The sequence below is a fragment of the Scomber japonicus genome, chromosome 7 (genome assembly GCF_027409825.1).
Source record: "Scomber japonicus isolate fScoJap1 chromosome 7, fScoJap1.pri, whole genome shotgun sequence".
In the NCBI taxonomy this organism is placed as follows: domain Eukaryota; kingdom Metazoa; phylum Chordata; class Actinopteri; order Scombriformes; family Scombridae; genus Scomber; species Scomber japonicus.
This window is the reverse complement of record NC_070584.1, coordinates 29,430,861-29,502,949: the sequence shown is the minus strand read 5'-3', so window position 1 is coordinate 29,502,949 and position 72,089 is coordinate 29,430,861. Positions and strand designations below refer to the sequence as shown.

At 38.5% G+C, this 72,089-nt stretch overlaps 1 protein-coding gene across 1 annotated transcript; it reads right to left on the bottom strand.

Moving 5' to 3' along the window:
- Window positions 1–22,335: 22,335 nt before the first annotated feature.
- brinp3a.2 (bone morphogenetic protein/retinoic acid inducible neural-specific 3a, tandem duplicate 2) lies at window positions 22,336–55,402 on the bottom strand. Its single transcript, XM_053322158.1, has 8 exons — window positions 55,155–55,402; window positions 42,329–42,519; window positions 39,185–39,375; window positions 32,823–32,928; window positions 32,352–32,588; window positions 28,707–28,929; window positions 23,936–24,278; window positions 22,336–23,106 (listed from the first exon to the last, which is right to left on the bottom strand). The coding sequence occupies exons 1-8, from the start codon at window positions 55,373–55,375 to the stop codon at window positions 22,336–22,338; spliced, it is 2,283 nt and encodes a 760-aa protein (XP_053178133.1). The 5' UTR covers window positions 55,376–55,402.
- Window positions 55,403–72,089: the final 16,687 nt, after the last annotated feature.

The window sequence follows — 72,089 nt, the reverse complement described above, 5'->3', positions numbered from 1 at the left end:
TTCCTTCTTCCTCATTAATACATATATTGACTGTATATTTGTTTATTTCTTGTGTGCAGTGTGTCTTTGGCTTAAATTATTTCAATTACATTATATTTAACAAAGAAGCATAAACAATATACATTATTATTAATATTTCTGATGTAAGGCTAACTTTTTCATTACTATAGTAATATATAGTTGACGGTTACAAAGTGTTTTGAAATGCATTTATGTGCACTTACATTTTATACTGCATTGTCTGTGCACAGGCTGTCATCACTAGTGAAGAGCCATCTAAGTGGAGAGGTTTCTTGGTAACTCCAAATTCAAGGATCCAGTTTATTTCAATGATGGAGATTATCTCAAGGTATTGTGGTCGTACCCCTGCAGATTACCCTGCACAAGACATGATTGAGATCGTCCTCAATGTGTCCAGAAATGAGCAGCTCAAGTGATGTATAGATTGACTGTCAGTTGTTTCCATTTTAAAGGACTTGTTCACAGAAAATACAAGATTGTTTCCCACTTACCCCTCATTTATTCTCCTCCTTCAAGGTGTTTTTATGTGATTTGACAATGTTTCTAGTGCATCTGCCTCCATCTGAATACAGTAGGACTACACAGATATTCTTTAATGTAAACAACAGCTCTGTTAAAACACAATGACATGAATATCACAGCCCTCACAGCTGAAGGATTTAATTGGGTACCATGCCCAAGAACAAAGGCAAAATGTATCTTCCTCTGGCATGGATCGATAGTTTACTGGTAACATTTGGACAGATTGACCACCACAAAAGAATCTCCATCAAACTTCACCATGGTTGAGGTGAAGAGAGACAGACTGGAAACATTGCCAATCCACACAGAAACTATGCAGATGGATAGACTGGACCAGGGGTATGTGTCAAAATGTCATTTTTGGTATTTTGGATGAACTCTTCCTTGACTTACCCTTCTAAAAGTATCACCTCAGGGTTTCTGCTGGGCTTTAAAATATTTTAAATTTAATTTTTATAAATATTAGTCTCATGGACTTTTTATTATCTTGGTTTCCCGTGTTTTACTTCTGTCGTCCAGTCCTTTTGGTCATTTGGTTATGCTTTTTTATACTATAACATGTTTTTCATGGATAGTTTAATATATGCTGGGTTGTTTTAAGAGTTGTGTTTCCTGGGTTTTGGTTTGGTCTTTGCTCTGTGTTTCTGCACTGTTAGCTGGCCTGTTTTTCCCTCCACACCTGCCCTGCATCATGTTTGTTAGCCCTGCCCTGCTCTCAGTGTTTTTCCCCAGCCTGCTGTTATCTTCACACCTGTCCTGTATCAGTCTCATCAGCCCTGCCCTGCTCCCAGTGTCGTCCCAGCCAATCAACTCCCAACATGACCTTTTGTCTCGTCACCTCTTCCCCATTCCCTTATTAGTTTTATCTGTATTTAAGTCTTGGTCAGCATTTCAGTGTAGTTGGATCCTGTGTTTGGTTCAGTTCAGTTGAACTATGTCTTGTATTGATTGAAGAACTTTTTTTCAGTCTTGCCTAGCTTGTTGTCTCTGCATTCGGGTCGGGTTCTCCAATATTTATAGCAAATAGGTCTTTCATCAATCTACCTACCTCTATCTAATCATTTGTGGTAATAAAAACATACCATAACTGAACCAAATACTCACCTGCATCTGGTAGAAAAATACTTATTGTAGATTAACTCATCTCATTCTATTTATCTATGGATAAGTGAAGAGAAATCCAAGTGGCTTAGTGTACTGCAACAGTTCATATAATTATTTAGTTAATAACACATTCATCTCTGAAACTTAATTCTGCACTGTATACTACTCACCATTTGATGTCCAAATGCGAGGCTAACATGAGTGTTGGAACATGCAAACATTGTGGATAACCCATAAGTGATGATAGCATGATATTAAAATGTGTTGCTGTTGTTTTAACCCTCCTGTTGTCCTCAAGTTGAGGAAGGAAGGGAGGGAGGAAGGAAGGAAGAAGGAAGGAAGGAAAGGAGGGAGGGAGGGAGGAAGGAAGGAAGGAAGGAAGAAGGAAGGAAAAGAGAGAGGAAGGAAGGAAAAGAGAGAGGAAGGAAGGGAGAGAGAAAGGAAAAGAGGAAGGGAGGGAGGAAGGAAGGAAGGAAGGAAGAAGGAATGAATGGAGGAAGAAGGAGGGAAAGAGGGAGGGAGGGAGGAAGGGAGGAACAGTCAAAACAGACGGGGTCAATTTGCCTTTGCTTTTTCATGCCAACACAATTGTTAAAATAATTGATGATGTTCATTAAAAAGTTGAAACTTTATTGCGCTGTTTGTAAGAACTTTATAACATTTCATTTTCTTTCATTCTACTTGACAGGCTACAGCACTTGCAATTGCAGATGTACAAGTTCTGACCCTCGAAGAGACGGATCAACTATTCACTAATGGTCCCAGCATCCACAAAGGTTAGAACAAAAAATGACAACCTAACACTGACCTGACATTCACTGAGACACTTCAGGTCTGGCTTGAGTGCAAGTGTAATAATTCATATACAGTATATATTTCAGGTTATCTTTATTTATTTATAAAGATCCTATCTGGATTTGAGTATGGAGTTAGTATATTAATCTGCATGGTGTTGAAGCCCTTTTTCATTATGTTAGATAGACCACAGCTGTTTTAAACACGTGTACATACAACAGCCAGTCAGCTAAAAATGATTGGAGACATCCTTAATTTGTTTAAATAGTTTTAACCCTCCTGTTGTCCTCTAGTCAAGGAAGGAATGGGGGGAGGGAGGAAGTAAGAAAGGCAGGCAGGAAGGGAAGGAAGGAAGGAAGGAAGGACAGGAGGGAAAGGAGGGAGGAAGGAAGGAAGGAAGGAAGGAAGGAAGGAAGGAAGGAGGGAGGAAGATGAAAGGAAAGGATGAAGGAAGGAAAGGAGGGAGGAAGGAAGGAGGGAAGGCAGGAAAGGAGGAAGGATGAATGAAGGAAGGAAGGAAGAATGAAGGAAGGGAGGAAAGAAGGAAGGAAGGAAGGAAGGAAAGAAGGAACAGTCAAAACAGACGGGGTCAATTTGACCCGGGAGGATGATACAAAGGTTAAAGAGCATGGATTATTTTAATGTGATGCTTGCACAATCTGTTTCTACGATCACTGTTTTTATTTTTATTTATTCCATTTTTTTAAAGTGAAATAAAACACTCTGAAGACAGGTTGGAAAGTAAATCAACTAATGATTTATCTAGCCTGTTGACTGTACTTAGCAGTGCACTTTTCCTATTGAAAAGTCTTTGTTTGGTGTCTCTTTCATCAAGCTAAGGTGCAGGACAAGATGTGTTTTCACATTTGTAACTTGGATAAGAAGGTGACAGGAAAAGCTCATGTTGGTTCTTGTTAGGTGTGTTTGCAGCTGTTGTGTGACAGGATGTTATCAGGCTCAGTGTGACCGTCCACTCTGCCTAAGAACACTATGTTACCGCTTTATGTGAGTTGTGATTTGTTGAATTGGGTTAGGGTTTGATCTCAAACTAAGCAGGCAGATAATGGAAGGGGTACTCTCATGAAACCAAAAGAAAAATTAAACACCAATTTCTTTTATTTTTTGCTGCTGATTTTTAAAAAAATGTATTTTTCCTCAAAGGAAAAGTAATTTACAGAGCAAATACGTATGCTGTCGCCACAGAAAATGCAATTTAATTTTAGTTGGATGTTAAACTGGAAGTGAAACAGGCATATTTTGGCACTGGTAGTGAAAAAGTACATTATAAAAAACACCCTGCCAAAAATCTGAATCAAAAAAGTTGCTAAAGCCATAGATACGTTTATTTTGTAATTTCTATCTGGCTATCTAGCCAGCGAGCCGACATTTTGTAATGACATCACTGTCTATATCACAGGGTTGGTTGGTTCTGTGACGTCAGAGCGGAAACACTGGAGCGTCCGGTCAACAGCAGGTGAGTCAAACTAATTTAGTTGTAACCACTGGCTAATGTACTAATTAACCATGCACCCTAAATAAAAATACGCTACATGAAGTTTTTCAGAACCATGAATTTGATGACATATAAGGCGAAGACTGTTTCAAGTGGAGTTTGTTCTGTTGTCTTGTTTAAATCGCTTCTCCGGTACTAAATACTAGCTAAACCTTAGCTTAGCTTGTTGAAGCTAATGGCTGTTAGCTAACAATTACGGTACCTAGCGTTAGTTGAAGATGTGGACTATTGGGTTGGGGAAGGTGTAAACTTTCATTCCACTTATATTTAATACTTAAGAATCTTCCTTGAGATTAGTGCTCTTCTAATCACAGTATCAGTGACCTATCAGTCAAAGCTCCTGATTGTAAGCATCAAAGAGTTTTAAGGCAGAAAAAAAATCTTGTTAGGGACAGTGATGTAAATGAGGAAAGAGTAATAATTAAAAAGAATAAACAAACAAACAAAGAAAACCCTGAGCAGCTTAGGAGCAGCGCAGCAGCATTGTTCTTCATTATCTTTTAAAGCCAGGAAAGTGCCGTTGTAGCTGGGTTTGTTCCCCTTGAGGAACTATTTACCTCTGACAATATTTCTTTGTTTTTTATGATTCTTTTGCAAGTTGGAGAATGTGTTGTCTTTGTTGTTTTTTGAATGCTACATCAGAGGGCGGTATTTAATTTACACATGTAATAGTATTCACCTCCAAGAAATGAAACAACAACAAAGTAAATTGATGAAATAAAATAATTTAAAAGGCAAATTTACCAGCTCATCTTGTAATTTTCATCCTCTTCTTCTCTTTTGACAGTTTTTATGTGTATATATTTTAAATATATTTACTTAAGGAGCTACTGATGAGGTAGTGTTTTCCTAATTATTCTGATTTCAGCTGTGTTTTATGCAGACTATTCTTAACAAGAAAGAAGAAAAAAAGCGACATCATTTCACATAGTCAGATTTAATTGAGTGGATATTATGATAGGAGACATAACGCTCTGTTGAAAATGTTCACACACATTCAGAGCTGAAAATAGGGGACACAGCCACTGCATATTAAATGACCGTCACATTATCCCAGCCAAATCAAATGATCAGATTTGCAGTTGTTTTTATTCACACAGTTTATGAATAATGCACTTCTGTTATGCAAGTGACGGTGTTTACTGTAGATTTGTTTGGATCCTCAGCTCCTCAACTAAAAAGGAACTGGATCGTTGTGTGTGTGTGAGAGATGTAGGTTAAAACAAGAATAAAATGTACTTAGTTTGATCGGTATCATGTATTTTTAGGTCATTACTTTTAAACATTACATAATCTCTTCTATCAAGGAAGGCACTGCAATGCTTTCAGTCTCAGGGAGAGATTATGTGGGTTTTCAACAGTTTATCATCAGTTCCCACCGAGTAGCTCTCAAGAATATAGTGATCAAAACATGATGGATAGCTTTCATATTAGCCCTCATCTGCTATCCCTTTTGGCAGAACCCATAGAGGTATTCATTTACACCCAGCTATGTACTGTAGGCATGAATGTGAATGTACATAGCCATGCAATCTGTTTTGCTTGGTCATAGCGCGCTGGGGAGCAATTAACTTCAATCAGGCTGCAACTGGGTCAGTAATTCCAAAAGCAATCACAATGCTCGAGACATTTTGACATTAAATGTTGACTTGGCAGCGTGGTAGCTCAATTCCTCAAGAACTGATGTTTGTATCCATAATAATCATTGCTTGAAGTGGATGTCTAGAGATTCTTTATTTGCAAACGCTCATTTGACTTTGAAATAGTTTTAAATGACAGTTTAAGGCAGAGTGAACAAGTATTGAAATGGTAATTCAATTAATTAACCTAGTCTAGTTTAGTGTTTTACAATCTATCAATCAAATGCATTTCAGTGGTTTAATATTGAACAACAAAATATTGAGGAGATTAAATTAAAAAATATGCAGCAGGGGACGTGAGATCTTGACTTATATTTCCCAGTATGGGTCGAGCTCCAAAAAACCTTGCATCTACTTAACATTCAGTTAATTTCAACTTGGTAATGTAAACCTATTCTGCACACCAATTATACAAAACTCCAGATTAAATGAAACAACAAAGCAGTCTTATACATCCAATGCCTATGTCTTTAAATTATTCCAATATATGCATATAGTCATGGTTTTAGAAAATGAACTATAGTTAAGGGATAGTTGGCATTTGGTAACTATGAGGAAATTTTAAAACTGTTCTTTACTCTGGCCTAAATAAGTGAACAAGTCGGTAAATGTAATTGTATTTCTCCCTTTCTCCTCCAGTTTACTTTCTAAACAGAAATATTCAGACATGAGACCATGTGGGAATGTTCAACTCTTCAATGTGTTGGTCTAGATCAAATCTCAATTCATTCTCTGGCTAGCTTCGTTCAGCTCATATTTGCAGAATATGTTTCCTAGTTTGTTAGGGTTACACTCTAAGCACAAACAAACCACTCCATGATTCCTTCAGGACTGGAACAAGTCCATTTCCTCAAAGGGTCTTCGTGCTGTTCTTTTAGACCACCGATCCTTCCAAACAAATCCCACCAAAGCAGGGGAACAAATTAAAGTCCTAATCAACCACATTAAACAAGGTAGGTTTGTAACACACTTAACACCCTACATAAACACCCTATACTCCATTCATTGGCATTGAGAACTGGAAGTGAATTGAGAGTTGTGGACTGCCAGCTGTGATGTCTTTCCTAAGGGTGCTGTAATGAGTTAATCCTCTGTAAAGGGCCTTAGACCTTCAATGCCTGGAAAATGCCATGTCTTTCACACTATATGTCCCTAGCTTGTAACTGTGTTTTTTCTCTAGTATTACAAAAAGCATAACGGCTGTTTTCTGAAGCTGAGTGGTACTCCAAAAGAAACATTAAAGATAATATTACATTTTTCACTGTGAAAGTGGGAAGGGGTGTTTTTTGGAATTGAGGGTGTTGTATGATTGGAAAACAGATATGTGATACAGGGCAATGTACATAAAACGTTATGCATGCATGTGTAAAATTGTTTTAATTCCAAATGACAAACTTTTGCTGCTTTCAGCTTTTCAAATGGAAAGTTTTAGATATAAAAAAAAACAGGCAATGTGAGGCATTTTATGTTCTATGAACTTCTGATGGGCATTTTTCACATTTCTTTTTTTTTAATTTTACAAGTGACAGTTAATCAGTTGTTCAAAAATATTGAAAATAATCATTAGTGTGATGCCTTATAGTCAAACTCTTAAATGCTTTATGTAGTTGTGAACACCTGCATGGCTTTTTTGTCACGTGTACAGTCTTTGTTTACATCTGTTCTGGTGTGCCGGGTTCATTGCGAGTGAGCATTTATTCGATAAAGGCTTAGGGGGATTTGAGATGAATCTTGTCTCTTTCTCGTTTTCTGCTCCCTGTTTGATTTTGGTATGAAAGCTGAAAATGAAGATTAGAAAAAGTGGTGCCACCTTAAAAAGGATATGTTAGGACTATCTTGGAGCGTTGTGCCTTATGTTTGACCTCTTAGCTGATTTTATTTTTAACTCAATCTGACCCTGTAACTATTCAGATTCAAAGGCGACATATCTTTAATTGCTACAAGTTAACTCATCCTCTGTAACAAAATCCTACCAAGGCCTGTGGTTCTTTATTCAGCGTGATCACACCGGTCTCCTTCACAGTTAAGTCACCTTGAATTGAAAGCTTCACATTAAGAAAACCTGAACAAATTCCAAATCTGCAACTAGCTTTAATATCACACATTCAAAATAACCTTGATCTTTTTAGAAGACCAGACTTCATTATATAAAGAGTCAAAGCTGGAGAAGAGCCAGTGATATACCGTTTGGAAAAAAAAAAAAAGCGTGTCTGTGAAAGGATATCCGAGGCGTGAGTTCACTTCTCAGTTTGCATCTCACACTGACCGATGCGTTAATGTGAATTCTTTCCCTACAGAGGTATCAGAAACCCAGTATTGTACTGCAAATATTGCATTCTGAGGCTTCCAGTAGATTAAAGTTGCATAGAAATTGGTGGGCTTAGAAGAAAATATATCTCTTTAGAGAAAATGGGTTGTAATTTAGCTAGATTTGTACTGTCAGAATCAGTAGAAACCCCAGTGGAAAGACAAATGCTGTACCTATTTGTGTGTGAGATTGATAGTTATGACATAAGTTACATGATATCCTGCTGCTCTGGCTTATCTGATGGAGCTGCGAGCTGACACATTACCCAGAGCACTGGTGTCTTTATCAATATTCACACTACGTCCGAACTGCTTCGAACAGATGGCTTTGCTGCTCTTTTTTTTATACAAACCCACAAGAAATTGTTACAACTTTTGCATACAAAACACAACAGAGGCTCAAATAATGGGGTGTCAGTCTGCATAATGTCCACATTTCAGATGGATTTGAGCTCATAATGGATTCTTAATTAATGCTTGTAAGTTTTGAAAGGCACCAGCGCCTGCAGAAATGATAAGGTTCTCTAAACGCCCCACACTTGCTTTCTATAATCAGTGGACGCGAGCATGAATGTGATGATGATGATGGTGATGATGATGATGATGATGATGATGATGATAACAGCTCTGTTCAGATCCCTGTGTGTCTGTGCAGGCACTCTGCCATACATCCATCTGTGCCGTTCTAATATTCTCGAACGTGGGTTGAGAGCGTCATTTGTCTTAGGTGTCAGAGGCACTTGACATTACAGGCCCTCCAGCTCGCATCTCAAAGAGAGGCTGAAAGGGATCTGCCAGGCGATTTGGTGCCATCTGAGACAGTGCTGATCTGTCACTAGTCTCTTCTTCATGCACTTTAAAAGTTATCCACTAAGATGACTTTCAGGAAACTTGAGTCGAGGCCTAGGACCAAACCTTAACTGTACAGAGGAAGCTGGTCCACAGGCTCCAGCATGCTGCAATGAGAAGATGAGCAGATTATTCACTGAGTATTGCAGCATGATGGGATTTGGCCCATTTAGCAATTCACCCAGAGCCAGTTAAGTGGTGGGATGGAGGCTAGCAGGAGGCAGAGCGGCACTTCAATCGATTCTGTGCCTTTTTCTTGTGTCTTACAAGTCTAAAATTATCTAACTCAACTCCTACATACTTTCTGTACCACATAATTGCTAGATTTTTAAGTAAGAGAATTGGTCATAAGAAAATAGAAATATGTGCAAATTGCCTTGGAATACAGCCTTTCTTCACTCACTCTCTTCCTATTCTAACCTATCTGGAAGAGAAACTTGCACCGCTGCTATGTCTGATAAATGTCTCAGCAATGATTTATTTCCGCCAGATACCCATAACGTCACTGTTCTGTCAAATCCATTCTCTCTGATCAAGAAGCAATTTCAGCAGATACACTAGAAGGTCTTTTTTGATTTAGTTTTTGACATTTTTGCCAATATGTCTGACATGCAATATATGCAAATTGAACCTCTCTAATAAGCATCTTCTTTGGTTCAATTGGTTCAGACCTTTTTTCCCCTCATCTGACAGACTACGCGTCTAATTTCGGTCATGAAAATAGCCTTATTATTTTCCTGATAAGGGCATGCCTATTGAGATGTCACTATTCTGTTCTCGCAGAGCAATCACCCCATCCATTCAATTTGAATTCAAAATATCACTTGCATTTCTCAGGGGAGATTGTTACCTCTCCGCTGCATGTAGGTACATGCACAGATGCACGCAGACACACATATGTACACCTCATCTTTGTCATACCAAATAAGAGCTGAATGATGGATGGTTTTTGGATGTATTCAAGGCCAAATAGGAACACTGAGATCTCACACCCAGCTCCTACAATTGCTTTCTCTCTTTTCTGCCGTGAGGAGGAGCCAAAATGTGTCATCAATAGGTGTTGTTGATATTTCCCTCAACTGAAAACAAAGCAGTGGGTGGTTTGAGTAAGAGGTTAGTGTGACAGACATTAACTACCTGTTAAAAAAAGAGCATCAGATATATCACAGGGCCTTCTGCCCCATGGGAGGTTTTGATTCCACCGTGCATGGTCCCTGCACTCTCTCTGTGGGTGCGTTCTCCCCGAGAGGTTGAAAAATGAACGGCACCAAAGCCGATCTGAGGAACTGTTACCAAGCAGCTGCACTGTGAAATTGATATTAATTGAAATTGATTATTCAATCTGGGACACATGGGTCATTAATTTCTAATCTCTTCCTTCAATCAATAATATATCCCTCTCTCTAAAGCATCTTTTTTTTAACAGTTTTTAACTCTTGTTTATGAATAAAAATGATTACAATGATAGGATTCCTTAATTAAAGCAGAGGCTTGTCTGCCTCATCATTATTTTTTACTGAATTTCATGCTTCTACAAGGCAAAAAAGTCATTAAGCCTTAAGAAAAGAAAGATTAGGAGGAGGAGGAAACTCCTTGTTTGAACTCATTCCTTTGCATTAAAATGTTGGCACTCTTACTCAAATTCTGCTTTACTAATTTGATTCATTTCAATGTTAAGGATAAATGCTGTTTAATCTATGGATCTGGGATCTGGCTTTTTTTCTTCCACAGCAGTGTTGGGGAGGAGAGGAGCTAAAGTCCATACAATGATAAATAGAAGGCTGTCAGGTAGTTTAACACTACCTTTGGGAGCCAGGTTCTGCAGCTCTTGGGCAGCAGAGATCCAGCTTCAACAAGTTATAATATAGTACTGTATGTATACTGCACAGTTTTTTTGGCTGTTAGTACAAAGTAATCAGTGTACTTCATGCCATACTTTGTTTTGGGGCAAATTACCCATTTTCTGCATCAATGTGCAAAAATGGAACTGTGACTATGCAATGACACGTTTGGCTTTCTCTTTATGAAGTTTATTACTTTTTGATGTTGTTATTTCCCAACACCTTTTCTTCAGCTGTCTGACCACCAACAGCAATTTACAGGCAATTTATTCTTTCAAACATCTGTGAATAATTCCTCTTTGTTCATGGCTCCAGAACATGGTTACACTTCTAGTCTTCAACCAGCCCAATGCTGCACATCACCCCACTTTTCATATCCATCAACAGGCTCACAGTTGTTGCCCGCATCAAATTCTAGACCTTGAAACTCGGACACAAAACAGCAACTAAAACTACTCCCACCGACCTGAACTCCCTCTCTCTGGTCTACACTCCCTTCTACTCCCTACACTCTGCCAATGAAAGGTGCCCGGTACCAGCTATCTGCAGACTCCATCTCAATCATTAAGAAAAAGCTAAAGGCCCGGTACTTTGGTGAACACATTTCCCCATCTCAGTAACCATGGGTAACTCACAGATGTGCGTTACTTTGGATAAAAGCATCTGCTAAATGAAATTGTAACATTGACACATCAAACCGCCAACCCTGCTTTCAGTGGATGACCTGCTCTATCTGCTGATTCACAGCCTATTCTCAGGCTGTGTCAACACCATTCACAATTTGTTTTAAAGAGTAATGAAACACACACAAAGCATACAGCCTGAAAGCCCCGTCCCTAAATATCCACTTGCTACTGTAGTTATTTCATTGTTGCATAGTCTTCCATAGGAAGTGTTTGCTCTGTTATTATGAAGATAGCTTCATTGTCATCTACGTATGGAACTTAACCTTTATGTCGTCCTCCTGGGTCAAATTGACCCCGTCTGTTTTGACTGTTCCTTCCTTCCTTCCTCCTTTCCCTCCTTCCTTCCTTCCTCCCTTCCTTCTTCATCCTTTCCTTCCTTCTTCCTCCCTTCCTTCCTTGATTCGAGGACAACAGGAGGGTTAATAAGACCATCTAACATCTGCTCTCCTCCCACAACCTCCTTTCATGCTAAAAATATTCTTGGAATTAGTACGTGTATGGAAACACTGCTAGTAACTATATTCTTTGACTGCAAAGCCTCAGAACATTTCACGTATTAGGTTTCTTCCATACAAAATGGTTATTCGAATGCAGGCACCTATGTCCTCAACACTAACCACTTTATGTGGACACATAAATTAACTCAGGCTTCTTCAGGCAGAGTGGTTTGCCACAATACAGGCTGATTGGGTGTTGATTATGTTTGTTGGTTCAACCTTAATTATCCTGGCTGTTTGGTATGCATCTCCTGCCACTGATTACCAATGCGTATCACCATGAGGTTGTGATGAGCAGGATCCTGTGCACGTCACCAGCCACATCTCAAGTGTCGCTAATGATCATTTCTCAGCACTCCAGGCTGTGCGGGATTTGATTTGGAGAACATGTGTCATTGGGATTGAAGCTTTTTCAACAAACACACAGAGAAAAGTATTGCTTTGTCGTGAACTTGCCAATTTTTGAATCATCAGTCTTAAGGATGTTAAGACCTGCTTGGCTCTGAAGAGATTGAATGACCTCTTTTTCCCTCTTTTCTTTTCATAAGAAATATCTCCGCAAGCATTTGGGAAATTGTAACTTCATCTTGATTATGTGGTTTGTAGCGATTGTGGTGCAGTGGGATTAATATAAATGTATTGCTGATATCATTACTTCGCATTAAGATTTGCGATAACAGCCGAGAAAGGCCCAGATACAATCATATAATCATCTCATTTGATCTTGGAATATGTTATTGATTTCTATGCTTTTTCAATTAAACTGGTGTCAAATGAGGATCAGGGGGGCTAAAGGGGAGAGAGAAGCTGCTCTCTTATTATACCATAATGATGTGATAAATACGTGGCATTAAAGGTGTACTGTGCAGGATTTGTCGGTTACTATTTGTAAACAAAGCATCCAAAGATGGCCCCTCCTCCCCATTTCCCCGAGTGAATGAAATATTTAGTGGCGCTGGCAGCAACAATGCCATGAGTCAGAGAAATAAAACATTTTCTGATTGTTTCACAGCGGTTCTAAAGCACAAATAAACATACCCAAACCTCCACACACCGCCACAAAATCCTGCAGGAAGGCCGCTTTTTTTTTCTTTTTTCTTTTTCCCTTTTATATTGCATCTCCTATATGAATCTGTTTTCCTGAAGTTGTTTTCAACAGTGAAGCATTCAAAACAGGAAGGCTTTTGAACAAAGATGTTCTGCCTCTTGTATGTATAGCAGCTATACTTAAAAGGCACCCTGTGGAGTTAATGATCACCAGCAGCTATTATTTAGTGATTGGAGCCCACATTCTCTGTTTGTTTGCTTGTACATAAACATGAATGTGAATGATACATGTTGCAAATTGTCCAAAAAAAATACCTTTGTGCATGCTTTGTGTGGGAGGAAAGAGATACAGCATGTTTGTTAGACATTAAAGTTACACAGTGATTTTTTTTTCTGTTACACTGAATGTAAACAGAAACTCCACAGTGCACCTTAAACTTTTTTTTTTTTTAATATAGCACTTTACATACAGGCTAGTGTAGTTCAAAGTGCTTTACAGTTAGTTGATTGACAAGCTGATAATAAGACAGAGCAAGAAGTGACAGCATAAAGAAAAGGAATAAAAACAAAGAAAAAAGACAAAAATTGAGACCAATGCATGCAAGAGAAAATAAATGTTTAGACAATGATATTGTACTAAATTGAACTTTGATGTGCAATTTCTGCTTTGTGTTCCTTTATAATTCTACAACAATATTTTAGAGAGTAATTTCACTACTTCGTCTTACTCATACTTTACAGATTACAATATTACGAGACAACATGATCAATTTAGAAAAATGGCAATATAGATGGGACGTCCTTAAATTGACCAATTCTATGACAACTGGGCAAACTCATTCTTCTGAGTAATTAAAACTTCTGACCGTATATAAAGTAGTTAATTAATAACAATTAGCATTGTCTTAACCAGCTACAACATTAAAACACTGCTTACTTGATAATGCATTAGTAATACTCCAACAATGAAATGCACATATGAATTAAACACTATAAAATGGGCCATTCCCTTTAATTAAAGCATTTACTTTTGATACATTTCATAATAAAAGTCATTTTCATTTACTTAAAAATATGTTAAATTTTAGAGGAGTTGGGGGTCTGGATATGGGTCACTAGGTAATGTTTGCCTCATGTTCCCTAAGCTGATTAATGTGGCTCTGGTATTCCCTGTGTAAGATACTTACCTACCGATAGTTTGAGAAATGAATAGCCATTTCCTTTTCATAAAAATCATTTCACACAGCTGATTTCCCCTTTTTATATACAATGTATTTTTGTGTCCCTAACCATTTACATTATCTTTGTGAAATATCACATAATTAGCCCTATTAAATAACCCCATTTGGACAGAATTACCATTATCTAAGGGACAAGTCTGATGCTTGATGAGCGTTAAGCAGGTAAGTATTACTTTATTCATGCATGGTAGCACCGCATGGCCTCAGTTATGTAAAGACGAAAAACTGCTGATTTCACACTCCACTCCACTAACACACAGACAGACTCAGATATTGACTGTAAAGCAGCGTACTTGTAAAAAATGTGACACAAATCCAAATAGTTCATGAATGACCTTGTATAGCACCGTTGCCTCTATCCTCTGATGAGTACATGTCACAGCAAAGGATTGTCTAATAAGTGATGCATTGGAAAGGCTAGCCAGAGGATCCCTAAAGCAATTCTTTTGTAATTGATGTTGCAGCATAAAATGGCTCTCAGTGGGCCAGGCTGATTAGGTTGGTTTTTTGTTGCTGTCTAGCCACTCGCCTCTCTCAAACAGTCGCTCACCAGGTGGAATGACAGTTTCACATCCAATTATCCCATTAAGCCCGATTACATTGTGTGTGTCCTGTCATGTGTTCCCCATCTCATCTCTAAATGCATGTTTGCAGACCAGCAGGATTTGTATATTAATATTAAACCAAATTATTGACCATTGATGAACTGGACTGAAAACAAACACAGACAAGCTACTGGAGATTATATTTAGTTTTTTTGTTTTGTATTCACTGCTATGTGGACTCAAGGGACTCGGTACAAATTTACTAGTGTTCAACTTAAGGCCCATTTATGCTCAACGTTAAATACAGATACGGACAGAGCCTTCTGTCAGATACGGACAGAGCCTTCTGAAAATGTGCAGAAATACGGACGAAATGAACGCAGAGCACGGACAGAAGGCTCTGTCCGTGCTCTGCGTTCATTTCGTCCGTATTTCTGCACATTTTCATAAAGCTTACAGATACGGACCAAACGGAGAAGTACCACCGGAAACCATGGGGGGGGGCAGTGTTGCTGTCACTACTCGATACGTAGCTCTAGTGAGACACGAAGAAGAAATAACAATGGAGGAACTTTTTGAGGAAAGGTTGTGCGAGTTGGTTAGAAACTTTAAATATATCGTTTCTGTCTTTTATGCAAGAGGAACATTATCAATATCTCCTCCACAGTCGCCATGTTTGCTTTTGAGTTTGTTGTTGTCATAAACTTTTGACTCTGTGCTGCCCCCTGCTGGATATATTGGTTAACATCCATGCCAACGTAAAGGACGCATGGAAGTATGTAAACAGTGATGGTAATATTGTTTGAGCATAAATGGGCCCTTAGTCATCAATCAAACAGGGTTCATCAAGTCTAATCAGATGTGTGGTGTGTTGATTTTCCCTCCTTGTAACAGACACAGAAAGAAGAAATAGAAATATATGTGTATGTGACCTTTCTCAAATGAGTTTAGTGCTTTCTGAGGCACCACATGAGCATTACCGGTATAAACATTGCATGCAGAATATTAGCTAACTGTGGAATATTTCATAAGATACAGCCTGCATTATACTTGTATCTGGTTACATTTACATGCAGCCACCCACCAGTACTAAACCCAGTGGCCCTTGCATAAGTTGCCGTTTGTAACATATGCTATTGTAATATGACAATTACAATAATGCTCTAAAACGGTTTTCAATGTGCTTTTGCTGTCTTGTGAGAGGCATTTCTACTCAAGCATGGGTACAACATTTGTGTTGCCTGGCGCTGTGTAATCGGTGTTATTACACTGATGTTGTGAGTGTGTGAGTTTGTGTGACGTTTGAAGGAATATTTACATAATGAAAGTAGAAGCAATGTCCAAGTGAGTCTCTCATTCTCCATGCTGATGTTTTCATGCCGTTTTCTCCACTCTCTGGTACCATTACAACACTTTTACAACCCTCTCACTTTATTTTGTTTTTTTCTGATGACACGGAATGGAACAAAAACTGCTTTTAGGAAGAGCAACAGTGTTTTTAATACAATAAAATAGAAAAGATAGATTTTTTAAAACATGTAGTATACTTGAATAGTTGTAAATCTATTATTTTTTATGTTGTCCTCATCCAAAGTAGGTTTATCTCTAAAAATCTCTAAAATATCAAAACACACATTTACTTTTATTTTTGATACTTAATACTCATTTACTTTCACTTCAGTAATAAGTTTGAATGCAATACTTGTCTTACATTGTGGTATTGCCCACTGTCTAAACACATAAGTTACCTCTTACCACATTTCTACCCTGCAGATGTCTTGCAATATGAATACGCATATTTATTAGATGTATAGATATAATAATAAAATATATGATAAAATAAAGGGCAACTTTGTACCATATAGCAGCATATTGTAATGATTGACTTGGTAGCTATGTATGTATGTATGTATCTATCAATCCATCTTTAATGTCCAAACATACTAAATGTTAATTGATTTAGTAATTAATACTGAAAAGAACACAGTGACAAATGAAAGTAAAGTTCACCCCAAACACCTTTCAATACATCTTTCACTCTTTTATTCCCTGCACATCTACAGTCGATGCGGCATTGCTTCCTAATGAATGGCATTCATCTGGCACCCTGAGTAATGTCATTTTACAATGCATCATAGCAGCTAATAAACTCAGGATTGATTTGTGCTTATATAAAAACACATCAGGCGGAAACCATCACATCGGTAATAAATTGATGCTGATCTGGTCGCGAGGACGGAGCAGCCAAATGCCAGGAGAGTTTTATTTATTTATATTTTTTGTCTTATCGGAGGCTTCTCAGCGGTGCAATCGATCTCAGTGCAGAGCCTTTTGTTCTCTGAAGTAATAAAGCAGCGTATTGATTTATTGGCGGACGACGGTTACCTTTTGCCTCCTCCTCCTCCTGTTCTCTGTTTCGTTGCACTGCCGGGTCCCGAGGGGGGAAAGTTTGGTCTGTATGGAAGCTGAAGCCCGACACTTTGCCACAGTACAATGCAGATCCATACTGACATTGAGAATTATACTCCCTGTGAAAATACAATGCGAGAGGTATTGATCTGGACAAGTAGATTTCTCTGGAACGTGTGCTAGTCAGGACTGAGGGCTTTATCATTGTGCACAAATATGTTTGTTGATTTTCTGACTCTGTCAAATGGCAAAACAATACTAATCCTTATTCAGGGATAAATTACACCCTTGACTTGTTATAGTAAGTGTGAGCATCGATAATTGTGTAAATGTGAGGGGGAATGAATGCAGGAAGCACAGTGACAGATGTAAGAGCAGAGGCAACCTGACTCAGCTAAATATTAGCTGCACCGACATCAGTATGAGAGAGAGCTGCTGTCCAGCTCTTTGTTTTTATATTAACTGTATATGGAGAGTTCACACTACATGCACTTTGAACGGATACTGCTCTAAGATGACATTTTAAATAAGATCCTTCAAATTACATATTGATATCTCCAAATTAGTTCATTTTCACACTTTTAATCTTCACATACACATGCTTGCATAGACCCCTGGTATTTCAATTAAATTGCATCGACCAAATCACTGATTGGATGTTCCTAATTGGTCAAATGAAATGTCCTAAGGGAACACTTTCTCCTAGTGTGTTAGGTTTAATCAAAAGCATTTGGATTATAGGGAAAGATTGTGGTTTCATTTCCATATAAATAAGCTAAATATATTGTGTATCATGCTTGGAGTCCCTGCTGACTTTTTTTCTTATAATTTAACCAAGACTGCAATCCATAACCTTCACCAAATACTCTGAGTGTCTAACATAACTATTTTGTATTATACTGTAGTTGCCAGAAGTGGATATTGGAGGGAAAAAAGGTTGCCAGCATTAAGCATTAGTATAAATATTTTGCAGCTTGGCAGAGTCATTAATGGTTCTTAACAATAAAAAACATAAAGCACATTTCTCTGGCGATGCATTTGCTGAATGTGATTTTTAAGGGACATGGTTGCCTAAGGATGAGACTTCAACAAAATTATTGATTGTATTGATATTGATTGTACCAAAAACAAAAACTTGAAAGTAATTTTTAACTGTTTGTTACTGAAAAGTGAAACCTAAATCACAAATACTGCCATGGATTCAGACTTTAATTTAAACTGCTACTTCAAGATAATACCTATAACCACTTATACCTCTGAGGGCTCCTGGTACTGGTGTCTTGGTTGTTTTTAGTCACACAATTATTTTTTTTATTTGTCTTTTAGTGAGTAGTATGAAACCTTCTGTATGATAAACTTCCTCTAACTGTCTGGTTACCAACTTTAAATGGTCCAAGGTCATCATCAGTACAGATATTCTGCTCCTGGGTGAAATTTCCTTTTAATTTGAGTCAAAGCAGAATAAGAACCAAAAGTAGGAGAAATTATCTTCAATAAATTACAGACAGAAGATTTAATCAAGCAGATTTACATCGGATACGATGGACTTTTCTTTTTATATGATACCTTTTGATTGACGGACTACTAAAGGTCAGACCTTATTTAATCAAAGCTCACCTCTTGCCGCCCACTCACATTGTCATAAGGGAGGGTGCATGCAGTCACAGGCATAATAGAAAATGCAGCTATATACAAGCTCACAATAATGAATTATGGCTAACTGCCTCTGCAGGACAGGTTTTTAAAACTGAGTCTGGTAATTGCACAATGAGCAGAGTGCTGTTAAACAACATAATTATGGGTATACTACCTTGTTTTTTGTTTTTTTTGTTTTGTTTTTTTGCTGGAGGAGGAACATGTACTGTAGAGAGGGCAAAATTATTTTTAAGCCCTCCATTTCCATTTTTCTTTGAAAAGCACCATCCATAACCCTAATTACTCAGACTGTGCGGGTGTTTAATTAACTTTTTGGTGAAGATGAGTAAAATGTACTGTACAATTTCATGTTTTATGATCCCCTTCCCTCCTGTGAGGAGAGGTAGAAGGAATGAACCACCGTAGGTTTTCATACCCAGATTTTGAGAGATTTTAGACATTTAGTGACCTCAACGTTGAAACAAAGTCACCACAGACTCAAACCCAACTGAAAGTGCTGTCTTTCACTCTTTCAGAGCTGCTCTTTTCATGCTTCTGTGAAGCACCCATTTCCTCCACGTAATTGACACGGCTGTATTGAGGAAAAGACGTGCTGACATTTGGTAATGCATTCCACCACTCACACATCTCATCAAACACTACTCATCCATGTACAACCCTCATCCAACGGAGCTTTTGACATGAGTTGGATTCAATAGGGGAAGCAGACAAATTGAGGTGATGACTGTTAACCTTTATAGATGCTTGACTTCCCTTTGGTCTGCATTGTCACTGAGACACGTGCATTAATAGATTAGAGGTGGCATCCTTTTCCTGACATTAATAATGTAGGCAGGATCTTTGACCCACAGTACAGATACACAACAATGTTTGATTATAGTGACTGACCTACAAGTCCATATGTGTTTGTATCTGTCTCACATCAATAAATCATAATTCATCTCAAGACATTAGTATAATATATGTTTGCTAGCGTTATCTTGACTGAAACACAACCTACAGCCTGGCACTCAATGTTACATTTACAGTATATTTTTATCACTTCCCAAACAAAATTTAAAGTTCTCACTAAACTTAATTACATTCAGTGATATGTTTAATAGTTCACTGCCAACAGTTTTCAATACCTGAGGTTCATAAAGTCAGATTGGCATTATTTTGTTTCCTCTCAGACCTTTAAGACTGTCCCAGCTGGTTAAGCTTAGGAGAGGATTGTGGTCATGCCTAAATATGAATTAAAACCTTCAGACTCTTAGTATTAGATGAACAGCAAACTCAGCCTCCTGGTTTTAAAAATAGAGAAAGATTGTTGATATTTGAACTAAACGCCCAAACACATATACACCTCCCTTTGTCCTCCCTCTGCATTACCATGGCGATGACCAAAAGGTAAATGTGGAGGAATCCAGAGTAATGTGTCAGGTGTAGAGTCACTTCTGTTCCTCTCACATATTATTATGAGTGGGGAAAAAACAAAAACAAACCTCATCTACTGTGAGAACAATGGTCCATCCACACTCTTTACATCTCTTCAGCCTCCCCACCTCTCACCCAGCCTGTGATCAGTGTCTCTGACTAAACACAGTCTGTCAGCATCAGCTTATGGGGAGCTGAGAGGACATTGGCCGAATCAGCAGACATTTACAGAACCAAAATAGTTTCCATGTTGGTTCAACAGGAAGAAATCAACAGTGTTTGCATTTATTGATTAATTGATGACGGTTAATACCAGTTAACAAAACACACATGCACACATACAGTGGGATATCTGTGTGATTCTAACAGCTGCCTGCTCAGATTATGCTTAAATGTAAGAGAAGTAGACTTGGAGCGTAAATAATGCAGGGGGGTCTCCTTGAGACTATCTTGGATTCAGTTTGGATTAATACATTTAGTAAATGGATGTTAATCCCTTCTGTGAGAAAACATTTATATGTGAATTGGCCATGGCCTCTCTCTCTCTCTCCGGTTTACCAGCCCCCCGCCCCCACCATTCAATGGGGGCTGGAGATGGAAGACTTTCATGTCCTCACACACAGCTGCTCTGATTACTTCCACCTGTCCTGTGCACAAGCACAAATGCCCCCTGCTGATTGGCTGTAGTAGTATTATGTTGCTTGTTCTGAGCCACTGTGTTTACATGCCCATTTACAGAGCCGCTGCTGTGTATGAACATCAGATTTTTTTTTTGACTCACACACAAAATGAATAACTAGCAGACCTTGAGGAGATATTTGCTGAATTTGACAAAAACTGTATTGGATTAGAATTGCTGATTTTATCTTTAACTAATAAGCTCTTGTTTGCTCTGTGCAGAGTGACTAACCCTACTGTTAGAACTAAACATAGTCTTTCTGGCAGCCATTTTGAACTATATTTTGTTGAGTGGCAATGCACTTGAGTTGGACACAAATTGCTGTGTGCTGCTGAGTCTAATTGGTATTTGGTCCCATCACCTTCTCTAAACTGGCCATGCAGCAGAGGCAGCATATCAGCAGCATGTCAGCAGTTAAACAGTAACAGCTGCTGCTCTCTGTCTGTGTCTACATTGGATCTGGTCGGCAACAGTACTGCTGTGCAATCAAGGCATGTTTGACCAAGCTCACAACACAATACTCAAGCATATCTGAAAAGTACTAAAAAAAGCTTCAGGTCACAGTCACCTATATACAGAGTGAGTAGGATGTGAGCCACTACACAGCTGGAGTAGCTGGCTGCATTGATTAAAGTGCATTTAAAGTAAGTCAGTAAAACTTTGAATAATATACTGTTGTTTGGTCTTAAAGAGGAGAACGAATAGGTTCCCATGTAATAGAGTCAGATAATGTCCACAGACCTTTAAAATAGCCCAACCAAGATTAGTGACAGTTTATAGGTTGATGTTTTACAGTGCCCCTTTTAGTGCCCCTGCTAGATTAGACTGTAGATGAAGTAAAAGGAAATATGTGTGATCAGATGTACATTGTTGTTCTCAAGTATTTGTATTTAAGGTTGTTTCCTGTTTGCTGGGTGAATTTTTTGTTATATGACGTGAGCAAAAAACAGAGGCACATTGACATAATTTCCAAAAAAAAAAAAAAATCAGAAGACGTTCGATAAAAGTATTATGAAAAATATTCCAACAGCTAGAATCTGTTATAACATTATGTTTTAATATCAATTTATCTACAAAATTTTGACTGACACCACTGTATTCTGGTCTTCATGGAAAGTGCACTGTCACTGAAGCAAAGGAACATATAAAAATTACAAACAAACAGACATTTTTACCATAAAATGTCCAATCATCTGGTGTTGGTACTTACAGTATAAATGAGCAGTCATATAGCAACAGGATGGTTCAACTTTATGTAGTGGTATCTGAATTCCTACTTTTGTTTACGTGTATGTTCTTGAGAAACAGCAGAGTATTTTCTCACTGATCCGTCTCCTTCTTTATGATATAGCACTGAAGGTAGTCGCCACAAAACAGAAACCAAAACAACCAGATGAGTACATTCTTCAGCTGCCCACAGCTGGTCCTCTCCTGATTAACCATACAGTTTGGTAATCCGTAGAGACAGAGCACAACTGTAAGCATTTGCACCACAAATGGCACAATTCACATGTTCAGGAGTTCTCCTTGTGGACGTTTACAATCCAGATCCCCCCTCAAGCAGCTGTTAACTGCACAACTTGGTGGTCTCGTACTCCAACGAATTGGGCAGACGTGAGCTGAAGGCCTGTAAGGAGGCATGAATGCGAACCACCTCGCTGGCAGTCAGTTTAAGCCGATGTCGGAGAAGACAGGCAAACAGGTCCAACCTCTGTTGACCTGGAGGGGACAGCCGGTTCACCCGGTCACGTATTTCCAAGAGCTGAAGCATGGCAGTGTCCTGGGAACCTTGGGTGTATGGGTAGTCCAACTGCAGAATCAAGTCACGAATCGCTTCTGGGTCAAAGTGCATGCTGTAGCCAAAGACCTGGATGCTGTTAATCTTCATGTAGCCCAGGTTACGACCAGGATCTGTCATTTCTAAAGGCTCATAATAAACGCTGTCATTTACTCCATCCTGAGTCTTTATCCTGCTACGAAGGTAGATATGGATGGTTTCAAAGAACGTCTTCCACTTGTTGCCTAGTGTCAGAGTCCAGTTATAACACTCGAAGGGCAGGTCCAGCTTGGTGGCCTGCCAGTCTGGAAAATTGTTCTCATTGACAGGAATGTACCAGCTTTCAGAATGACTCCCGCCAAAGGGGTTGATGTAGAGAGTAAGGGCAGGCTCCAGTGTGCTGTTCTTTGTAAGGCAGATCTGAAGGGATATCCCCAGCAGCATGTGGACCATGTTAGACTTGTACTTGTTGCTTTTCAATGTCAGGAGCATCCTCTTTCTCCATGATGGATCAAACCAGCTGTTGAGTCGCATGTCATTGCTGATGAAGATCGCATGGACCTAACAGAAAAAAAGACATGAACACAGTAAGGATATAACTGTAGTGAATACATTTTAATCATACCAACTTACACTACATTGATCATTTGAGTTTTAATCAATGGCTTTTTCAATACTCATTGCTCATTCACAAATAAATTAATTTGGTGAGATCTACAATTTTAGCATTTTTGCAGAAGGGGATGATATTGCAAAGGTATCTGGCTAAAGTCGAAGAAGGTATGCCACAAACAGTATAATGCTGATGTGGTACTGTGTGAGTCCAAAATAACTTTTTTGTGCCAAGAGAACGGCTTTTCATTTAAATGATTGGGATACCACCCTGAAGCCAATATTCATAGAGAGAAAATGAATGAGATGTTTTTGGGGGAAAAAAACAAACAAACAAACAAAAGTGTTGCTCTTAGATATAACCATGTCATTCCAATTTTTAAAAGTTTTATTTAACTTGACGCATGTAGGTATGAAGAGGGTCAAGAATAACCCATCAAACTGAACTTTTACTTATGTTAACTAGTATAATGTTGTGGCCAAAAAAGGTTACTTGTGGTTATATGAATTGTTAGATAAAACCTGCTGGACCAGGTAATATTCAGGATTAATGTAAAGCAAAGACAATGAACCAAGAGCTGCATCAAACATACAAAATATCTACAAACTGGCACAACAAATATGAGAAACTGAAGTTCCTCTGCAGCTAGAAGGGCAACCCTTTGTAACACAGAATACCTCCCATGAGTGAATATATCCCTGTGAGGTTACTGCTGTGAAAGACAGCTCAGCCCTCGGTCAGCCTGACATGATTAAACAAAGGCTAAAAGAAAAGTACCTCTAGCCTGCGGTCAGCTCTCTGTAGTAGGTAGCCCAGCTCCAAATCCTGGAGGTCTGTCTCAAATCCCAGGTAGTTCTCTGTAGAGTCTGCCACCATGGGCCTGCAGGCCCCCTGCACCAGGGCGAAGCCTGGGTTGCAGCTCCCGCAGCGGGTGTGGTTGTCTAGTGCACACACCGCACAGGCAGAGCCTTCCCCAACAGAGCAGGGTGGAGGCAGCTGACAGGGGCTATGTTCATATCGGCAGCTGCAGCTGTGGAGTTCCTCAGAGAATGCACCAAGCTGGCTGTTCTCTGAGCAATACAGGAGAGACTGGAAATGACTCAGCCAGTAGGACTGAGGCCTGCACCAGGGAAGGAGGAAAGAGAGAGAAAGACAAGAGAGGGAAGCAGAGAGAGAATGTTTATTGAACAGGGCATTTAGGGTGAGCTGGTTAATAGGTGTCTTTATAAGATCCAAGATACCTATCTAGTTCTGCAGACAGCTTGCTTGTTAATAATAAAAAGTATCATCCACATAATGTAAAGCACACAAACAGAGTCGAGAGGATTCCACAAAGCATGGTTTCCCTGTATGTGACTACCTGTAAGATGTGACATAAATTCCTTACTTTGGGATGGATCATGTGACAATTGAACCATTTGCATGAAGACTGAGTAAACTCAGCCACACATGACAGACACAATATATTTTTAGCATATGGACTGTGCTGAGAATTATTTTGACAAAATGATATTTCTGAGGTAAATTGGGTGGCTAAATATAACACAATTTTAATGTAGATTTTAAAATATCTGTCCAAATAAACATACCAGTGATCTAAATGTGTGCTTAAAAACAAGGTACAGTGGTTTCACCATCTCAAAACAAATGAATCTCTATGATGTAAGGCATTACAAGGTTTTATACAAGTGAAGCTTTATCTTCTTTAAGGTGGTATGGAAGTGTTCAAAGGAATATCCTTATGTTACTGAGATAGCCTGGACTGAGTTTTTCCAGTTTTCGGTTTTGTCCTTAAATTGTCCCAATTTGCGTAGGTTACACATACAAAGGATACTGTATGAGCCCAAATGTTGGTGTTTAAAATGGAAGAAAACATGAGAGACAGTAGAGATAGAGAAAATTGGCTTTGATCAGTTTGTGACATAAATATTACAGTAGAAGTGCGCTACAGCCGTAGGGTAACTGACTCTCAGTCATACAATTCCCCAATGTGGGCTGGAGTTTGATTCCCGTCTGTAACACTTTCTTGACTGTGATCCCTTTATGCCTCTTATCCTCTTTGCTCGCTGAAGAGAAGAAATGCACAGTACATACCGCTGGCTTTCCTTTCAGAAAAAAAGCTCTTTCTTTGATGAGGATGTATTGTGGTAAACTTTATGCTAATCTGAAAATGTTTGCTGGATTACATTTGGAGCATCCTTCCTCTGAATCCCAATCTTATTGTGTGCTTGGCAGTGGAAAGCAAGTCTGAGTTTTAAAAAATCACTGATTTGAATATAAAAACCCCCTAATGGAAAAAGCGGTCATGGGAAATGAACCGAAAAGGACTCTTTCTTTCCATCATGTGCTACCTGTGGTCAAGGCATTTCACCTCCCACAGCTTCAGCAGAGCAAAGCAGTCGCCAAGACAAGACTGCACTTGTACTGTTAGTTCCCTGGTGTGATTATGTACAGCCTTCCTGCTCCCTGCAACTATTCTTCCAAACCACTGCTGTAAATCACAGTGCCTTCTAACCTCTGGGCCACTTTTAAAAAAGCAGGTTACACTGTTTTGAAACTGAAATCCACGAAAAATACCAACAGTCTAACAGCAGTTAGTGAAATGTATACATCGTGACAGCACAAATTTGAAAATAAGGTATTCCAGTTTTCTGCCAGTCGGGACTGGAAAAATCTCTGTTAAAAAAATAATGATTTTTTATGGTTCAACAGCGAGCAGGTCTATCTAGTCTATCTCACAATTAGAGATCAAATTCATCCCAAAGGTGTTGGATTGGGTTAACACTGGCTCTATGTCTAAGCTAGTCAAGTTCTTTCACGAAAAATGGGAAATCAACCTCTTTACAGACCTGTCTACAAACCTTCAGGTCATGATATATTAAACTCATTCTTTTTTTTTTTACACACACGCAAACAAGAAATAAATAAAATGATTAAGGGTAGAACAGGACGATGTTCCTGATATGCAATCATCACACCTTCTGGTCATTATTTCCTGTGTACCAAATGATGTGATTAAAATAGAGTGAGGCTGTAAAGGTGGAATTGGTGTGATCTACTGAATGCCTAGTTTATTACGAAGCTATTCAACATTCTACAGTCAACTCTTAATTGCACTCTCTTAGTCGTCAAACAGAGATGAGAGGACTCTTTCAGTAACGCATTCACCTTGGCATGTGTGAAAAATACTAAACCTCTTGTGTGAGGAAGATATTTTCCAAGCTGACTGAAACAGAAGTAGTGAAAACATTACTTGAATGACAATGTGCATCATTATGCCTAATGGCAGAAGTTTGAGCACAGTGTAATCTGTAGTCTTATCATTATCCACCTAATAAAAACCACGCTGACTGGTGCTTGGACTTGGCTTATTCACTCATAATTGTCAGCACAGGCAAAAAGTAGCCCCCAGGAAGTAAAATCAATCACTCATCTCTCATCTATCTCAAGTGTCACAAACAGGATGTTAAAAGGAGACAGAGGGTTGTTGTTTTTTCCCCCCCGAGAACTTCCTCTTAACTTCAAGGCAAACTGACAAACATCCTGATCTCTTTCCACTGAGTAAGGAGATTTCATTTAAGAGAGACAAAAGAAGGCTTCACAGTTGATGCCATGCTAATAACATAGATAAAAGCGGCCTGGGTGAGGGCGATGGTGCTCCCACTCCTTTTCCTGGCAAGTGGGTGGGAATATCAGCTGCGTAGATCAGTGATTAATGTGTGTTTTGGCAATGTGGTGGAGAAAACAAGACAGATTATGGGGAGGGGGGGGGGGGGTTGCTGTGAGACAGAGAAAAGAAAGAAAACCTAGAGTCTGGACATTGAACAGAGTACACTGTATAGATGAATCCACTTGATGATTTATGTGTTGTACTCTCTGGCATCGTTGCCATGACTGTGGTGGCTCAGTCGAAAATGAACGCAGTGAGACTGACAGTGATGGTTGCATTCATCATCCATAGCCCCCTCTGACGGATGAAGGCAGCCCATATAAATGTGCATTGTAAAGGCACTAGCCTGAAATTTGGAAATTGTCCGGAAATACTTTTTATTTATGTCTAAGTATTCCTTTTCTGATGTGAACAAATGACTGTGACTCACTGGCAAAGGAAAGGTGCATTTAGTCGTTGTACAAGCACAAACACATTTTATGGAGGAGGTTGGGATGGACAGTTGAACATACAAACTGTCCAACTTTGAGTCAACCACTGAATGTGCTCTGCATTTTGTCTCCTAATAACTGGTCAATATTAGTTTCTTTTCACCATAGATACAATATTTCTCTACTCTTAGACATAACCAAATGTAAATCATGATTTGTTGGCAAGATGAAAATCTGAAAATGCACATATGAGAGGTTTTTGTCAAGAGTCACAGGACAACGTTATCAAATTACATCCTCTGTTATGTGGATATACGAGACTTTACATTTTTAGTCTTTAAAAGGTAATTCTGAAATTAATTATGGCATATACTTCAGTGGAATACTTTTCACTTTTGATCAATCCTAACAGTATGGATGTTGAATACTTTGTAGTAATTTTGATCTAGCCAGCATTAGGTTACACTTAATTAGACTTCATTTGCTAGCATACGATCATCAGTCAATTATTGTTTTAAAATCGTGACTTCCAGTTTAGAGTGAAATGTTATTCTTTGTGCCCATGAAACTTAAACAGAGGATTTCATGAAGATGAAGTCCAGTAAAATTGAATGAAAATTTCATGATGTCATGCAGATTTCATGAAGCGTAATAAAAATTTTATGGAGTAGAGACTTTTTTTTTTCCCTTTTTCTGAAGTAGTTTAGTGTTGGAGAAGCTGATAACAGCAAAACAAACCAAGTATGCTCCGTTTTAGTGATTTTCATGAAAAAAGTGAATTTAGTGTAGAGTTAAATCTTTTAGCTGTCAAGCTTCCAAATAACATTGCTTTAATTGCATTTGGATGGTTATATTTGTAATGGTTTTACTGGCTGATCATACTTTTTGGCAAAAGCTACAAAAAAGCTTTATAAAAGTCAGTAAACCTTTAAATCCTTTACATACAGTTCACTAGAGGTTAATGTGAAGGTTTACAAGTGAAATGACACACAGCAGCAATGGCAGCTTGTTTACTTCTACCTATTTCCCTTGGTTAGGCTATTGAAAGAGCTGCAGACTGTTACTCAAAAACAAATGCTTAGACCTTGCAGCTCCTCTGAGGGTCTATACTCACCAAGCACTTTGTTAGGAACACCTGTGCAATCTAAAGCAATCCAATGCAACAGCTTTGCCAAACTTTTACGAAGCTTGTATGTGTTCACTTGTTGGTGACATTGTCAGAAAGGTGATTATTCTACTTTATGTTTATTATGGGGGTCGTAGTGGGCGGTGGTAGTGCGTTAGATTGCACAGGTGTTCCTAACAAAGTGCTTGGGGAATGTATATCAAAACTACAAACTGAAAGGGAGGAAAAAGTTAGCCTTGACTGAAATATAATTAAAAAATCATCAGTTGATTCAATAATTGAGATACAGATAAAGTATGTTTGAGTGCTTTATGTGCTCACCTTTCTCTTGGTAGGCGGACTTGGGGCTGCCGGTGACATCTTTTACTCAGACTGAAGAGCTTGAAGATGACTCTCTGGGCTCGTCTGGAAAGGACCCGCATGCTGTTCTCCAACTGCTCATATCGCCACTGGAAAAGGCTGTCCAGGGACCACAAGTGTTGGATAGTTGAAACGTTCAGGAAATAGTTATGCGGTAACCTCGCATAGAATGCCTTGAATTCATCTGTAAAAAAACAGAAAAGAAAGGTAAAGTCTGTATCATTTTAACATTACATAATTACATTTTCAAAGAGGATCCATCCACCAGCACATATTTTAACTAGGGTTGGACAACTGGGCTTGAGATGTGTCAATTTATTTTAACACATGATGAACAACTCACAAATAGCATGCATAGAAAACAGTTATATCCAGATAGCCTAATCTTGATTTTTCTGTCCAGGCCTGTAACAAAAAGAAATCTATGGCAGCGGTAGCTTTTCCATCAGTCCAGCTCATGTGATATATTCACCCGTCAATGATGAGCGAACGAAATACATTGTAGATAAATGATGGTCACATGATATGTCCCAAATGTATAACTGGATATGGATCTCCTCAACAGTCTCTTAAATAACTGACCAGCACACAGTTGATTGTAGGACACTAGAGAAAACAAAGGATACACCAAAGGCTGCACATCTCAGCCTCATCTGAAGCGTTTGACATGGCACAGACCTTGGCAGCTTGATCTGCAATATTCAGTCCTGAAATACAGACGTTGGCATATCAAGACCTTGAACTGCCACAGCATCTGTCAAGTAGTGCTTTGAAAAGTTCATTTTGTTCATTTCAGTTAATTTTAATCCAATTCAGTGAAGTAAAAAGGACACACAAAGCATTCAGGGTGACACACTAAAGAGGAATAGAGGTTCCAAATATTAAGGCCATCTTTATTTGCTTTCAACTTAATCATCATAGCCTTAATTTCACATGTAATAAGTTCATTGTGTTTAACCGAGATAAAACTTGAGCAAATTTGCACTTCATTGAGAGAAGGATGTATTATTTCACACGCTGAAATTTAGCAAAGAGCTCAAAAAGCTTTTTTGAAATGAATAGTCTGTCCTTGATTATGATTGACTGAGCCGCATTCAACGCTGTTGTAAAATACTCACACCTCATCAAAAACACACACTAACAGTATTACTGCGCCAAACAAATTATTTCAAAATGTCAGATTTTATAGTTAATTATGATTTGCAGTGTGAATAAGTGCTGGAAAGTGATGGGCAGGATCGAGGAGGAAGATAAAAAAGAAAGACAGAGAAGGAGAACAAATTAAAGAGTGGGAAAAGTTAAGAAATGAAACCAGAAAACAGAAAACAGATGATGTGGTCCTTTCACTGTTTTCAGACCTGGTGTGCCAAGAAAGATCTGGACATTGATTTTAAATCAATCACCAAAATGGAGCTACAACAGCCTCTCCATCAGTTTTATACCACTGTAAAAAACGGTAAAGATGAGCAGCTTTGTTGGCCTACATGCAGGGCTCTTTGAATTCATTAATGATCCTCCGATCAGCTAATCCTGTTGTCTGTTGACACCAGGATCCTGAGAAAAAAATAGTGTAAAAACTTTGCATATACAATCGTTATCGGAGAAAGACTTTCAGAAAATCAAGCACTCTCAGCACTCAATCCAAACACACTTGAGGGTCTTGTCAACAGAGTCTGGTTTGATGTGCGGCTGCATATGAGCCGCAGAGCTAAAGAGGGCAACTGCCAACTGAAGCCCAAATCACTTATCATCAACCAAGACGAAAACAGTCAGAAATGTGCAATGCTGTCATTCAACAAATGAACAAAAAAACCCACAAAGTTGCTGGCACAAGAAACAAAGAGAGCCTGCAGGGATTTATGTTTAAGCAGCCAGGAAACCCACTGAGTCCTGCAACTTCATTGGAGAAATATCTCTTGTTACTGCTGCCCAATCCATCAGCCTTTTATCTCCATCCAAAGAAGACAAACTACACTAGTGATCTATGTTGAGGTAATGATGTAACTTGTTTTTGTTATAGTGTGGCTTGGTTACACTGGAACAAAAATTACATGGCTGGCAAGTGACAACACCTACAGTATAGGGAAAAATGAGCACAATGGTCGTCGATGGTAGTGGTTACAATGTAACTGCAAGATAATGGGAACATGTTTTTTTGTCTTCCTCCTATAATTTGGCAACTAGCGAGCACATGGAGGTAAACTTCCTTCGCTCCATGTTGCCACGAATTTGCAAAGGAGTTGGCAGTGAGACAATCTACACCAACCACTGCTTGCAAAGGACCATTGTACAGTACAGTAACTCTGATGCCAGCATAGAGGCGAGAGAAATCATGTCAGTGACAGAAAATAAATGTGAATCTCCTAGCAAATCATACTGGCGACCAAACTACAACGAAGCTGCTGAAGCAATATCCTTATTTCTGGTACTGTGCACCTGTCCAGAGTTAAACAGCAAAGAAGAGGGCTGACGTAATTGAATACTACTTCAACAATTGCGCAATTAATGGCAATATTTAGATGAATGTTAATAACCACCCCATCTTAAACCATACCTTTCCTTTTCTGTGTGTTGCTTGGTAACCATTCTGCTAAATGTCGCTGTGGAACATTGCTTGATGGAAGAATGGTTATTTGTTATCAATAAATGATTGCATTCTTTGTTGCTATGTGTTTATTTTACGAAACCTTGCAGGTACATATAGTAACTGGCAGTGGTTTACAGTGATTTTTAGAACAGCTGAGGAACATTGTTAGGTACTGTATGATGCAGGAAAGGGCTTTTTGATACTATTATGCCCTTTATTTGTCACTATTTGGTTCAAGTTTAATAACAGCTCTGATGCTGAGCAGTAGATGCTGTTTAATCTCAGTCTGTGTCAATAGTTAGACCACTTCCTGGCATCTTTTACTGCTGATAAGGCAGCGAGCTGGAAATCTGCGATATCCCTCGCTGAAGGACACTTTTATGACACTTGAAGATGTCTGTATTCTGGGCACGCATCTGCCCTCACTTCACACCCAGCTATTAAAACATAAACTTTGAAAGTAATTGCACTTAGGGATATTTCAGCCAAAATCTGGGGAGTGGAAAAAAAGACATTCATTTTGATTTCACCTGAGTAATAATCACTAAGGCAGGGTGACCGAGCACAGCAATAATAACCAAACATTATGCTAAGCACTTCCATTCAAACTCTGTTCCCCCAGTGATATGAAAAGTCGGACCTGCAATAAATGAGTTTTATAGCTGATTAATCTGCTCCAGACATATTGTAAACTACCTGAGCCGAAAGCAGTTGATTTCTTAAATCCGGTCCTGTCGCATTGTTAATTTGCTAGATGCAGATAGCGTGCCAGGACCAGGACATGGATTCACAACCAGCTATTATAGTTCACCTATAAATCAGAATAGGGAGGATCATACATATAGGATCCTCACTCAGATTTAACAATGCAAGTAAAACACCTTTTTCACTCCCTCTCATATGAATGATTTACATGCTAAAAGTTAGATTTTTCCTGTGTTTGTGATATGGCATGAATGTGAAGTCTGCATTACAAAAGCAAGCAAGAATTGGTTATTGCTTTTAGAAGACTTTCTTACCTGATTCCTCAAACTCTTTGTAAAGCAATCCCCATGTCTCTGTTATTCTCTCCAGGCTCTCCTCCATGGCTTGGATGTCCATATAGGGGCAGTTGCACTCTGGGAACTTGGGGCCACAGTTGCACCAGCAGTCATTGTCCTTGCAAACAAATTCACCCTCTCCATTACAGGCTATGTAGCTGAGTGCAGCCTGCACAAAACTTTCTCTCAAGTAGTCTGGAAGGATCACCTGCAAGCCTGTAAAATCAAGGTGGGTTTAGTGCTGTCTTCAAATTTTGAAGTTATAGTGACAGTGAAAGTTTGGTGAAGTACAGAACTGGCTGAGCTTATAACTTAAAATCCATAAAACTGCCAGGATGGCCTACTGTGTTTCTGATGTTAATTTCACATACATATATTTTTCAGAAGAAAAGTTTTATCTGTAGAAATGTGTACTGGTAATCACCATAACAAAAGATAAATCAGACAAACCTTGCAGCTGGACTTTATTTTCAGGGCTCTGAACCAGCACAGAGCTAACAGAGTCAAGGTTGTCATAGTTACTGCATCCAAGAGGACCTGTACGGGTTTCCGTCACCTGGGCAACAACAAATAAAGACTTCATTTGTAAATTCTGCACAGCATCCATTTTAGCAAGGTTGAGTTATGCCTCTTTGCACACACACACACACACACACACACACACACACAGAGACACACACTTTTGATACGATAAATGGTTTATTTATTTGTTACAAGAAATGGTTGAAAAGTATCCTGACTGAACAATATAAAACAGTTTTATGGGGAGCAAAAGAAAATGTGCCTCTGTGTTATACTAATAATAAATACCATTCTCTGTCCTGTTTAAATAAAGTATATTCATCATCAATTGTACTTGTGAATGTGAAGGAAAATAGGGTGAGCTCGTTTAGATTCTTCTAAATTGCTGTAAGAGTGCCTCACTTCTCTCTTTTTACTACGAGAACGCTAGGCAATGTTTCTTTTTTTTGTTTAGTCACTGATTGAAGATGTTTCGATTGACCTTTGCCAAAAAGCAGCTCCAGCAAAGCATCCTTTTTCACTTCATTTGCAAGAAGAGATCTTATTTCAGCGCTCTCCTTTTTCTTGCTGTGACATGGTGGGGAGCACCTAACTGATTCTCATTTTTCTCTCTTTGTGGTTGCGGGACACCATATTTTGTTCAGCGATTTGTCCTGGTCAGGCTTGTCAGAGGACAGTTGGTGTAAAGTGACAGATGGATGAGGCGAGACAATGAGGGTCAGTCGATCAGTAACACAATCATAGAGGGCTGAAGGGCTTGAGAACTCATATGAGGCCAGAGCTGCAGGGAGGTGAAAACTCTGTATGGGGCTCCTTAATCAAAAGCCTAATCCAGGAGAAAAGAGTTTGTGAGGGCAAGAATGGGGGAGCTCTTTCAGTGGGAAATGAAAAAATGAAGATCATTTGAGTGCAATTCTTCACCTATAGTATTTATATCACATTATAAGTCCCTTGTTTCCTTCATGAGCGAGTTTAATGTTGATATGAATGTGAAGAAATGAGATGCAACTCTGTGTCTCAGACAGCATGAATATTGAATCCATATAAGGAATTATTTGATATGCCATATGATATGCCATATGGCAAAACATTGACTGATGAGCAGAGTATTCAATTTCCACTTCACATAGCAGCTGCTATTCACTGTAGATACATTCTGGTATATTAAAAATACTTAATAGGACATTATTGGCCACCTGTATCTTGGCAAATGTCTGAATGAGAGTATAAAAGTAAAGGCTTGGGTTTTGCAGAAGATTTGCAGATTTTCTTTATTTCTTTTTTTTTCTTCTTTTTTTTTATCAGGGTTTAAATTCCATTGTATGATATGAACCTTCAATCCAGGTGCTACAGTGCTAAAATTCACTGACTTATTTAAACAGCAGGGTGGAGAAAAGAGAAGCATGGTGGAAGAAAGTTGGGATCATTGCAGAGCAGATAAGTAATTCTAAAGGCAGACATTTTCTGAATTATAACAAACCTTTAATACAGTTTTTTTTTCTTTTTCTTTTTTGAACTTTTATTAAATCTTGAAATAGTCAGCCATGGGAGTTTAGTTGTACTCTAACTCTAACCCCATCTAAAGGAAGAAAACATGAAGGAAAACTTTTTTTTTTTCTTTTCTTAGAGCTAAATAAAATGTTTTTTTAGCCACTAGAGGTCAGTAAACACACTACAGCTGGCCAATAGTCACTAACTTTGATATTTGATGCTGCAGGTGGTGTACAGTGTGTATATTACAGCTTAATTAATGAAATAGCTGCATTGTGCCGCTGAAAACAAGTGATGAGAGCAGTGATGTATGTGCTGTAAAACCAATATAATAAGACAACATAGGCTAAAAGGTTATGTAGAACTCTGTCATTTAATTTAATTTTAATATAAAACATATACTGGCTAATACAGCTTTAAGCCTTGCCATTAGTCTGTGTGTCTTTGTTTATGAGTATGTAAGTTATGAGATATAGTAGGTATTTGTGTTTATGCTGCACTATTTTTTTCTGACCATATACACAAAATAAAGATAAATATTAGTTTTTCAGCATTATCATAGATGAAGTTATCTGTCTATCCACTCTGTAATATTCTAGCAGCAATCGATCGATCAAGTCATGAGACGGGAATCAAAAAATGTATTTCTCTGCTATAATGAAAGCACAATGCAATTGAGAGGCTGTCCACAGGATCATAATATGAACCACAGAACTAGAGAATCCTGCTGTTTCTCGTTTCAAGTGTGTTGCCTTGTACATCACCGGCAAATACAGTACATGTCAGTTGTGGGAGGAGAGGGAGGGGCTCCATCAATTCAGTCTAGGAAATTCTCAAATTGTAACAAAAATGATCCCTGCTGCTCTCGAACAACTTGACTCATTACTCATTGTACAAACAAGCTGGCCCTATCGCTAACTCTGCTCTGTGCTGTGACTTATTTAAGAGAGCCTATATTTCCACAGCCAATCCCCTGCAAGCCACAACAGTAACAAGCTTTTCCTCCAAAAAATGAGCTTCAATTTCCCCTTTGCATGGACACAGCAGGAGGGCCTTCGCCTTGCCAACCCGCTTTCATTCATTCCTCAACTTGTTTGATTTCAAATTCATGCAGAGGAGTGCTTACTTGTAGTTGTTCTGCTACTGTGTGGGTCAACGCCCTGTGGAAATGATGCACAAGCGTGGAAGAATCTGTCGCTCTTTTGACTCACATTCTACCAGCGATGGAGGTGGATCTCTTCTTTTTTTCACTTCCCACCTGTCAGTTACGGCAGATGACTGCCTTTGGAGCATGAAAGCATACTCTCTCTTCCTCCTATCCTTAGCTACAGAGAAAAACCTTAATTCCCAAGAAATGAAACAGACAAAAGCATCTGCCTCTGCACCTCAGATGTGCCCACCTTCGCTGCAGAAGAAAAACCCAACCCTCCCTGAACACAATGTAGTGAGAGGACAGAGCTTTGATATAAGTACAGCCTGTCTGATTCATGTTCTGCTACAGCAGAGAGAGCTGCACTTCACAAGCTGACTACCACTGTGTTCCAAGGAATGAAAAAAGGCAGAAAAGAGGGTCATCCTCCCCTCTGTCACCCTATTAACCCCATGCTACCTGAAGGTGACAACCGGAGGCAGAAACCTGTCATGAACAGTGTTTCACAAGATTCATTTATCTTCCCCTCACCATATGTGCTCATCACAGCGCTTCCTCCAGACTCAGTGTGCTGCTAACGGCAGCTGAAGATCATATCTCCTCACAAGCCAGTTGATAAAAAGCAACATTTATATCTTTATTTTCATTTTAGCTATCATTGTATTATAACAAGGACATTGTTAACAGGGAAAATGGCTCCCAAACCCACATTAATGACTTTTAGAGGGTTTTCTTTGTTGAAAATGACACCTAGAAGGAGCCCAACGTGTTTTACTCTGAAAATTGAAATCAAAATGGAAGTTAAGCCTAAACCCTCACTTTGAAATATGTGATAGTTTCTTATGAAGAGACGGCAGTGTATATAAAAGGTTAATGTGTGCATATACACAAAATAAAAGGCTTTAGCTTTGATTACAGCATGCATTCGCTGTGGCATTGTTTCAATAAGCTTTTGCAATGTCACAAGATTTATTTACATCCAATGTTGCATTCATGTTTCGCCAAGATCTTGTATTGATGATAGGAGAGTCAGACCACTGCGCAAAGATTCTCAATGGGGTTAAGGTCTGGACTCTGTGGTGGCCAATCCATGTGTGAAAATGATGTCTCATACTCCCTGAACCACTCTTTCATTATTTGAGCCCAATGAATCCTGGCATTGTCATCTTGGAATATGCCCGTGCCATCAGGGAAGAAAAAATCTATTGATGGAATAACCTGGTCATTCAGTATATTCAGGTAGTCAGCTGACCTCATTCTTTGGGCACACGTTGCTGAATCTAGACCATTAGACATGATGGGTTTATCACTTCATCTGCCTCTCTTCTTACCCTGATGCACACATCACTCTGGAGCAGGGTAAATCTGGACTCATCAGACCACATGACCTGCTTCCATTGCTCCAGAGTCCAATCGTTATGATCCCTAGGGTTAGGGTTAGAGTTATCGTTATGCTCCCTAGCAAACATAGCAAACATTTAAGTTTGGTGAAATCAAATTGTAGAAAAACAACAGTATAGAACTCAAGGCTATGTTTAATACGGGCTCCAAGATGACAATGCCAGGATTCATTGGGCTCAAATAGTGAAAGAGAGGTTCATGGAGTATGAGACATCATTTTTACACATGGATTGTCCTCCACAGAGTCCAGACCTTAACCCCATTGAGAATCTTTGGGATGTGCTGGAGTGGTCCGACTCTCCCATCATCAATACAAGATCTTGGTGAAAAATGAATGCAACACTGGAAGGAAATAAATCTTGTGACATTGCAGAAGCTTATCGAAACAATGCCACAGCGAATGTGTGCCGTAATCAAAGCTAAAGGCGGTCCAACCAATATTAGAGTGTGTGACCTTTTTTCTTTGGTGGTGACTTTTGGCCGGGCAGTGTAATTTCACACTTTCATACACATTTTCAAAAGGACATTCAACTCTGTATATTTCTTAACAATAGGGTTTGTAATTATATTTATACCTGACTGGTACATTGATTCATTAGCTCTCTATTGTTAAAGAGAGTGGAATGAAAAATAAATGTTCCCAGTGTTAATTGTTCATTTATCTCTTGTTACATGCTAAACATATGTTTACAAAAACATTGTTGAGTATATTTATATCAAAATCCCTGCCTTTTGTCTTCATGTCAAACGTTATCACATATCAGTCTCATGACAGATCTTGAACTAACTGCACCCATCATATGAAAACAGAACATGTTTGTATATTGGTGGGCAAAAGCTTTTCTGTTAATTTCCATAAGACTGTGACCAAAGTCTAATTTATTCATTTCTCCTTCCTCCTCTTAACATGACAACACCAATATAACTACAGCTCAGTATCTCTACAGCCCTTTATTGCACTATATTGCAGAGTCATGCCTACCTTTTAACGGTCTAATCAAATCTGATTTGATTTAAAACCTTTTTGTAATGGTACACAACCCACATATTATGATTCAGTGGGAAATACATCACGATACAGAAGCTAAATACCCTCTTACCTTGGTTTCACTTTGACTTTAAATAAGATATATATTTTTATGTTTTAATTGTATATTTTGTACTTTTTAACTTAAGATTTTTGTTTTTATTTCTTGATAACTTGGCATTTGGATGTATTTTTAACTGCAGTGTCATCAGAGACAAAGCTCTATTGAATCTTGAATATCATTATTACACACATATGTATCTGCAGTGTAGAGAAACACTAAAACATGTGCATTTAAAGTATTGTGGTTAGTGTAATGTAATATGTACGCTAACAAATGTTGACAATACTAATGGCATCAAGTATTTAAATGTCTATATAGGACACTCTTAGTAAAAGACCGAATATCACATCATATCACTTTTGCTGTAGCTATGGTAATTATGCATTGCTTTTATTCAAAGAGGAGCTTCAGAGGGAGCTGCTCTGGGCACATTTCTATGTTAGTCGCTCCTCGTGGCGGGTAGAGGTAAATCTGTAATCTTACAACCCCAAAATCATGTACCAAGATTTTGTGCATGCTCATGTTTACAATCAGAGCCAGTCTAATGCCTTATATCAAAGGATAAGAAGGAAGCAGGAGCACACAGTCTTATGTTTGTCATTCTAGGCTTCTTGGAACAGTGTACTTATTGCCTGCTCTTCTGGAGAAAAACAATGTTGGGCTGTTGCTGAAGATTAATTTATACTGGTCATACACCAGTTTATTCTGACAAATAATTAGCTCTATTGCATGTACTACCCAACTTATTCATCTACCCAACTTATTCATCTTCCTTTGTAAATTAAAACTCTGTGAATGTTATGAACAGATCATTATTTTGAAAGTGATTTTCCAGTTTGTCTCCACTGATTACTGTGGATACAGATGATCTGCTGTAATACCTTCCTCTCATAAAGACATTATATGAGTTTTGCTTGGATTTACTTTAACAAAACCATTTGCCAAATAAGTATGGAAAGAAAGGAGAACAGATTGTTTTGTATAAATGTAAGTGGTAAGAGAGAGCGGTCTACCAACTACCAAGAATACCAGCCTTCTTGCTTTGTGCTATAGAAATATTTAGATTCATTTGATGTAAGATAGAAGCAGGTGAATTCTTTGATAATTATTACATTTAGTTTGTGTGCCCTTAGAAAATAAAGATATAGAAGTGTTACCTTGATGGCAGTGGAGGCGATCTGGATGTGGTGCAGCTTGCGCAGAGTGCTCTCCCTGTCGATGAAGTAGGAGGCAGCCAGCTGATGCAGAGCTTCCAGAGTCACAGTGGAGGAGTTACCCGAGTAATCGCTCACCTCTGCTTTCTTACTCAGTTTTCTCTTGTCAACAAATATTGTTAAGGCTTCTTCTCCTGCACAGACACAGAACATTTAATTGTTAGAAAAAACGCTGATATGTTTTGAAGAGGGTGTACTGTACATTGTAATGTATTGCTAGTCTCACTATTTCCTGGATGGCTCTGACATAAAATCAAACAGTTAATATCCTAAGTGTTTAAGTGATTTTTGGTGTTGTCTCGATCTTTGGTGCTAAGCACTTATCAGTAAGGTGTTTATGCACCGTACTTTCCACAAATCACTTGTCAATCAAACAGCGTGCCAAGTAGTGTCACATCTACCCCCTCGAATTTTCTGTTAATGAACTTGGAGTGAATATTTGGCACTTCTTCATGGCAGTCAGGGTTGCTTACATGGCTCACGACACCTCTCCTTTGTTCTCAATTTATTCCAATTAATCTACAATTTAACACTGTACTATTATTTTAAAATACACCAGCTGTTCTTTTCCAGGAGAGACCCTTGCATTGACTAAATGCATAGGAGTAGCCAGCACATGAGCCCCTGGGGCATAACGACACTTAACCACAATTAGGATAAGCCATGATAAGTACAGTTGCAGGATGATATTCACCATGTCACCCTCTATCAGTAGCCAGTGATCATAGCAATCAGAACTTCATAAGTCTTGAGGCCATGGCGCAGCACGGTCTCATTGCTTTGAGAGTCCCCAAGACACTGCACATCATATTTCTCATCATAATGCAGTGTTAATGCTTCAGGGCCATTTTTCTGCCCACTGCCTTTCTTCCTCTGCTGCTGAAGGGCACCCTCTTAATATCACAATATATTTATTAATTTCATTAAGTCCATATGTTTCCGAACACAGAGGCAATCTATTCAGAACCACAGAGGCATATCTCTGGCTACAGTCCAAGACAAACTCCTCATTCTCCTCTCTTCATACCACTAAGTACTGGCACAGAGCCAGAGTGCAGGGCAGCATCAGCTCAGGCAGCTGGTAGGGTTGCATTATATGCAGCCACTCACACTCTGTGGCAACCTTTTCTAAGCCGAGAGTCAGGTCTAAAGTAATTGACAAGTGTTGCTCTGTAAAAGCAAATCTGCTTTGCAAGACTTGCCTGTGCCTCTCTGGCATCTTAAATTAGTTTTTTCTTTTTCTTTTTCTTCACTCCAAGGACCATTAAAGCTTGTCCATTCATCACACAACAGAAAACCAAAAAATGGGGTGACTGTCACTGGGAGTGGCGGGTTTACAGTACACAGGCTTTTACATGTATTCATACATCTTTGAAGAGCGATTTCTGTGCTGCCAGTGGCATATTATTCCACTGTGATGTGTTATTCAGTTACTTACTGTGACTGAGTTATTGTGTCATGTCCATCTGTTTTCCATATGCAAAGCCTCAGAGAGCACATTCTAAAAGCTTTTATCGACATAAAATGTATGCTTTACTAAAGCCAATTTCATTTGGGAGAGAATAACTTACCAAATGCACATTTATCCTTACAATACTATACTTTAATACTTGCATCAGCTACTGTAGCTGTACTCTATAGAAACAATACTACTTCTTCATTTTCATTTCTTCTACAGGGAATATCAAGTGGTGAGACTTTTTACTTGGGCAAACTTTAGTTTTAATCTAACCCTTTCTCCGAGTAATTATGCTAATTAGTTTTGCAGAATATGTTTAGAGGGAAGAGTAATTGCTCCCTGGATTATTCCATACAAATTTTGAGTGTTTTTTTCTTGATTGGAAGGAAGGGTTATGGTTTGATAAATCATGCAAGTTGTGGAGAAAGAGGAGGCTGGAGTGGATGGTGGGCGAACACGTTGCAGAACTTTGACACTCTTGTGGTTAGGGTTAGGTAACTAAAGCACTTTGGTATGTTTGGGAAAAGGTTGTGGTGTCAGTGAACAATCGATAAATTAACACATGCTCTTGTGCTTTAATTCACTTTTGATTTCAATATTCAACACATACCACAATCATACCCAGCTCTAAACCAAGTGCTGTGAGTGAATAAACATAATCATAAACATGTTCAATTATGATTAAGTTGATATGAATGAACAAATTAAAAACATGTTGTTGATGAATGTTTTGCTGATACAGGTGAAATATCTGGGGGTATTTATTTATAATAGTTGGGGGTTTGATGATATTGTATTTGGCCCTTTTTTTGCAGGGTTCTCATTTCCAAACCAAGATTGTTAGAAACAAAGACAGTTTTTAAGCTGTAAATATACTTAACCCTCATTTTATAGCTAACTACAGCTGATAAAATCTGCTGACAACATCTGCAATTTCACCTGGCAATATATATGGTTCCTCACTAAAAATGAGAAGGCTGCTTGTGTCTACAAGAGACTCAGGGATTGGTGAACTAACACATTACTAGTTATGGGTGTCATTTAGCCAATTTATTCCAAAGAGTTTAACAGCATACAAGTTAATGTATACCACAATAAAGATATTTAACCCTCCTGTTGTCCTCAAGTCAATTAAGGAAAGGAGGAAGGAAGGAAAGGAGGGAGGAAGAAGGAAGGGAGGAAGAAGGAAAGAAAGGAGGAAGGAAGGGAGGAAGGAAAGGAAAGACGGAAGGGAGGAAGGAAAGGAAGGGAGGAAAGAAAGGAAAGAAGGAAGGGAGGAAGGAAAGGAAGGAAGGAAGGAAGGAAGGAAGAAAGGACAGAGGAAAAGAAAGAAGGAAGGGAGGAAGGTAGGAAGGAGGGAAGGAGGAAAGAAGGAAGGAAGGAAGGGAGGAAAGAAGGACAAAGGAAGGGAGGAAGGAGGGAGGGAGGGAGAAAGGAAAAGAGGAAGGGAGGAAGGAAGGAAAGAAGGACAGAGGAAAGAAGGAAGGGAGGAAAGAGAGAGGAAGGGAAGAAAGAGAGAAGGAGGGAGAGAGGAAAGAAGGAACAGTCAAAACAGACGGGGTCAATTTGACCCGGGAGGACGAAACAAAGGTTAAACAATGTCATAAATCAATTGTTTCTCTGTTTACCTCCCAGTGTAGCTGACAACAGGAAGTGAGTCCCATACTTCCTGATCAGATTGTCAGTGATCATCTGGGTGGTGGGTCTGCGGCCCAGGAGTCGAATGTTCCTGATGAACTCAGAAGTCAGAGGTAACGGAGACTCCAAAAAATCTCTCCTTTCCACAGCCAAGTTGTTCACTTTCCATCTCCCAAACTCCCTGGACAGAATCAGGGAAAAGAGAAAAAGTGATGATTAGTAAATATGCCCTGTATTAAGAGTGCAGCTTGGTGAATTGGAGACTTGTAAGGAGAGTGGGAATAACGATTCAGTTAATTAATAAGCTGATTAACGGAAAATGAATTCAAACGTTGATAATTAAGCAATTATTTAGTCATTTATCAAGTAAAAGTTCAACACACGTGCTGGTTCCAGCCACTTAAATGTGATATGTGCTGCTTTGACTCATTGTTATATCATTGCAAACCAAATGAATCTTTGCACTGATGAGTAAACTACAAAATAAATTTGAAAATGTCACTTTGGATTCTGGGAAATTCTGATTACCATATATTAACTACACGTTTATTTAACTGACAAAATAAAAGGTTTAATTGTGAAAATAATAGTTAATTGCAGTCCTTGAAGGGAAGACTGTAGATGGAAATACCTATTCTCAGCATCATCTATCACAATATCATATAGCTACATCATTTGTCTGAAGCTCTGTATGTGGAATAAATGATTAGGAGCGACAGACAGAGAGGGAGAGAGAAAGAGAGAGAGTAGCGAATATAATTCATTCTGTCACTATGTGCTTTTGCAATGTAAGGAATCCTTCGACCATGCCGATACGGCCTGAACTGAAGTGAAAGTGAATTGATGGAGAGAGAAAGAGAAGATGAAGGAAAAAAAGAAAAAAAAGCTAGCGAGAGGACAGGCAGGAAGAGAAAAAAATCTATACAAGAACCTGGTATCATTTGGAACGATGTTTGTCACCTGGGACGGAAATCTGCTCTGAGTACACAGCTGACAGATGTTTTCCTTAATAGCCACATAATGACAAAGACATACTTTGAAATGAATAAAGTACAAGGTGGTACAAGAAATAGCCCCACAGCTCAAATAGAGAATGTATTCTGTAATGAAAGAGGAAACAAAGTAGGAGCAAAAACATCTTGAAAATGGTGAAAGCATCCTGAACAAAAGACATTGTCAGCCTTTGTTGCCTTTTCATGTACTTCTGCCCCTCTCTGACAACTAATATGTCTGACCTCGTTGATGAGTGCAGCTTATATGCTGCATTTATCCCTAATGCTTCATTGAAGAGAATCTGTCTGGACCTGTTCATATTTGATTACATGTGACAGACTTTAAGATAATCAATGACGGATGTGAAGGTAGCACCGAGGGAGCAGAGAAGAAGACTCCTACAAAGCATTGTATACTATAATAAGCAGAACTTTCTTCCTGCCTATCTCCCTCTTTCAGCTTTTATACGCTACTGTGACTTTCTTCTTTCATGTAAAAACCTGGCACACATACATTATAAAAAAAAAAAAAAATAGATATGTCAAAGGCAGCATGGTAAGCTGAACGGCAGCAACAAACCCAATGATACGGATGCTCAATCAATAAAGACCAACCTGGCATCCTGTGTGCATGTTTCCCAATATTTTTGTGAACATTTGCCCAAGGCACAGCTTTTTGAACTGCTATCACACTCCACAGTGCCTCCACTCATATACAATGTTATTCTACTACCAAAAAGGTATTTAATGGAAGATTTCCATGTGAAGTGTCCTCCACAGATACTTTGTACTCTTTCATTTGCAGTTTTACACTTGACTTAACAGAGAGAGGACATCACAAATTCAAATGAGGAATATGTGTTTGTTTGACGATTGGCAAAACAATACTGATCTCAGGCTGGAAATACTTTTTTTTTTTTTTAGAACAGAGGTGTGCATGACATCATTCATCTGAATAGCTCTGCAAAGTCAAGTAAGTCATCTAAGAGTGAATTATTGCTTTACAATCACAATATAATGGATTTTGATGAAATGGAAATTGTTCCTTCTTATCTGTAATTGTGATCTGGAACAAGACTAATCATATGCATCTAAATTGATCCTGTATTTATCTCCTCTAGTCAATATACAGTTGCACTTATGACAGCTGGAGCTAGAATTCAGAGTGTTTTGCAGCTACATTGATAGCAGAAGGTAACTCATTTTATCATTTAGGTTTTGATCCAAGACACTAATCACTGAAAAGCTATGAAGGAGCCTCGTGAGTGTGAAGTTAATAACCAAAGAAGCAAAACCAGAGATAAAACTAAATCAGCAAATTCTGTAGCTTCCTGGAGGCTGAGCTGTGAGGTCTGACATAAAGTTGAGATCACTCCTATAGCCCTGATAGTGCAGCTAAAAAACGACGCATTATGAAAATGACTGAAAAGCTGGTTCCACCTATACACAAGCCTGTTGTATAGACTCTGCATCTCTTTGCTAACACATAACCTAAATTGTGTGTCTATGAATCCAAGCTTCCAAACACACACACAAGCACAATTGCAGCACATGTTCCCTCCCTGTGAGCTGCATTGCCAGGCAGTTCAGCTCAGTTCCTCCCAAAAGAAAAATTCAACTAATTTCGATGAAAGTGTTGCCACTTGCCCCGAGCAAAGTAAAGGCTCTGACCACTGCTAACCTGCTGTCATATGAAATTGGATAAAATAACTAAGGGCTAAACTCCATATGACAACGTCAGCAGCGGATCAAAAATGCAAGGTCAGAACAGCTTGCTTTACAGAAAATATACTGTTAAGAAAAGGCACTGTGCTCAGGAATACAAAATCTCTACTTCTGCTTTTGGGATTAAAAGGTCTCACAAAATCAATTTTCTCAACCAGCTTTGTACTGGAAGTGATCCTTCGTAAATACAGAACTACCTGACACTACCTGCATTATAGCAGTTTGTGAAATAGTCACGAAATTCAATCTATAGATGTGTGTACGTGGATATAAATATTCAAATTATGCCTGCACCATATGTTCAGGCTATTTTTTGTTTTGTTTTTCTGTCAGTTGGGACTCCAGAGGACAGAAGCTGATTCATTTTTTTAACTATAGCTGCTTACAGTACTCAACATTTAATCACAAGATTTAATGCTTGTTTTTATTTCTTTATATCAATCTCAACAGTCCACTTCAGTCCAGTGGGTGGACCAGAGGACCTGCTGCCAGGAAGTATTTTTCTTACTGTCAGTTCCCTTGTTAAGATTATACTTTAAATATATTCTCTACATTTCTCAACACAAAAACACGAAACAGTCCTTGGTAACTGAACAATATGATAAGTTTTTATTATTATTGCAATCCGTTTGAAACAATTCACCTTCTATTCTGAGAAATCAAATTGTTAACTTTGAATAGCGGAAGGCTACATTACGCATAATCCTCAGCCAATGTTGCTATGGAGATCTTCTTTGTTACTCATTACAAAACTTTCATTTTCTATCTATCTACAGTTTACTTCAACTACTGAATCTATTCCAAACTGATTAAGACAGTGTATGTGTGTGTGTGTGTGTGTGTGTGTGTGTGTGTGTGTGTGTGTGTGTGTGTGTGTGTGTGTGTGTGTGTGTGTGTGTGTGTGTGTGTGTGATGGACTGCCTCCTTTACACACAACAGAGATAGTGGTGTTTGGATTCTGATAGACGTACTTTCGGCCGACTGGCAGCAATTTGAAATGAAATGCAGCCCATCCACAGCAGACAACCCAAAACAGAAGCTGAATGGACCAAATCTGCCCCCCTTCCCTGACCCTAACCCTAAACCTAACCTGTCTTGCCCTAAATTTCATCAAATCTTGTGAAAAGGCAGGCAGGCTAATTACAGCTGTGATACCTGTCTGTGACTTCATAATTGTCATTTAATTCATTACCATGCACATTTGTAATGGAGGTTAAGTGCTCGCAAAGATTAAATACAATCTCCTCCCTGGTGTAATATCAGGATTTTACTTTCTTTTTTTTTTTTTTTTTTTTTTTTTTACATCAAACACAGTTCTGTTCTTCAAACAGCATGTTAATTTTGCCAGTAGATATTTAATTAGTTCTAGTTACAAACACTAAAATAGGTTATTTCTCTGTAGGTGGATTTTCTAAAGTGTTAAGCTGATTCTTTTGCCTCTACATCAGGGTTTCACATTAAAGCCGACCCACACATCAATAAATTGCCTTTATCAACATTTGAGTTATTGTTACTCCCTCGCACTGTTGCTTAAACAATAGAAGAGCTGTGCTTTAAGAAACCTTTAAGGAGAAAACATCCCACAGATATATGTGTCCTTTATGCCTCTAAAAATGCTACTTTCATATATTTCTATACAATATATGAACATAACTCACTCTAATGTAAAACACCTTAACCTTCAAATTGACCTCGTCTGTTCTGACTGTTCCTTCCTTCCTTCCTTCCTTCCTTCCTTTCTTCCTTCCTTCCTTCTTTTCTTCCTCCCTCCTTTCCTTCTTTATTTCCTTTACTCCCTTCCTTCCTCCCTCCTTTCCTCTGTCCTTCCTTCCTTCCTTCCTTCCTTTCCTCCTTTCTTCTTCCCTCCTTTTCTTCCTTTTTCCTCCCTCCCTTCCTTCCTTCTTCCTCCTTTCCTTCCTTCCACCGTCCTTTCCATCTTCCTTTCCTTTCCTTTCCTCCCTTCCTTTCTTCCTCCCTCCTTTCCTTCTTTCTTTCCTTTCCTCCCTTCCTTTCTTCCTCCCTTCCTCCCTTCTTTCTTTCCTTCCTTCCTCCCTCTTGTTCTTCCTTTCTTCCTTCCTTTCCTCCCTTCTTCTTCCCTCCTTTCCTTCCTTCTTCATCCCTCCCTTCCTTCCTTCTTCCTCCTTTCCTTCCTTCCTCCCTCCCTCCTTTCCTTCCTCCCTTCCTTCCTTCTTCCTCCTTTCCTTCCTTCCTCCCTCCCTCCTTTCCTTCCTCCCTTCCTTCCTTCCTCCCTTCCTTCCTTTACTCAGGGACAACAGGAGAGTTAAACAATGTAGATGCCCAATCTAGTGGGCCAATTTAGTAGCTTAAAATTAATTGAGACCCATGTTTTCCTAAACAGAATCGAACCGAATGTGAGAAAAGTCGTATTAGTTTTAGTAAATGTGAATTCTCACTTTTATGCTTACAATGAGAAGAAAGGAATGAGAAATAATGTTCCTCAAATAGCCTTCAGTCTTTACATTTTTTTTAAGGGGCAACATCCCTTTCTTATGAACATGAAAACCACAGAGGAGCCATATGTATAAATATGATCAATTGTCTTGACTGACACATTATTTTTTGTCAGGTTTCTTTAGGTGGCAGGAAATAAACATTCAGTAAATATAAATGAACTGCATTGTCCAATCACTCAAATGTTGCACTTTTCTATCTGCAAACTAAAAGCTTGACTGCTGTAATCAGAACGGGTTGAACAACCTTGGCTCCTGGTGATGGATGGGCAGAGTGTGGCCTTTTGAAAGGGTATATATCACATTAAACCAGGAGTAATGAGGAAAGCTCGAACACCCAGATGTTTGAATGATACAAAGTATAAATCCAACAGAATACAAAAACTGCCGCACACAAAAAGTTATAACGAGCGGGTGGGGAGAAGATTTGCAATGCATATCAATTTCAGTTTTTTATTATTTCATCACAAAACAAGACACTGATTCACACAATATAAAGCGGAAACTGTAGGCAGAGTGTGGGAAGCAAACATAATGATGTTAAATGGATATGTGGTACCAGTTGACCTTTTTGCTGACACTGTAGTATTCAGACAAAGCCTTTGACTAATATCTTGCTCAGATATACTGTATCCAGTGTAGCTATTAATCTTCGCCTCATTTCATGCCATACAAATAAATGACCTCTACAAATGGGACACTGTGTCTCTGGAGTTCCACTTTGCAGCGTGAAAGCACTAGTTCAAAGCCACAGCACGTTCTGTTGAAAAAAGAGGAATACACGAGGAAAGAGGGAAGGAGTGAGAGCAAGAGAGAGTGAGGGGGCAGAGAACAGGTATAGAAGGAGTATTCGCAAATCCCCACTGTCGTTCATTTCTTCAGTTATCATTGACTGTGATAAGCTAGCCCCGTCTTATCTTAAACCTGGGATAGGCCAAATGGTTGGTCCTGCAGGGAGAGGAGGAAATGAAATGGGTTTCACCATGGAGCTGATTTTAGGGGTTGCAATCCTCCCTACAACCAACTAAGTCATTATTATTATCATCAAATTTCACCGCTCCTTTCCGGTGAGGTACATCAGTTTCATCAGTTTAACTCTTTGGATGCTATCATAGCCAAGTTTTGTGAGTTGTTACATAAACTCTAAATTCAAAGAGATCTTTTTTTTCTGAGCTGGCTCATTATATCTGTGCATCTGTAAATGCACTCAAGTACAGTACTTAAGTAGAGTTTTGATGTACTTGGATATTTCTATTTTATGTTACTTTATAAATGTCTTTTTTACTCTTATTACCAATGGTTTCCAATCTGTTTTGGCTTGAGGTAACAGAATTTCTAGTGTGTAGTTGGGATCACTTGTCAAAAAAAGGATTCCCCCTGGATATTTAAATAATTGTTTGAGGTCCAAAACGGTCAAATTATCCAATAATATTTGACCAAAAAAGGATAGATTAAAAAAAAGTCCAAGATATGAATAAACATTTCAATACAAAACTTTTCCCAACTTTCATTAGACAGATAGAGAGATAGATAGATAATGCACATTGCATAATCATACATCACATATCAGAAAAGGAGTTTAGCTGCAGACCAGCTAACTGGCTTGCTGCCTATGTTTAAGCAAGCATTTAATAATATTTAACGAGTGTAGTGAATTTTCTGCAATTAAATGATATTTATAATGAAATCCACTCAAAAAAAAAAGAATCACATGCTTTATTGAAGTGCAATTCTGTTCAGAACACAGCCAAATACATTATATGAATATGGCAGCTGCCCCTTGGCAATGTTTACTGTGGACAGGTGGCTAAGGCGGAAGGCCCACATTGTGTTAGCATTGTAAGCAATGGGTATGCTCTCCACTGAATAACCAAAACACACACATACAAACACACCCTCACACTGTACACACAAATCCACAAAGACACAGACCCGCTTTCCTTTCATTTACAGGGCTCGTTGAAAATTCTTTCAAATTCAATCAGTAAGAAAGGCAGGAAATTGAGTAGAGGGATAACATGGTGAATTCATTACTCCATCATTGCTGAGGTAGCTCACTCTGTAACTAGAAGCACAGATTCTGGTAATTCATCTTCTCCTGTCATTGAGCATTTATTAGGATTTAGCAGAGACTACACACGAGGAAGACCAGAGTAGAAAATAATATTGTCATTTTCAATCACCTCTGCCCTGCTTTCTGCGCACAGCCAAGTGCCTCTCACCCAAAGAGAAACTGTCAAGAATTATCATGTGTAGCAAACACAAGCTTAAGACTTATCTGTCCATGTAGCAGTTATTGGATCTGAGCAATGGCCACCACACACTGTATTGATGTGACTTTCTCCTCAGCAACACAACTTGTGGTATTGAGCATAAAAAAGGTGCTTATGTTTTAATGTTCTTTTATTTTGTTAATTGCTTTGGCTGACTGGCAAAATGACTGTGTGAATCTATAAAGGCAAAAAAAGCAGTTTAAGTTGTTTTAACTCTAAAGCTGTATCATAAAATTCTCAGTAATTTAAAGATTCCTTTTTTAAATTTTTTAACACGACATTAAAGGATAAAATTAAAACAAAGAAGAAAAGAAAAGAAGCAGATAGAAATGAGACTAAGAAGACAAATCATAATGAAGCTTTCCTCCTCTTTTTTTCACACTTTTATGATCTTATTGAATCAAACTTCAGGGAGACAGGGAAATTGCAGAGTTTAGTTGCCTCTAGGGTTTATAAATTGAATAAAAGTGAGAACAAAAGTAAAAACTGAGCAATTAATGGCGCTGAATAATCTCTTATGTCTTCCAAGATAAGGAAGTGCTAAAAGGCCGATATTTTTTTAATGATATTTTTTTTTTACACAACGTCTGAGAAACAGTGTCTTAAAGGTGAAGAACTATAAATTATTACAATTCTCTCACCATCCCATTGAACGGAAAGAGCGACTCGGAGTTGCTAAAAACCTCTGAGGGGAATATCAGGAGAGACGAGACAGAGAACATCAGTAAGAATGTAGCAGTGGGATGTTGAGAAGCATCGCTGAGGGAGTCTGCTCTAAAACACTCACCTCAACCCTCTTTAGAGCACCTGCAGACTCCCCTGTGGTTTAGGAAAATCTGCTGTTGTTCATTGTACTTGAAGTAGCTCTTATATCAAACAGTAAGCTGCTTTCTTTTGATCAACTTAAACACAATGGGTGGGCTCATCCTACCTGCTCCGGGTTTGCAGAATAAACTAATCGTAGATAATGATAATAATCCCTTGCGCTAATTTATTATTTGTTAATGCAAAGTGATGCTTGCTGACATATTCAAACTGTCTGAGCTATAATCCTCAACAGTATTTGTTATTGGCTGTCCTTCATTTTAAGTATACAGCAATTACTTACTGTTGGTTTTACAATCTGTGTTGACAGCAGCTTCAACAACTGTGCTGTGGAGGAATAACTGTCTGAATCTAGTTAAAGTTGAGACCACGCTGTAATGTCTGTCCATATACTGCTGATGTTGTTTTATACTTTTGAATGTCTGCAGTATTTCATTCTCGGTGACATGAGGTTCGTGACTTCTTTCAAATCTGACCATAAAATGATATTCCTGCAGAGAAACAGCTATGGTCAGCTTGAATTTATGAATTACAATGGATTCCAACAGTGACATGTTTTCACGCTGAAGAAGAAAAATATGATTATATCCAAAGAAACATCTCAGACCACTGCTAAGTTTAAGTAATATTGTCATGTTGTATTTACTTTACTGTATAACTATCTCTGTTTTATTGTATCATTTTGCAGCTTGTATCAAACATATTCATTTTCTGCAGAAATACTTTACACTCATATCTGTTCTTTACTTAAATAATAAGTAAATAATAAATAACACATTTCCAAATTTTAGCAATTTTAATCTCTCTTAGTCGTCTTAACATGTAAATGAGTTTCAATATCTTCTGTTCTTTCTTTCTTTTCATTGGGGTAATCTACATATGCTATTTATTGGGCCCATGCCCTTCAGAGGGGCTTGACTGGTCTGGCATGGTCTAAAATAATTGAGCACAGTCATTCTTAGTTGGTCATGATTAAGTCACAATATTTATTGACTCCTGATGCAATATTTTTTATTTGCTTTATGTCTGTTTGACATTGTGTGGGTATTTTTGTGGTAGTTTGTTTTTGTTGTCTATCCACTTTTTATTTTTTTTTATTTTTATCTATTCATTTTTTAAAATTGATTTTATTTACTTATTTATTATTATTATTATTATTATTATTATTATTATTATTATTATTATCATTATTATTTATTTGTATTTTATTTTATTATTATTATTATTATTATTTGTACTTATTTTATTTTATTTTATTTTATCTTTTTCATCTAATTTATTCTTGGTTATTGGTATGTTTTTTTTGGTGTCTAGAAGTTTGTGAAGAAAAAGTTTATACCTTGTTTCTGTGTATTAAATCTTAAAATTAATAAAAAAATAAATGAAAAAAAATACATAATGCTATTCAAAAGCAACAGCACAAATAGCTATGTATAGTAGATGTTTTCATGACAAACATACAGCACAATTCCCAATAAAGCTCAGTGTTTCATAAGCAGAAATTCAATATAACTGCTTGAGAATGAGTTGCTGTTTTTCTGTGTGAAGTTCTGACAGATTAAATGTAGGTGGCTGAGCTGGAAATGCATTTACATAAACTGATAATCACTCAGGTTGGTATACAGTAAATGCATCAGCAGACTGGGCATTAACAAAAGTTGTTTAATTAGAGGAGACGTAAGAAGATTCATGCCAGAGAGATCACATTATTCCAAACTATATTTTAACCAGACTTATTGCTCCACAGATCACTGCTTACCCAACAACAACTTGAGGAATCATAAACTAAATCTGTGTTTCTACTACACAACATTCACTTTCTTTCTTCTGAATTTTCTTTAATCCTCTTTTTTTTCTTTTCTAGTGAAATGCACAAATGCTCCAAAAATACAGATAGTTTTGTCTCTTTTAGAGCTTGTATTGAACCTCAATGCTTTCAGAGAACCAAAGTGTTGATTCTTTTGTCTGCAGTATAAAGTCCTGAACACTATCAGTGAGAGTTGGTATTGAAGATTTGGTCAAATTCTCAGTGTTGAATAAATAAAAAAAAATGTTACAAACTTTGTATTTTATTAAGGCAAAGTTTGTGTAGCAGCTTGAGGCGTTTGGCATATTATGTTTGAAGAGAAAACCATCTACCCTCAACTTTAAGTAAGAAAAAAGCATGTTTTTGTATCATAATGGCACCAGTATCAAAAAATGATTTTTCAACCCTAACCTCTCTAGCTTTCTGTTATTCAAATGAAACATGTTGAAAAGGAGGCACCAGTCTTTAGTTGAACCTGCTAGCAGCTCAGACACATTTTCAACATTACTTTGCTTTTTTTTCAAGAAATAAAGTTTTTGAACCATTGGCACATCACACTCCCATCTTGTTGGTACAGATAGGTTTGGGTTTGATATGGAAATTTAAGGTTGTCTGTTAATCAGTAGTAACATAGCTGGAAAGTTTGGCAGTTTGGAGACTACTGCAGTGTGCCAATTTTCTTTAACAACCCCTACTGATTTTTTTAGCGCCATTTCCAGCTATGAGCTCCAAAAATCATCCCCAACAACCCCACCAACACTGGCACTGAGAGCTATTATTTGCCAAAACAGAAAAAAAAACAGAAGCTAACCTACAGCTGTATTCCTCCTGTCTTCATCAGATTCGTTCCTGAAATTGAATGGGACTGAATCCAAGTGAATTCAATTTAGGAAGATTTACAGGCTATTTACTTTTTAGGTTAGTTTTTCCTTTTAATATCATCACTATTAATCATTGCCGCATTGTGGTAATCTAGAGGGCCTCAAACACAACCTTGCAGATGACAGAAGCCTCCCAGGGGATTCTGTGATAATGCAGAGTAATAAGTACTAAGAGCTCACTAATCACTTGGCCACATGATAAGACTATTAATCTTGCCGCCCATGCAGCTCAGCTCCAACAGACCACTGCCTTTTGCCAGAGAAGGAAATATTAAAAAGCTCTAATGCGGCAACTGATCACCGAAGCCATAAAGCATCCTTGCAGCGATCTGTAGATGTCAAGAACCCTGTCCGTCTATTTCCAGGAGCCTGGTCAACATTCTCCTAAATGACGATGGATATGATTCATGACAAAATCATAACTAATTTGATCACAGGCCAATATCTCAGACACTGTGACTGCCATGACAGATTGTCATTTTCCCCCAGTGCTCATCAACATGTTCACGTTGACCATCTGATCAGGTGGCTCCCTGAGGGGTTTGGAAGGTGGAAGAATGTGATATGCAACCGGCTGATATCAACATGCCTGCGTGTAATACATCATGAGTCCTTCTAGGCATGTGCCAGGTATCTGTGAGAAACCTTCCCTGCATGACAACACTGAGCAAATAATGCACTTCTACTGCCAACCAGACAGCCAGAAATAAGGTTTTCATAAACCGTATTGTCCACTGTGTGCAATAATATTGGAAATGTTGTTATGTTGCAGTTTCACCCATTCTTCATTTTGATGTCACAATAAAAAAGCAAATGTGCTAGCAATAAAAATCCTGTGCAGCTGCAGCAGAACTGTTACAGTAACCTTATCACATGTTATAAGGATAACATGTCCTTGGAATGACTTTGTGCTCCACCATAATTTGTTCCTTAACCACCATCATATTACAACAGATGTACAGTTTGCAGAATAATTCAACCGAAAAAAAGATGAAAGTTCACTCCCTTCATTTAATTCAACCTAACCAGATTTAGCTGCAGTATATTTCATTGCAAGCAGTATGATTTTCCCTACAGTGTTTTAAGGGTCAAATAAGGACTTGTACAATTTTTAGGTGAGCTTGAGGTTGCTGAAATTTCAGATTCACATTACTGACTATGCCTAATCTACATTTTCTCTTATTACACATCCCAAAATATGCAACAGCTTACCTCTAATAGGTTGTGATGCCTGCAGCCAATATGCGGTATTAATAAAAACATAGAGTTCTTTCTTCCAACATCCTGTATGAAAAACCTCTATATCTTTACCCCCAAACCAACTCTAAGACCACACAGAGTGAAAGTAATGTTGGTGAATTATAGCAGATAATATTTGCACAATGGACAGCCATTTTGTTGCTGTGGTTTTTAACACTGCTGTCTTAGGACTGTGTTAGCTATATTTAGAATAATAGCCAAACATATGTGTAAATACCTCATGTAAATATGATGCTAATTCATTCTGGAATGCAAAATGATAGGTTATAATTTCTAACTAATAAGATATAGCTTGTTAATTAATGAGCTTTAGAGGTGATGTTTGGTTTTAACAGGAGCAGACCAAGACATTTCCCATTTCTAGTCTTTATGCTAATTTAGGCTAACTAGCTGCAGACTGGAGCTCCATAATCAACATACAAACATATTGATCTTCTTCTCACTGTTATCAAGAAATCCCAAAATGATTCTTAAACTATTATTTTAAGAGGCACTGTTCATTTTTCTCCTGTTTTACCTGTGTATTCATGATTTAACTGCTGGTACAACCCATCAGCTTTTGGTTCTGAAGCCGTGACTCACCTGTATATCTTGTATCTGGTGGAGAAGCCTTGGCGGTTCTTCTCCACAAAGTCAATGTACTCAGGGGAGTGGTGGAAGGGCCCCTTATCAGACAGGAGCCAGTCCAGGGGGCCCCCAGGCTTGTCATTTGGGAGGCTGGCTGTTGCTGCTGACGCTGTTACCGCCGACCGCAAACACACCCAGCAGTGAAGGCTGAGGCTGATGACGCCCCATAGAGCCATCAGAGATGGAGGGAGCGAGAGAGGGATGAGGGTGGTGGTGGTGGTGGTGGTAGGGGGGTTGGGTGGGGTTCAACAGCCAAAGCCACTCTTCGTTAGCTGGCTCCTCCACTGGGATGACCGGGGGACCTGCATCACCTCAACGCCCCCCGAGCACCTGAAGAATAACACAAACACACAGGACACTATAATTAATATAGACTGATCTGTTTATTTACATACATTTGTATTTATTGAAATGTGGTGATATCTGTACATGTAGAGCCCCAGAGGAAAAGCTGTTATTCAGTCCAGTAAAAAATGAGAAGCTTCACTTTACATCCAGACAAACTAACACAACAGCTACAAGTGTTACATTTCATCTTTGAGGCCAACAATTATCTTCCAGAGGGAATTATATCATATCAAAATGCTGCTGAGAATTAAGAGCCAGTGGTGAATCACCAAAGAGCTGCACAGATCAGTTATCAGATCATGTTCCCCCCAGGATGACAATGCAGGTCTGAGATGACCGGCTGGTCTCACCCCGCCAGCAGCTCCTCACATCTCTCAAAATGCCAAAGCAGATCTGCAAACCACCGTTATTTGGATAGACTGACCACATACTGGGAATCTACATGGTTACTTTCTTGTCTGAAAAAAATATTGATACTTAATAAGTTGCAACAGGTGCAATGCACTTTGTGTTCTGGGGAGAAAGGCTGGTCTGTTGTGCTGGCTCTCTGTCTATATAGAATAGAATAGAATAGAATGGAATGGAATGGAATGGAATGGAATGGAATGGAATGGAATGGAATGGAATGGAATGGAATGGAATAGAATAGAATAGAATAGAATAGAATAGAATAGAATAGAATAGAATGGAATGGAATGGAATGGAATGGAATGGAATGGAATGGAATGGAATAGAATAGAATAGAATAGAATAGAATAGAATAGAATAGAATAGAATAGAATGGAATAGAATAGAATAGAATAGAATAGAATAGATCAGATCTACATTTTATTGTTCACAATGATGGGAGATTGTCTTTGGATCACCAATAACAGACACACAGTATACAGAAATGACAAACACCATTGAATCCATAAATTACATAAAATATGTAAGGTATACAGTAGAAATACAAGTGCATAACAATTCCTGTACTGTATACATATTGATCATTTGCAAGGGTTTAAAATATTAATTACACTTGGGATAAAAGACATATTCCTGCACACAAATTAACCAAATGTGGGAATTAATTGTATCTTGTGTATGTGTAAAAGCATGCTGAACACACACAGAACAGAATAAAAACAAGTCAGGCAACAAACGTACGTCCATGAGTTTGATGCGTGGGTGCATGATGGGAGGCTTCCACACCAGGGATGCTACAATATGAACTAATACAAACTACTGACAGCAGGATGACTCCAATAAGAACTGTCAACATTTGTCCACCTTCAATTCAATTTAATCAAAAACAAGAAATACTGTTAGTGGTCATTCTCTAAAATTAAACATCACAAGAAATAGTGATTTTACACCATTAAATAACTCTTTTAGTGGACTTTTTTCTCCTAGAGTTATGCATGTTGTAATTTAGTGATGATTTGTAAGAAAATAACTGACAGATTGAGTAATAATGAAAAACCATATAAATGTTGACACTGAAATTGGTTTTCAACTCTCTTATTGGTTAAATGGACTGTGATTTGCTGGCATTTTTTCTTTTAAAAAGAGAAGGAGATAACCATTTGGTCTCCTTTTTAAAAACAGTATTTCATTTGGACTCATCGCTCCCTGAGAGTTGGGATTTTCACACGACACAAGAATTTCATTTTGGGTAAAAAGAGAAAAAGTTTCTGTAATTTAAATAAATATTCAGAGGTAAAAAGTTTTCCACATACTGTAGTACACATGCTTTGAACTGGTAGAAGTTACGATTCTAATTGTGAATTCATCCCTTTAACTTCAGCAATAATTGCTATGCTGCTGTTTTCTAAATTATACTTATCATACTATAACACTTGTTTCACACCATGGCAGATCTATTATAAGTTATACTCAAATGCAAATCAATGAAGACAAGCCCTCAAACACACACACACACACACACACAGACACACTTTTGTTCCTGAAATAAAGTCTTAGTTTCTGTGTTTTTATCAGACTACCTGCTGTTCAGACTGTTGTCCAGGGCTCACATTAGTCTGTATTACCATCTCAAGCTTTGTCAATCATTTCCCCCGCAGTGGCACACCGTCGTGCTGTGCATTTGTGTGTATGTGTGTGTGTGTGTGTGTGTGTGCGCGTTGAGGTGTAGGGGGATTTGAGTCCCATTACAGTATTCTGATGACAATCTGTCAAGTTAACTCAGCCATATGACCGTGTGTGTGTGTGTGTATGTGTGTGTGTGTGTGTGTGTGTGTGTGTGTGTGGGTGGGTGGGTGTGTGATCGCATGTGTGTGAGTTTCAAAAATCACTGCTCTCGGACAACACAGCAGACAGCATGGGAAGAACACACAACAGCTGGGGGCGGATAGAAAGACCAAAAACAGATTTAATCGGTGATATTCGAAACTATTACGCAAGAGACAGAGATAAGGGTTAATTATTGGAAGTTAAGCATGCAGGAGGAGTTCAATTTTGCGGTTTTAATAAGATGAGCTGGCAATTTGGAAATTGATTTCAGTCTGACATTGCTGTCATCTCTCCTCTGACTCTGCCTATTTGACCCCAGTGTGTGTGGGAGAATGTGTCCATGCATATCTTTATGGGTTAGTGTGCTATTAATTAAAAAAATGGATTATCTTGCCAATAAGGGCATTTTATATGTTCTCACTTTGATTTTCTGTTTTTTTGTTTCTCTGTTTAGTTTAGTTTTTTCTCAGCATCTATTTCTTGAGCTGACACTTGCATATTTACTGCTGTTTTTAAGTACTTTGGAGCAAACACAAGTTAAATATCCAGTCTGTCAGTACAAGCCTTAAGTCAAGTCACAAGTTAGCTAATTGCAAGTCTTTCAAGTATTTTTAGAATATTTTCCTTTCAAAGTTCTGTAGTGTTTTTTGTTTTTGTTTTTTCATGGTGAAAACAAAACATTTGAGTGTCAAGTTTGACTAGAGATTCAATATTTTTGGCTGTCAAGTCTCGTATTAAATCAAATCATTAGTGCAGCAAGTATCAAGTAAAGTCCAAATCAGGTCAAAAATCCTAATAAACATCCACAATAATTTATTCCTGAGAGGCTGAAAGCAGCAGATGATACTTTGGAGGTAGGTATAATATGATTTGGATTTGGTATCCAAACCCCCCCCCCCCCCCCCCAAATCACTTGTTATTATAGCAAAACACAAATGGGCACACATCAAAAACAGTGTGTTGCATTCAGGCGGGGAGTTCGGGTCCTCTGAAATGAAGCCAACAAGGAAGTAACTTAGAACTGCATTCTATCAAAATGCCACCAGGGGGCGACCGTTTTGGTGTCAAAAGGACTTCCGTCTCAATACAAGTCAATGGAAAGAATTCACCAACTTCTCACTTGAGCCCACATGGCCCCGCCTCATGACCATATAAGTAGAATCCGTGTTTTTATTTTTCCCGGCATGCACCTGAAATTTTCAAGATGGCGCTGCCTAGATTCAAAACTATTGGCTTCCGAGCAGCAGTCTAAAAAACAATTTGTGATGTCACGGATGTTACGTCCATTTCTTTTATACAGTCTATGGCTGCATTAGTAAAAATGCAAGAAACAAAGGGGGAGAAAAGCTTGATTTAGATGAGAAACTGAACAGAGAGTGGCCAATGAGAAGCTGGAAAAGACCATTTCTTAAGAATGAGGTGAACTTTGGCTAAGCAGTCATTCCTCCCTTCAACCTGATTAAATGAGTTTCTACTTCTCACTCATAGCACTAATTGCTTTTTAGTCCTGATCCCAGTTGTAAGGATCACACCTTTAAAATAATCTAATAGGAGTGGACAGAGATTGTACTAATTATAACATTGTACGTACGCTGTCAACACCAGCTGGCCCATAGTGTGACCGACTCAGTCCAAGTTGGTTTAGACAGTCATTACACCAAATCACACACATATATATGGATTTATAACTCCAATATGTGTCTGTACCTTAAGTCTGCATCATGTCCAAGTCTCCAGTCTCAAGTCTTTGTTGTTTACACATTACATTTGATCTTATGTGTGGCATGAAGCAGGAGGAAGGCATAAATGTGACACAGTTCTGCATAGCACTGCCACTAACAGCCAAATAGGGGCAGGAATAAAGTAACCCAACACTGAAACGGAGCAAATTCTCCCTGATTCTCTTTTAACTTCCTTTGTTGTTGATGCTGTTAAACTGTGAACGAGTCCTTTAGCAATTTCCGTTCTCCTTCCAGCAGTGCTGAATACTTTATTGGTACTGACACAAGAGAGATGTCTGTCTTCTCAGCTTTTCTCTTCTTGCTTCTCCTGCTAACTTCTCTGTTCCAGCTTCTTGAGCATTCCACTTTTTTTCCGTGTATTCCTTTAACTGTGAACAGCTACACAGCAAACGGATGGGCTCTTTGTTGCATGATTTGACAAAAATGTGACACTAAAATGACGGCGTAAGATCATATAGTGGGAGGTTTAACAGTGAATTTCTGTATGATTGTGTAAGACAAGCATGACAATGTGTGTATGCTGTAATAAAACTGGCTCCAAAATAGCTACAATTGCAACTTCTTTTTTTTTTTTTAGCTGAATCAAAAACCTTTAGCCTCTACTTAGACTAAATATTATAGGTGAAACAAGGGGCATGTTGTGTATAGAGTGACCTTGCTCAGAGGGGAGTGTGTAGCGTGTTAATATCAGAATAGAGCACAGAGGTCATATTAAAAGGCCCTTTAATCCAATTGTCCAACAGGCAACTGTCCAAAAAGCTGATGCAGGAAAGCAGGGAAGCAGGGAAGCAGGGAAGGAGAACATTGGGCTCTCTTTACTCTGTGTTGCTCGTTTGCTCTCTTTTCCTTCCTCTATCTTGTCTTTGGTTTGCTGTCTCTCACTTACAACCCACTCTCTTCCTACTCTGAATTCTCAAATATATCTAAATCCCACTTTTGACTCATATCCTCCTTTTTTTCTGACACACTTGCTATGACAGTCCTGTCTGTAAACATTCATTGTTTTCAGACAGGTCTGTGCCAGCCTTATAATCACATTATCGCCCAAACAAAGCCATCCACTAAGCCTTTGTTATCAGTGGCCTGGATGATATCAGATACATGCCATTCCCACTTTACAGGGGCATTATGTCACATTTTCCAACCTTATACAAACACTGCTTTTCATTGAACAATGTTAGCAAATGTTTCTCCTTGAGGCAGGAAGTCCTCAAATAATCTACAAAACAACAAATCAAATGTTGGGTGATATAACTGGAAGATATTTTCAATTCCAGTAGTACGCAAGCACCGGGGCTCCACTGGATCCACTCAAATATGATTTTGCACAACGTGGGCCAGCAATAACCTGGGGCTGTTTGGAACCTCTGTATAAAATGAAAGCTCTGTGTGTTCCTGTGAGGTCCTCTCAAAGGGATTGTGAGGCGAGTGCAAATGATTCGGGGGATAGATTTTCCCACACAAGAATGTAATGAGGACTTGGATTCCCTCAATAGGAAAATGCCAAGAATAATATTGATGAAAGACACATGACATGACATCATATAGCAAATACAGCCTTTACCAATTATTCATGCAGATTTTGCATGTGAGTGACTCATCAGTTTTTGTGGGTTATGAATATTACTCTCATAGCACCAAGGTAATTGCAATTTAGTTCAATTAAAAACTATATGGGCTTTCATAAGCACTCTGTCCTGTTTTTAAAAACATCCGTTATGGAGTCCTCAAGGATTATAAATGGCTCTTTGGTAGAATTGACAGTCAGCATGTGCCCCCATGCAAAATCACCTCAGCCTTGTCATATGATGCTCAATTTATCTTCCATATCTATAAAAAAGAAAAACAACTGCCCAACAAATTTTCACAAGATCACCAATAAAGTTTCTTTGAGTAGAAAGAAAGCACAGGGATTGCAATATATCTTCTAAATGACATTTATGACAAGGTTGTGTTTATTTCTGCAGGGAAGAAATATCAGTTTGTAAGTCTTTTTTTTTTTTTTTTTGTTCTGCCCGTCTGATAGAGAAAGGAGGGTGTTAAACAAATGGCCGTTTGAGTGAAGTACTGCCAATTGTGGATCAAATTCTACAGCGTTTTTACACCCACTGCCCATCATAATGGTGAGCTATATTCAGTAAGCACCACTGAATATCAAATATGTCAGCTGCAAAAATGCTTCAAGTATTCTATGATGACTCCCATTATAATTTAACTCAGGTTTAATATCTTGTTATTACTTGACCAAAAGGCTCTGCAGATAAAAGGCTGATGACGGATGCCATTCACTAGAACTAAAACCTGAAATTCAAGTTCTCTCAGAGTGATTTGAAACATGTTTTTTTTTTACTAAATCCGAACAATTAGTAATGCTAGCCTGGTAGGATTGGATAAAAGGGAGATTTTGGACTCATCTTTCTACTTGCAAAGAGCACTGTAGAAATCATTCACAGTCATTTAACCAACACTATCACTAGAAAAGATCCTCTCTATTGGATGATTTTGCAAAAAAAATAAAAAACTGCAGATAATGTTCAAGAACAATGATTTTAAGCATTAAAAACCTACATTTTAAGATGATATGATCAACTAGGAAAAAATGTTGTTGCAGTTTTAAAAAAGAGATTAAAAAGTTTTGTTTTTATCTCCTGACACCAGAATCCGACAAATACAATTGACCTGTATTAGAACTTTAGTACTTTACACACCCATCCACCACCCAAAACTCCACAACCTTACTTTCAACTTTTCTACATAAAGGCCACACTACTTCCTGCATTGTAGATTAGTCCAATGATTTATTTGTTCATCTAATCTTTCAGCAGCAAATATCTAACAGCATACATCTAATCTATGTGGCAAAATGTTTAGCCTTCGTGTCGTCCTCATGTCTGTTTTGACTGTTCCTTCCTTCCTTCCTTCCTTCCATCTGTACTCCCTCCCTCCTTCTCTCTTTCTTTCCTCCCTTCCTTCTTTCTTTCCTTCCTCCCTTCCTCTTTTCCTTTCTCCCTCCCTCCTACCTTCCTTCCTTCTTCCGTCCTTCCTTCCTTCTTCCCTTCGTCCTTCCTTCCTTCTTTTCCTTCTTTCCTTCCTCCCGCCTTTCCTTCCTTCCTTTCTTCGTTCCCTTCCTCATTCCTCCCTTCTTTCCTTCCTTCCTTCCTTCCTTCCTTCCTCCCTCCTTTCCTTCCTTCTGCCCTTCCTCCCTTCCTTCCTCCTTTCCTTTCTTCTTCCTCCCTCCTTTCCTTTCTTCTTCCTCCCTCCTTTCCTTTCTTCTTCCTCCCTTCCTTCCTTGACTCAAAGACAACAGGAGCATTAGTTTATTTTATTGTTGTCATGTCAGTCAGTCATTTGTCTGTTTTAATACTTAAATTCTTGAAAGCTCATCCACAACAGGTCCAATTAGGCATTTAAAAGGATTTGAAAGGAGAATGTGTGGATTCAGATTCCTCGTAGATGAATCACACAATCATGAAATGTATCTCTGTTCTTTGTTCTTTAGATTATTGTGTTACTCCTTTGAGAAAAGAACAAAAACTACTTTCCACAGTGAAAACATAACTTCAGATTGAAAAACAGGAAACCTATGTTAGTGCACCACCAGTCAAGCAAAAAGAACGACACACTCATAACTTACTTGTATCTAAATGTAAAAAAATATTCTTCCCTGAGGCAAGATGTTAAAAAAAGTCAATGAAACGATAAGACAGTGAAGACATTTTTCATCACAAAGACTACTGGTGGTTACATTAAGGAATGACGTGCACAGTGTCGGCTTGGCATGTCCTCCAGCTATTTGGAACCTGTGTTAAATGACTATACTGTTTGTTTTTTAATCAAGAAAGAATGGGACATAAAATAGGCACATGCAGACTTTAGAAAAAAATATAATGTTTGCAAATCTGTCATTTATTATTGCAATGTTATGATTTCATAGAAACCATGATTGCAGATAGTCTTGAGCTTGTTCGAAATGATGTGATTGACTCACAGGCTCCTTGAGTTAAATTAAGTAAATTGCCAGTGTTGCCACTTCAAGTTAATATCTCAATTGATTTTACTAAAGAGAGCATCCGAAACAAGCTCATTTATTGGCCTTTCCCATCAGTCCGCTAGATTTGTGATGAATGAATTTATCTGTCTTCACAAAAATTTCGGAGCACGTCTTTCAGGCTGTACAGCGACATGTCCTATAACTTTGTGTGACTGCCAAAATTACATGTTTCCTCTAGAGATATAGGCCTGGCTACTGACTCCAATGTTAGAGCTTGACTCTCACCTTTTGGAAGATACAGTAAACCTGATGAGATATGGGAACTCCCAAGCCTAATCTTTCTGGAGAATTTCAGCAGCCGTTTTCATTTGAGACTAGGACAAAACGGAGCATTCAGCCTCTAAACATCTGCTTGTTTATTGTGGTATGCCAAAGCTGTAACGGTCACCTACCAGAGATTTGTGTGTGTGTGTGGATGTATGTATGCATGCATGTGTGTGTCCTTTCCAACAATATTTGTCCATAACCATGATTGGAACACTCACCACAGCAGATCCTCTGTGTTGGCACTGCAAGTATGCAAATTGAAATGAGTCTCTTTGTGTGTAATCTCACACTTTGAACACATTTGAAGGAAAGCGATCTCAGAGAAAGTGATGTAGGGGAGGTGCACAATTTGTGGTGGTGGTAGGGGGGGGTTTGATTAAAACATTTCATTAGAATTTCTTCAACAGGATCCACTTTGTAACTTGTCTGCGAGCCAACCCCCAAACCATCATCAAAGTAGGGAAACAGGAACTGATAAACTTTACATCTTCCCCTCCGTGCTGACTAATGAGATTTTTGGCCCTAATTAACCCAGTTATCTTCCCTCCTACAACTGTCAACAATACCTCTCATACCAGTGCCGGGGGTAAAACACAGCCTTTGTGAAGTTATAATATGACTGCCAGTTGCACTCATCCGGCTGTCTTAAACAAATACAGAGAATGAGTTCCCATGGTGTCTTGGGAAGGAAACATCAAAGAGGAAAAAAATGTCAGTATATTAGCGCTACATGGACACAAACGCACTATCATGAATATACACATAAAAAAAGATATGCAAACATGCATATATAAGCACCAGATATGAAGACTCAAAGCATAATACAAGAAACGGCAGTGTTGGCCTGCTGTGGAGAAGATCAGATGAAAGTGTGTAGGTATGTGAGGGTGTGTTTTTCGGTACTCTGTTGATTCCTAAATTAACTTGTGAGCCTCCAGAAGATGTTGTTGAGCTAACTTAATGGCGGACGGTTCCCAAACAAAAACCTTAAATCTCCATTACACAATTACACACCCAAGAAAGATGTCTTAACCCTCCTGTTGTCCTCCCGGGTCAAATTGACCACATCTCTTTTGACTGTTCCTTCTTTCTTTCCTTCCTTCCTCCTCCCTTCCTTCCTTCCTTCCTCCTTTCCTTCCTTCATTCCTCCTTCCATCTTTCCTTCCTTCCTTACTCCTTTTCTTCCTTCATTCCTCCCTCCCTCCTTACTCCTTTCCTTCCTTCCTCCTCCCTTCCTGCTTTATTGCCTTCCTTACTTCCTTCTTTCATTCCATCCTTCCTTCTTTCCTCCCTTCCTTCCTCCTGTCCTTCCTTGACCTGAGGACAACAGGAGGGTTAAAAAAATTGCTCTATGGTTTTAGTGACTATGCCCTAAACTTTAGCCACTACTGGCTGATAATGGCGCTGATTGTTCAGAAGAGTACACAATTAACGAAGGCTATTCAGTCTTTTCCAGTTGATGAAATTATAAATTTATTTTCTTAGTGTGCACTTTCTGCTAAAAAAATAGCCCTTTTGCTCCTGAGCACCATCACAAAACGTTTTGCCTTTCACCATCAGCGCACCAGTGTTGACTCGCATGACCTTCAATAAACCTGTGCCCAGCCAGCCTTTACCATTCCCCCACTATCAACCAAATACATGGCTCCTACAATGGTCTTCAAGTGAACACTAGATGAACCCTTTCATGCACTTCAAGCTTTTATCGTTGTAAAGTTTGACTTAAACTAGTGTTTTGCATTGAGCTGCATTTTTTAATCTCCAGTAATCCTCTTTGTATGCAAATTAGTTTGAGTGAAGTCACACAACATACATAAATACATATTTATATGTTGTTTACTGCTGCTCTAATGATGTCGACTACTATACATGTTGATCAATCTTGAAATGTTCGGAACAAGGAACAAGGAGACTATAGAAACTGAATCTTTCTAAAGGAGGGATTGAAGGTTATGTGCTAAATGAGTTGTCTGCTTTTACAATAGTTGCTACTGTTACAAATCCAATTACATGATTTCAATAGTCTTCATAGATGAGCTAAAGGCAGCTACAGTGGATAAGATAAATAGCTATAGGCCTATGTCACAAATGCATCATATTGTTAGCATTGGTTATAGTATGTACTTCTGATTAAGAAGCATATCTTTGTAAAATCCAATGCCATCTTTCTTGCACAAAAAAAAAAAAAAATCATACAGTGGCATATTAAGAAACTCAATATCAGATATCTTCAAGGCCAGAATGGAAACAGCTCAGGCCGACAAATCTTCTCTCTCACAAAAGAAAGAAGAGACTTTGGCTGGACGAAGCAATGAACTGATAACAAACACAACAACCCCTCCTCTTTTAATACAGTGACAATTCATTATGGAAGATGGATAGCAGTGAGCCCAGTCGCCTCACACACTGACATAAAAAAACCCTGCATCATTATGCAAGGATCCTTCCATCAAAAAACCCCCAAAACACAACAAAAAATTCAAAATCTGTTCATGCTCCTTAAAATCAAATCATAACAGACCTTGATTTTTGAGTTTTGACTGTCATTGTAATTATGTTAATACAGGCAGACAGTGTGTGTGTGTGTGTGTGTGTGTGTGTGTGTGTGTGTGTGTGTGTGTGTGTGTGTGTGTGTGTGGCTGTCAGATAGTATATCATACATGTGAGTCTGATTAATTATTAAGGTAGATTCAATCAATTACTCAGCTGGTAATCTCTCTCAATATCTATACGTGTGTACATGTGTAGCGAGTTAAAACTAAGCGTGCCATTCTTTATCTGCAAGGGAATTACAGTAAATCATTTTAAGGTCCTGTACATAAAAAACTCAAGCTGAAAGCAAACAGGAGAAAAGTCACCTTAATGATTGCTACCAAGACAGTAAACTTCTCACTTGCACAGTTTTATATGGCTGCATATCACTGGGTGGCTGAGAACATACAGAGCGAGGTGAAGCTTCTATAAATCACAGTAAAACACAAATAGACCTCCTCTGCTGGTAGCCTTGTACAAACAGGGACAAAGGTTGCTCTAAATTAAAGGGATGGTTTTCTTTCTCACTCTTGGCTGGCTATTTATTTATTTTTTGCCAGAGTGTTCTATTGCTACACTAACTTCCTGAATACCCACAAATGGAGAAGAGTTAAGATTTTTTTTTTTTTGACCCGTCTTTCTACTTTCACTTTAGGAAAGGTAGTCTGAGGGATGTAGAAAGTGCACAGTGTTTTCAAGCAGCAGATTGTATGCCGCCCTGTTTGAAGCTGCCTTCAGGTGCTGTTGTGTTTACAGTGTTTATGAAAGGAGCCATCTGAATTGCTGTCCAGTGTGGTATTCATAACTTCAAAGTGGATACTTTCTGAAAAATCAGTGCTCAGGAGATGTGAAGTATATTTGCTTTTTTTTTTTCTAAAATGATGGCACCTATGGAAGTTACTTTTCACTTTTATTTAAAGGGGCATTTCACAAATTTTACACCTGAAGATGAGTTCACTGGTCATAGGTGGACCTACCTAGCTTTTGGAAGTAATTATATAATGAGTCTCAAGAGGGAGCTTTAACAAGTCTGAAAAAAATGACTCATGATATTGCTTGAGTGGTGTCAGTTTAGAGACTACAAATGTATAACTGAAATCCTGCATGATAAATTTGATTCCAATTTGATTTAGACTAGATTCTCAACTCTGAACAGATTCTAAACTAAATGAACAGTAAAGAGAGCAACATTTTCAACTACTTTGCTCAACAATAGTGTTTGCCAAACTATGCACTAGTGTCCTTATTCCACTGCAATACTGTATGAAACTTAACTGACAATTAAGATAAATGATCAGTGGCCTTTTTATTTTTAAAAAGTTAATTAATATATGAATTAATTAGAAAGCATCTTACAGTCTCCTTGCTGTATGAGAATAACAAACTGAAGCGCTTCATTGTGTTGTTATTGATGTCATGTCTCCAGCAGAGGAGAGCAGCCTCTCTGCTGCAGTGTTAGCTCGCTGTTCAACACGCTAAGCGGGTGCAGGGTTGTTGAGGTGATACAGACAGCATGGAGTTATTTTCTTTACCGCAGAGTTGGTTTAAGTTGTTTAATACTGATGTGTGATAGTCAGCTGGTCTTATTTGTTACAGCTGGTGTTCGTTGCTATGCTCAACTAATGTTAGCCTGTGAGTTCACAATATATTTCATGTTTGTGAAAAGTCAAAAAGTCAATACTTTGTCCACCTGTTCACGTCGGTTTTGACCATTGTTTAAATCCGCCCCTCACCTTTAACCTTTGCGTCGTCCTTCCGGGTCAAATTAACCCCGTCTGTTTTGACTGTTCCTTCTTTCCTCCCTTCCTTCCTACCGCCTGTCCTTCCTTCCTCCCTCCTTCTCTCTTTCTTTCCTTCCCCTACCTTACTCCCTCCTTCCTTCTTTCCTCCCCCCTTTCCTTGTGCAATACTAAATTGTTGGATTCCCCCTTTAATTACTTGTGTTACTCCTTTGAGAAAAGAACAAAAACCCTTTTGTTTATTTTAATAATTAATTAATGATTTTGAAAACGAGACAAGACAATGCCCTATTATTATTATTGGTCAGTCACATCGCAACAGTGTTCAATTACCTTAAACATTGGAGTCAGTACTCTGTTTTCCATGTTAAGACCTTGAATGAAATTTTAAGGCGACATTAACTGTAATTTGTCCTAACAATAATTATCTTAACATTAGAGTAACACTATTGGTTATAGTCAGTGGTTTTGGTTATGGTTACAGTTAGTTAACTGCGTGTCTGCTTTAATAACAAAATCAGCACTTAATTTGTAAAACACATGAAATTGAGTCCATTACTTTTAGTGACTGACTACACATTTGATGTAAATGCAGTCTTGTGAATGTTCTTTAGTGTGTGTGTGTGTGTGTGTGTGTGCTTTTACAGAATATATTCAGACTCAACATTCAATTACCAGTCGCCTCAGAGGGAGATTTTGGTTTAATGCCCCAGTCGGTCTTAATCTGAGAGATTTTATTTTAACACCCTAGTCAGTCTCAAATCCTTCAATGAGACATTTTTTTCCTCTTTTAAGATTTTCTACTCTTTTACTTTATTCTCATCGCTCACATTTTCCTTCTCTCCCTCCAACCACTCCTCTCCCGTCATTCTAGACTCAAGTCAAACTCATCAGTTTGCTCATTATCATAAAATAATGGGCTGTGGATATTGAGTAGATCCTGGCAAAAACTTGACCCCGAAATACCACGACACCCTGCAGAGTCAATCTTTTTCTTATTCCCATCTTTTTTTTCTTCTTCTTGTTTTTAATTTCTTACTTTACTTCTTCCACTTATCTTCTTTTATCAGACTCCATTTTTTACTCCTTCTTCCAACTCTCACTTTCCAGAAAAAAAAGAAAAAAAAAGTTATGATCAAATATACTGCAGTGGTATTACACACAGCATGCGCCCTCCATTCATTAAAGGGGAATTCCACTGATTTTACACATCAAAGTCTGTTTACAAGACATGCAGTACTAGTGTATATGAGGGAGGAAAAAATAAAGTAGAAAGCCTTTTGTGAATCGGCAGAGAGTTGCACGAATTCTGAAAAACATTGCCTCAAGTGATGTCACTTTAGGCAGCATATGTTGGAAGTAAAGACTTCCCCACTCCTCATCTCTTCTCCAGGCTAATGGCTCAAGGCTACATTAGCCACTAATAGCATTAACAGTAACAGTAACTAGCACTAGAAATGCTTGAATATCAGCCTGAACTTTCAGCATATCAAGTTGTAATGTAGGTAATGTAGTCTCCAGGACAACGAAGAAGAATGGACCTCATGTACGAGTGATTTAAGAAAATTTTTCTCGTTTTCTCGTTCTTAGAAATTTCTCAGAGTTATGAAGAGTGGTCCACACCTGTCGCACAGTGGCGAGAAACACTTGTTTTATTTAGAAATATGATGCCCTAATCTGAATTCATTTTGAGTGTAAATATGATAACAAAATTAAGTAAAACAAACGTAATGCAACATTTATATCCTGTTTATATTGTAGTCATCATGGCTGCCAATTTTTATTCATTTAATTTATTCTTTTTTTTTTCTTTTTAAGTTTTTTGTCTTTGTTTTTACATTTAATGATTTTTACAGCCATATGTTTCTACATTTCATTAGTTCAGTAGCTAACCTTCTTGCCTCTGTGTCTCTCTGCAGCTCTTTGTCCAGTATCATCTTGAGTTGCAGCTGACAGTGTTACATCACCTGCAGACTATCATTTTCTCCTCTAATATCTGTGACTATCACATGACCACCTCTTATCGCTGAGTGCTTTGCTTTAGATAGATAGATAGACTACTTTGCTTCCAACTTCTCTTAAAAGCATTTTCTCTTTATTTCATTCACGGTGCAAAACAGTTCTGATGACATCACACAGCTGGATTCATTTTGTAATTGTCTCAGGTCTCTTACTGTCACTCCTAAATGTCTTATTTGTTTGCATGTAACATGTTTAGGAGTGATGCTACGCAGGACTTGGAGTTGTACAGTGTTTGAATATTTGGGAACTTTTTGTGAATGAAACTTGGAGCCTTATATGTCAGTTTTAGGGGGATGGATTATGCTAAAGATCACATCTCATATGCATATACCTCCTCACAAACAGGTGGCATTCATCAGACACAACAAGTTCAGGCTGTTAAGAGAGTTTGTGGAATCCCTTGTAGGATTTTTATATTTTCCTCTTATTGCTTTGATATATGTGGCTCTGCTTGTTCAATTTTTATGCTTTTTTAAAAAAATTGTCCATGGTGATTCTGATGATATTGAACGGCTTCAATGCTAAATCAGTGCCATACTCTTATCAGTCAAACACTTGTTAGCATTCTACCCCATCCCACCCGACCCACTACCCGAAACTAAACGATGGAGAACCATTTTACATTCAATCTCAAGTCTTTTCAGTTCACTGTGTTGTGTTTACTGTGGCTGTGGGAGGAGGAAGGCAGTGTTCCTTTTGTTTTTTTCCACTCCATTCCTATTTTCTCCTCAGCCATCACATCAACGAATGATTTCCTCATTCAGCACTATCAGCCACCCAACAGTAAACTGTAAGAACAAGGAGCACTCTCAGGCATGTAATTCCTCCTGTTGGCATTAGTCAGGAAGCCTATGGCACCCCGCTCAGTCACAGTTGCTGTGTAAAAGTGTTTTTCAAGCTCAATTTGTCTCCTCTCAAGTATTTATCTCAGGCAGCTGGTCTTGTCATCAAAAAACCTGACAAACAAGCGAATCGACTCACTCCCCTGAATACAAGTAGTCTGCCTGGACACTAACAGGGCAAAAATGTAGGAACTGGAAATGTGTCGCGCTGTTAACTTCTTTCTGTTTGTGGGGCAGGTGACCAATACAAGGAGAGAAATCTCTCTTTTCATAGGAGGAGACAGTGTGCCTTTCAGGCCTGGACACGGTCGGGTTCACCAGTCTCTCAGGATAGATGAGGACAACACTGAACAGTGGCCCTGTTGTGGCCCTATAAACAGTCTGAAGCTTACAGCAGTGATTGACTGTTTTGTATTTTTTCCACCATAAAGCTCAGCTACAAAATAACCTTCCTGCCACTAGAGAGGGTTATTCACTCTAAGACACTGGTTTAATATAAAGTTAAATTTAAAATAATACAAATAGCACCTATGCCAGCCTGCCTTTGGGCCAGTATGATTGCATTTAAAATGTTATTTGTTTTCTTCAAGGGCATTTGGCTCAGTATCAGAGCCTTCAGTGACGATCCCATGAGGCTGCCCTGACTCATGTGCCTACCTTAAGGGTGACGCTGGAGGGTGAAATGTATAATTATGAAATGAGTAGGACTCTTCTCCTTTTTTCTTTTCCTTTCTTTCTTTTTTTTTAGGCTGAGGGGGAGTTGAGTTTTCTGCCTCACCGATGTTTGCCAAATCATGCTCTGTGCACACATCAGTGTCAGAGATCTGATCCTCTACAGGCGAGAATGCCAATACACCCTAAGGAATATAGATTAGAGATGTTTGTTGGAAAGACAGATAAAGGGTGGCAGTGTGGTGGGGGTGAAGGGAGTGGGGGGGTCGGGGGGAGTAAGAAGGAGGAAGGCAGGCAGTGAAAGAGGGAGGAGATGAGTCTGATTGTGCTCATATACTGACAAGGCATGAAAAGCAATATTGTGTATGCTTTCCTGAAAGCTGCAGTAGATAGTTTGTGTGTGTGTGTGTGTGTAGATGCGTGCCTGTGTGTGTGTGTGT

Bases quoted from the DNA above. Each gene is read 5' to 3' on its own strand.
- brinp3a.2 (XM_053322158.1), bottom strand. From the start codon at position 55,375: ATGGCTCTATGGGGCGTCATCAGCCTCAGCCTTCACTGCTGGGTGTGT. The intron at 32,929-39,184 runs GTAACACTTCTA...GTTGTTGCCCAG, and splicing joins TCGCCTCCACTGCCATCAAG to GTGACGGAAACCCGTACAGG. The intron at 23,107-23,935 runs GTACTTTTCTTT...TTTTTCTGTTAG, and splicing joins GAGCTGACCGCAGGCTAGAG to GTCCATGCGATCTTCATCAG.